The 72089-nt window shown below is 34.0% G+C and overlaps 1 long non-coding RNA gene across 2 annotated transcripts; it reads left to right on the forward strand.

Annotated features, from left to right (window-relative positions):
• The first annotated feature begins 4713 nt into the window (after positions 1-4713).
• Positions 4714-13044, forward strand: LOC124977795 (uncharacterized). 2 transcript variants are annotated; one of them, XR_007107261.1, is made up of 3 exons: positions 4714-4760; positions 10870-11142; positions 11390-13044. It is a non-coding gene; the product is annotated as an uncharacterized LOC124977795 (long non-coding RNA). The 2 variants fall into 2 exon arrangements; XR_007107260.1 differs by lacking the exon at positions 4714-4760 and adding an exon at positions 4834-5023.
• The last annotated feature ends 59045 nt before the right edge of the window (positions 13045-72089 follow it).

A 72089-nucleotide genomic window follows, 5' to 3' on the forward strand; every position in this document is an offset into this window, starting at 1 on the left:
TCCTCCTTAAATTCACTTCCATTCCCCTTTCCCCTTCCCCTGACTTTCTGCTGTTTTTAAATAGTTCTAACTATTTGACAGAGAATTTTGAAAAATACCTCCACGAAACTTCATAATCTTTTAAAGAGAAAGATGCACAGGGAAAAACTCCACCAGAGAAATAAAATATTTTGTTGAGGGTAAGGGCCTTATATAAGGTTTCCTTTTATTTTCCCCTCCCTTTAGCACCCAGTGCAGAGCTGGCCATGATGTAGGCTCTAAGTAAAGCCATGAAAGCTTAAGGGGCAGATAAAGCAAGATTTTAAAATTCTGCAGAGTGCCACTGTTATAGTCACAATAACAGAATTTGACTCCAGAAAGAAGGCCACTGATTGCTATCATTTTCATTATGACATATATTATGTAGGACAGTCCATTTATGTCTGCTATATATTCATATGAATGCACATGTGTTCCATTAGATATTACTGCAGTAATCTGATATGCTGATGATTCTAAAATAGCTAACGTTTATTGAACACTTACACATGACAAGGATTCTAAGTGCTTGACATGCCTATCATTTCAATAAGTCATAGATAGGTTATTGCCAGTCTATCTATCACCTACTATTTCCTTTTCTAATAGGAATTTCATAGAGCTTATAGTTGTATTTGAATGTAGGATTATCCTGACTGAAAATGTGCACTACTTTCTAATAAATATGTAGGCAATATGTGGTGCAATATCTGTATGCAGGCTGTTTCCACAGAAATGTTGGTGCTATTGTCATTATTTTATAGGTTTATAGAATAAAGCTGTTGGATTTGAACTTGATCTTGGACATTTCCTTTGAGAAATGTAGAGATCCCACTTTTCAGGAAGCGAGGTGTACTAGAGTCTCACAGGTCAGTCCATCAGTGCAATTATAAGAAGCTCTAAGATTAAGCATGAGAAGAGGAAAAAAATCTCCAAAGTCATATAGAACTGTAATTGCTATTTTCCTGGACTTTAATCATCGTTTGGCAGAAAGCTTAATGTTTGGCTTAAAAGTACTGCTAGCTAAGGAGAAATTTTGTATTTTACTCAATAATGACCAGGTCAGTTGCTTAAAATAAGACATCATTATACCTGAAAAAAAAATGACTTATACTTATTCTCTACCATATTTTGGGGAAAACAATTACATATTATGGATTTTTCATGTATATGAACAGAAACATTCCCCCACATTGTAATACCCACTGTAGCATTTATAGCATTAAAAAAATTATACTGGTGACTGAGAATTTTTGACTAATTAGGTTTCTTAGATAATAAGAGCTTTTTAATAAGGTACATATCATTTACAATATTGCTAATGAAATGTGAAAGCGATTCAGTACCGGGTAAGATAATGGCTAACTTGTTTTAATTGTTAACATTTTTTCTTGCCTACAATGACACAGTCATTATTTCACAGTCACCACTTATCATGAAATCCAAGAGGATTAATGGTTTCACTTATACTGGCGAAAATGTTTAAGCTGTCCCGATTATCAGTGCAGTTGGAAAGAATAATGGTTATTTGTCATCGCGTTTAGCAGGAGAATGAATTGTCCCCCGATAGTGGCACCATTAACCCTTTGAGGAGGTGCTGATAGAGTTTTATGGCACAGACAGAGAATGCCAAGATTTAGGGTTGGGTGTTTGTGTGTAGGTGGTTTATTCTCATCTATGACTGCTTCAAAGAATTGCATACTCTGTCAGCAAAATTGGAAATAAGTCATTTAACTTGTTATAATATCTTGACTATCTGAGATTAATACTAGATTGTTAATGATTTATTCTTGTAATAAATGAGCAGGCTGCTACAATAAAACAGAAGAGAAATATGAATTCTGAAAGAGGAAAACAAAGTACCTGTAAATTCTTCAGCCCTTACCTCCTCAAAGAAATAGAGAAAAATAAGAATTTCTGAAAGCAGTAGTTCATGGTTTCTTACCATCAACTTTTGACAATTTCAACTCCAACTACATTTTAATAAATGGTGGAAGCCATGTCTACATTAAAAACTTTGACCATAGCTATCTGGTTTGATAAATAGTAATTAAGGAAAGTTTTTTAAAGACTAAAAGTATGCTAATCAAGAATAAAGACTGATAAAGTTCTGTTCCTATGAATCAAGGCTTTGATTTATAAATATCCAAGCATCAAAATATACATTTATGGCTCTATGCTTAAAATTCTTGTTTAGGTAAATGATTTCAGTTATAAATTGCAATGGTAGAACAAAATTGCTATATCAAACAAAAAAAGTTCAGGGCTATGTTTAGAAGAATCAATATTTGCCTTCAGCAAAATTAAGAGAATGCCTCCCTTTCTGAATGAGGGCTTCCACTGTAATGTAATAGAACGCCTTTCTCATCAGGGTCGTCCCTTGGAATAGTCAATGCAGGAGGAAATGGCCTGGGCTGCCTCTGATGGTCTAGTTCTCTTTCTGTGGCTGAAGCACTAGGGCAGTTCCATTGACAAGAAACCAGAGGCAGCCAGGAAGCTCTTGTAACTTCTCCAGAAGGACCTGGAGGGTGGGCCCAGGGGAAGAGACCCTAGTGGAAAGGCAGCAACAACAAAAAATAAAGTGTGTTTTAGGAGATCCAGCTTAGTTGCCTTATCCTGTTAAAGTGTCCTGTCTCCTTTAGTGAGGAAACTTCAGCTCAGCCCTGTCAGGCAGCCCCAGGGCCACTCTGCTCAGCACCTGGACCTAGAAAAATCTGTTTCCTAAAGACACAAGTTCTCACAGTGCTGGAAGATTACACTACTTTCCAGCCCCTCCAATTTTAAAAGGAGACTCATTCTTTCAGAAGAGTCCATAAACACAGTTTCTTTTATGAAAGCTCTCTCTGTGCCCAACACATTTTCAAGTTTCAAAACGGAGCAGGATGCTTGTGCAAGTAAAGTGCAGGTAGTTGAGACATGAATAGAAATTATATTATTCCACATTAGAGGGGAAAATATTTGCTTCCTCAGGTGCCTTCCATCCTTAGAATCAAAGTGGCCAGTGCACAGAGGCTTCTACCAGCCTCACTATCATTATGTGTGATCTATGTACAAACTGATGCTTCTCTGAGATGGTAAACAAGACAATTTCCACCGGACCCCCATGAGGTATTCTGAAACCATACTCCCCAGTCGTTTTAGATGAAGAGGTCAGGAGAAAGAGCTGCCCACAGATAAAAAGACAGAAAAAAGAAAAGAAAGAAGTATAATAAAGAAAAATGGGATGAGAAAAAAGCAAGGAAGAAAGGAATAACAGGACATTCTAGGTTTGAATGGTAAAAATACAGAGATGTGGATGCAGTGAGCTGTAGACGTGACCGGCAAAATTACAGAGGGAGTTCAGTGAGTGACTCCAGTTCTGATTTACTTACTGACATAGCAAGATGAGGGTCCCCTATGCTGATTGGAGTGTTTGCTTCTGTAACACTGTGTTTGGAGTCCCCCTGACTTCATTAGGGGAAGAGCGATTCAGCCAGAGTGCTAAGGATGCTGATTTCTGAGAAAGACGGCACCAGAAAATACCCTATGAGAATTTAATTCCTTCGTAATGGAGTTCAGCACCTTCCAAGTTATAAAACAAAATGGTCCCAGAGCCTTTCTCAGCCATCCAGATGCTCGATTTCAAAATAGCACAGGCTAAGATACAATTTAACTTTTGTTCTTATCTCTAAAATAAATGTAAGTGCATTAAGTAGCTAAGTAGAAAAATAAAGATCTCAGACTGTGCCTTAAAACCAAGCCAACAGATGGGGAGGTTAGAGAGAGGAGCTTCCAGCAGAGGCCCTTGTACCTAAGAAGGTAAACACCAGTCTTAAAATGAAAATGATGTATGTGTTTGAAAGATTTTCCTTTATGCTTACTTACTCAAAATCCTGTCTTCTTTCCTCAGGTGGTTGTAGTATGGAGCAGTGTGCACATCTTAGGAAATGCTGAGTGTGAATACCATGAGCTTGATTTTTGTTTCACTGTTAAGGCTTCTACTTTGCGATCTCAATATATTTAGATTCGAAGGTAAGAGACAAGTAGTCTTCAAAATCCTGGACTAAAAAAACAGAAGGAGAAAAAAAAAATGTGATGTTTACTTACATTAGAAAGACAGCTAGTATCCAGGAAGAAAACACAGGGGTCGGATAGGAGAACTTTTATAGCAGCGTAGGGACCACAATTGTTAAAAAATGACCAGCACTAAATTTGGGGGCATACTGGTCTAGTGATGGCCGAGTAGCAGCTTGACTTTACTGAATGGCTGCCTAATTCCAGTTTTTATTTTTCTCAATTATAACCACCTCTATCCTGCCAGCTGGAAGCCAATATTCTGATTCACCCTCCTCTCCTCCACTATTTATTATCTTGGAATCTGTACCTCTCCCTCTCTTCTGAAGGGCACATTTTTAATTGACATTTTCCTGGAAATATACTGGGTCAAAGTAGCTGAGAAAGTGCCAAATGCACGTGAAATCCTAGTTCCTTCATAAAATGATCTCTAAAATGATGGTGTATTTCAATTTTCATCCCCACTTCTACTTAAATCATGAGTTAACTGTACAAAAAAAAAAAAAAGTCTCTTGTTATCTGGTAATTTAACTTCACAAATTCCTATCATGCCTCACTCCCTTAACAACCAAACAGGACCATCATCCATAATTAGGTCTCCTTAATGTGCCTGTGTTCTGGAGCAGGGTCGTCATTCACTAAAAATAACACATGCTGTGGTTTGTGAAGCAGCGCTAATGAAAGATCAGGTGAGTAAAATTCCCTCAAGTAATTGTCTCACCTGGTTTTAGAAGTGATCATGTTGGGGCACTAGGGTGTCATCAAGTGCCCTGGCTGAGATCATATGTCAGATAATACCTTGGCATCTTCCAAGGGCAACTGGCACTGTCTGCATAACTGGCGGACAATAGGCAAAACTATTCTGAAAACTGTTTCTACTGCTTTGGAAAAATCTCCAGGATGATGCCTCAAGAAAGAAAGAAAAAAATTAAAGGAAATATAATCCCAGCTGGTAAGTGGCGGAGCGTACACTTGATTTCAGGCAATATGTACTCAGTGTCTTACATGCCTAAACATTATTCAATGCCACCTCCTGTATACACTGGAAGGAGCAGTGATGTGCTATGCCCTTACTCATAGCAACCGGGGAAACAGCAGTAAGTTAACTGGTGGCGATGTCTGTATCATACAATTTGCTTATTTGCTTTTGAAAACATTATATTCAATTCATTTTTAGATAGGGTGCATTTCTTTCAGATGGCTTAATGAAAATAAAACAGGGGCTACAGAATAAGTAAGATAAATTCTTCCTCTTGAACTTACTGGTCTAATAACCCTGGAGAGGGTACGTCACCTTTCTACACCCAGTTTCTTTATTTGTGGAATAAGGATTCATGCTTATGGTTCAGCATTGCTGTCACATGCTGTTCAGCTACTAGCAAGTGCTCCATACATGAATGGTGACTGTTTTGACACTGAGATTGCTATTGCTATTGAATTCCTCTGCATCCATGTACTTGGGACAATTCACTCAGTTTTATTCAGATCTCATGTCAATTCTACATATCTTTATTTTACAAAACTAATAGAGCACATAAATTTGAAGTTATTCATTGTCACAATGCCTTTGAAGAAGTATTTTTTAATTGTTTACAATTTTTAAAATTTCTAACATAGTTAACAACCATACATTCTTGATAAATACATTTAAAACATTGCTTTATAATTTACAATATTTATTAGAATTTTTTCCTTCAATGAAGCCTCAAAGAACTGTGCTAAGTCTCCAAGTAGAGAAATAAAACAGTTAAAACAACAAACATAAATTCATTTGGTAGGTTGCTGAAGAAGATTAAAATTCAGATATTTTTTATATATTTTTTCCATCATTCAAGTTGACCAGAATTGGAGAAGGCAGTTATTAAAACACACCAACCCATATCAAATGACATCATTATATCTCTTGGAAGTTGAGTATTGGCAGCTTGTGTGTCTATTTACAATTGCACTTCTCAGGTTCTTGACTAGTGAAAAGGCACTGGAATTTCACCTACACTTCATTAAGTGTGTGGAAATGATTACCAATGCATTACTCATTGTGAGGTCCAATGGAGGTTGAAAATGTTTGCATGACCTTGAAAATGGCCCTCAGAGAAAACTGCACATCTAAAAGATCAACAAAAAGGAAAGAATTGAGTCTGAAGTGAAATCATAGGTCCCCCAACTCTGGGTTATATTTTTAGGGTGATGAAAAGGCCTCAGTCCTAATCATTCTGGGCCTTGTTCATCTGGTTCAAAGTGCTTCCTCTTGTTGGCACTTCTTTAGTATCACTGTCCTACAATACTGGTTCATGGAAGAAGTAAAAAATGCACTAGAGGAAGAATGTTAGTGAGGTCTCAAGAGGACAAAAATGAGAAAGGAATAAGTTCACACCAGTTATTTCCTTATGATTCTAAGTGAGAAATGATAGCTTAGGTTTTTCTTTGCCTGTTATTGTTAAAATAATTGTGATTTTCTTTGGATTAGTTCAAACTAACAAATAAATTATATCCCAAGATTAATTCATGAATACACATAGAGTTATTATTCTCATCACTTTTCCATTTACCCTAATGACATAGTTACTTATTTAATATTTCAGAAATCTGCTAATTAAGTGATTTCAACAGTTCAAAATCAGAGATTTCCCAGATTATCTCCTTCTTTTCAAGATACATGAAGAGTTAAGATAAATTGCTATAGTTGGTTAACTTTTTCTTTCTTTTTTTTTAGTACTGGGTATGGAACCCTGGGGTACTCAACCACTAAGCCACATCCCCATCCCTTTTTTTCTATTTTATTTAGAGTCAGGTTCTCATTGTGTGGCTTAGCATCTCACTTTTGCTTAGGCTGACTTTGAATTTGGGATCCTCCTGTCTCAGCCTCCTGAGGCCCTGGGATTACAGGTGTGGGCCATCACGCCCGGCAAACTGGTTATCTTTTGACACTATGCTTTAGCATTGAGGTGCTCTAATATAAATGTAACAAAAAGTTCTTCAAAAAATACTGTAAGTTTTCTAAGGATTCTAGCCCTAAATACTAACCTAATTTGAAATATACTTATTGAGGAAAATGTTCAACATACTAGCTAAAGAATATGGTTTGAAGGGACTGGGGAGATAGCTCAGTTGGTAGAGTGCTTGCCTTGCAAGCACAAGGCCCTGGGTTCGATCCCCAGCACCCAAAAAAAAAAAAAAAAAAAAAGAATATGGTTTGATTCAGATATATCTGGGTTCAAACAGTAATGCTAGGTGCTCTACAGCAATAAATAGCCTATGTCTCCAGGTCCATATGCATTTTGGTGGATATTACTGCTACCTCAGGGTTTGCTGTTGGAATTAGGTGAGAGTATTTACATACTATATCTGGTTCATAATCAGGAATGCAATAGATGACAACAATATTATGAAATATATCAGAAGGGAAATGAGTGAATAAGCCATAAGCAGTCTTCTAGGGTACCCTTCCCTGCATTATGCATCTTCCCACAATGCGGCATAAATTGGAACCATCAAGATCTCTGCACACTGGGCAACTCATTACCAGAATTGCATGCTTAGTTGTGGGTCAGCAGAGAAGCACTCTGGCATTTAGGAGTGTGCAGGGAGCCGGCTTAGCATCTGTCTGCATGGTACCCTTGTCCAGATGGTCGTATGTTACCGTTGCTAACATGAGCACTCAAGGTCACAAATCTCCCCCATTTTCTCTCTTCATTGACCCCAATTTCTCCTTTATAAAGTCAAGAAACAAAACAATAATAAACTCACAACCCAAACACAAACACCCATTCATAAGTTTGATAAGATTTCTTCCATGGAATACTGCCATAGTCGAGGCATCTAATATAACAAACCAAGCTGTTGGTTGACTATTACTCACTGTGTAGCTACGGCCACATGTGCTTGTGCACAGTCACCACCCTGCATCTAGCATATTATCATTTATTTCATTGTGCTATAAAGTGTGCAGGGATGCAGAAGATGGAAAGCACCAAGGCACTCTGGTGCAATTCAATTTAGTCGAATATCAGACATCCACACAGTGTAAATGGAACATGAGTAAAGAATCTGATCCAACTGCCTACTGGTGTAATTGACTCAACAGAGCCAGCCTGTGTCATTAGTCCTATAAACAGTTGCATTTACAACAATAAAACTGAAAAGCATGGAAATTAAAAGCTGTTAGGATTTTCTCTGGTGTGCATTTATCTTTGAAGAAGTGTGTACACACTCTAAACAAATTTTTTTTTTAAATCTCTTTGGTAAACTGGCATCACAGTAACCTGTGTCAGCAATGCCTTATATATCAAATGGTGATCAAATTTAAGAAAGGTGAAATGAGAGTAGGATACAGTGGGATGATGTGCTAACTTAATTGTCCAGTTCATGTATTCAGTGTTAATTGAATGACATGGCATCCAGTTTCTGAACAGTAATCTAGGGTTATATCTGGCAAATAGAAGTTATTTCGGAGAATACTTTAACACAATATTCATTGCCATACAGAATTATGCCGCTTAAATAACAGCTAACTTGAAAATTTAATCTGTGGTTTCTTGATAATACTTCTCCTCAGTGACTGTACTATTTGATGCACAAGTCTCCCCCTCCCTACAGTGTTTGGTTGATTAGTGGAACCCTGTCAAAGGAGCAGATAGCCATCTATAAAAGTGGTCTTTCTGCTTACCACTGCCACCTCTGTCCCTCTTAAAATGAAGCGTGAGCATGTTCTTTGCATTCCCATGTCAACAGTAAGGAACTAGAGGGTCGCTCTATCTCTGGTGAGATGTCACTATACTACTTAACCAAAAATCGAGAGCATACATTACAAGATTCCAGTGCAGAGTTCACAGGCTGTTATAGTTCTCATTAAGAGATGTTTTTGAACACTGAGCATAGGTGAATTAGTACTCTGTCTGAAAATGATCAGGTAAAGATGACTTTAATTTGAGAGATATGGTTGATGGAGGGAAAACATTTATGGATTTTGATAGCAGCTGTCCTCATAGGTTATGTGATTGGCAATAAGATGTGATGACAATTGAGATGACTTAAGAATTTGACATTTAAGGCCTCTGTGGAATAGGCAGCTTGGAGAGACCTTAGCATGGGTCCAGAAAGCCTTCATTTCTAAACTGCAGCCTGGGGTTCAATACACACAAAGACTGAGAGAAGGCAGGATGGCTCATTTGAGGTTTGTCCCTGTTTTCTTAATTTCATATTATTCCTAATTGAGAGAGAAAACTGAACTTACTGGTTTTCTGATCTATCATAAAAAACTTTCTCCCTTTAATAAGGAGAACCATTTTTGTAAACATATATTTCAACTATTGAATTTCAAGAAGAAAAGAAAAAAAAAGGTTTAAATAACAATCTCTGCTTCAGTAACATAAACACATTTTGTTTTTCCCAGAATTTTTACTACCAAACATTATCTTAAATCAAATTTCTATGTATAGAAATTAAATTCCTAAAGAAGCAATATAATATAATCCCCCCTAACTGTATAAATCTATATATCAAATATTGTTAGAAAATAATCATAATACATCTAAAATCTTAAATGACTTATGAGATCTATGTGCCATGTACACATTAATTTTCAAATCCTAACATTATAAAACATTCAAGAAATTTTGACCTCCTCAATCTACTCAAACTTTCCATAGATATGCATGTGTCTGTCAAGTGAAGGAGCCACCAATTTAGTTTGTGTTTAAAGGTTTAAAATGACAAATAATAAACAGTAGTGCTGCTTAACTCAATTTATCTGTTTATTTTCAAAAAGTCCAACAAATCTGTCCTCATATTAAACATTTGAAGTGGAAATGCTAATAAGAAAGTAATTCCATAGTGTCTTACAGTTCATGAGTTTTTTTCATATGTTTGTAAAATTTGGGAACTCATATCCAAAATGTACATCTAATAAGTAAACAATTTTCTGTTAATCTAAACAGTTTAAATATATCCAGGGACAGTGGAGGAAATCAGAATATTCAGTTCTTACAACTGATGCCTACTTGTTCCCAAACCACAATAAGGGATTTGAAGCAGCTACACTGATGGGAATGGGAACTTACTTTACCAAAAAAACAGGCATCAAACTTTTGCAAGTAAAATGTTTTAAGTGAAATATGGAAACAGTGCCTAGATCTTGGAAAAATGACTCTATCAGAACTCTAGGGAATAGAATTATATTGCCTTTCTTGAGAGTTCAAAACCAGGGTAATCAAAAACAGAAGTTGACTAAGAAGCTTTCAGTTACCCAATTTTTCTTTTTCATTGTAGTCTCCAGCTTATAAAATGATAATAAAAGTGATGCATACAAAGGAATGAAGAATAATTAGAATAACATAACACAGATTCCAGTTAGTTGAAACTTGAAGGAGTATCTGAGCAGAAGTATGGAAGAGATGAAGTATGGAACAGATCTGTAGCTGACGAAAGGTTGGATTACAAGAGAGCATTTCAATTATATGCAAAATGTTACTTAGATATGGGTTCTGGAGACTGAGCATATTCTATAAGTTCTTTTCTTTCTGTTTTGTGAAATCTGTGCCAATAAACTGAGTAATTGTAAAGTCACATTGTCTTACCGGTTCTGTTCACTGACTTGATAGCTTAGAATTGACTTTATTCTGGAAAAGGTCAGAAAGAATTTTTTTTTTTTAATTGACTGTAGACTGAAAACCTTTCGCATCAATGAGGAATGCCCTGTAGTGGGTGTTAGGAGAGAACCAAGAGTAAATACTGGCTGGGGAGAAGGACAGTGGAAAACAATTAGTACTTCATATCAGTTTTTATGCTTGCATATTACAGACTGAATAATGTTCCTCCAAATTCACATGTTGAAGCCCTAACATCCATTTGAAGATAGCGTCTTGAAGAGGCACTCAAGGGGGATGGAACTCTAATCCCAAATGGCTGGTGTCCTTATAAAAAAGCAGAAGGGACACCAGCCAGGCTGATGAACAGAGAAAAGACTACATGAAGATACAGTAAGAAGATTGCCCTCTGTCAGCCAAGGAGAGATACCTCAGGAAAAAATAAACCTGCCTACACCTTGATTCTGGACTTCAGTCCTCCTAAACTGTGAGAAGTAAATTTCTGTTGTTTCAGCCACTCAATCCATGGTGTTATAATGGCAGTCCTAGCCCACTAATATACATTTATAATTATGTTTTTGCATTTTTTATTTATTCTTATACAATTATCAGAGAAACTGTATGAAATGGATACTTTGTTTTCATTTATTAGGGGAAAAAGGGAAGTTCAATTTATAAGTAATTTGGCTTGAGTTTAAAAAGCAAAGAAGGAACTTTTTTTTTTTTTCAAAAAGGTTTGAATCCACGTCTCTGACTCTGATTACCAAGAAACTCTTTCACCTTAGCTCACTGGGTAAAAGCCGGATTCACCAAGAGCAGTGGATATAAATTGGCTCATTACTGGGTGAGTTCAGAAATGAATTCTGTCTCTCAGAACCTCATTTTACTTATACATGGATAAAGGATATGCATCTTTTGCAGGAATCTTGTAGCAGAATGAAGGAATGAAAGAGCTGGATCCACTGATTTCATCCTATATACATCCTCTGTTCATTGTGATTTCTCCCATGTTAGGCAGGAAACAAAACATGGTTTCCCAGCTTTATCGGGGTATGATTGTGATACAGTCAACCACCTGTAATTAAACATTGCAATCTCTTTTGACACACATGAAATCATCACAGCAGACAAGATAGTGAATATAGCCCTCACTTCATAATTCTTTCCTACCTCCTTATATTTCCTAGCTCCCAACACTCCCACAAACTCCAACATCCCATGTTTTTTGTCCAGAAGTGTTGTAGTTATAGGTTTCACACTTAGATCTTTGTTCCATAATGAGTTTATTTTGCATGTGCTAAAAGGAATAAGTTACTATGTTTTGCATATGGATATTCAGTTCTACAAGAAACAGTTGTTGAAAGGTTATGTTTTATCCACAGAATTATCTTTGTATCTTTGTAAAAATTGATTTTCCCTGTTTATATGTGGTCTGCTTCTGAATTCTATTCTGTTCCGGTTTTAGTCAACTTTTCATCGCTGTGACTGAGAGAACTGACAAAAACAATGAAAGAGGAGGAAAAGTTTATTTGGTTTACAGTTTCAGAGGTCTCAGGCCATAGATGACTGACTCCATTGCTCTAGGACCATTATGAGGCAGAACGGTAGTGGAGTAATGGAGTGGCGGAGGAAAGCAGCTTAGGACATGGTAACCAGAAACCAGAGAGAGAGTTCTCCTCACCAGAGATAAAATACAAACTCCAGGGGCATTTTCCCAGAGACCCACCTCTTCAAATCACTCCCTACCTGCCTAGTTATCACTCAGTTAATTCACACCAGTGGATTAATCTACTGATTCAGTTCCAACTCTAATAATCTAAATGCTTCACTGCTGAATTTTCTTGCATTGTCTCACACATGAGTTTTTAAGGGACACCACATATCAAAACCATAAGAGCGCACTAGGTATAATTGTTTAACTTCACCAATATGGTCTTTATTTCTGCTGCACTTACAGTGAGTCTTAAAAACGGGTAGTGTTAACTCTCCAACTTTGTTCTCTATTTCAAAGTTATTTTGTTTGTTCTAGACCTTTTATGTTTTCACATAAAGTTTTGAATCAGTTTGACAATTTCTCCAGAAAAATCCTGCAGGAATGTTGACTGGGATTGTGTTGAATTTAAATATTGATTTGAGGAGAACTGACATCTTATAAATAGTAGACATTTAGATCCAAGAACAAGGGTTTTATATCCCTATTTATTCTTTCATTTTGGTGTACAAAATTTTGTAATTTTTGATATGGAAAACTTACACATCTTTTGTCACATTTTATTCCTTATAACCAGTGCCACTTAAAATTTCAATTTTGAATATTTATTGCTAGAATATATGTAAATTGATTTTTATGTATCAAACTTGTGTCTTATAACTTTGATAAAATTGCAAATTGAGAAGCTTTTGATGTTGATTTTCTTGAATTTTCCACAATTAGAGTCTATTAATAAATTTATTGATTTTGTTGGTTCTTCCTTTCCAATCTGGATGTCTTTTATTTATTTTTGTTACAATGTTGCACTGGATAGAATTTCTAATATAATGTTGCACAGCAGCCATGAGAATGAAAATTATTGCTTTATTCCTGCTCTTAGTTTTTTGATATTAATTTGATATTTATTTAGTTTTCCCCAGATGTGCTTGTCAGGATCAGAAAGTTCCCACCAACTCTTTGATTGCTGATAACTTTCTAAAGTTTTTATTCAGGATTGATATTAGATTCTATCATATTCACCCTCCCCCAATGACAAGATCATATAGATATTATTTTCTTAGTTTCTTAATATGGCAAAATAGCTTTATTTTTCAACTATTGGACTAAACTTGGCATAAACCTCCTTTTGTCAAGATACACTGTCCTTCATATTGATTATTAGATTTGATTTCCTATAATTTACTTTTAGATATGGGGCTACTAAAGTTTTCTTCTTGAGAAAGTTTTAGCCGTTTTGATCTTTCATGGAAATGGTCTCTTTCATTTCTTGCTAAATTTATTGACCTAAAAGCTGTAGACAATACTCCTGCAATATCCTTGTAATACATAGATAGTATATAGTGATTTGACTTTTCTTATTACTGATACTGAAAACTGGAATCATCTCACTTTTTTTCCTGATCACAATGGTGAATGGTTCAACAAGATTTTTTTCTGAAGAATTTTTCTTTTATTGTTTTTCTACCTTCTATTTCATGTTTCTTCTTTCATGCTTGTTATTTCCTTTCTTTTGCTTCTTGATGGTTTTATTCACGTTTTCAGTTCCTTAAGAAAGAAGTTATATACACTGATTTGAGGCCTGTCTATTCTACTATATAAGTGGTTAATATGTAGATGGTTAGTGCTATAAAACTTCAGGTTGGTACTAACACAATAACACCCACAAAATTGATGTTTTCACTTTTATTGAAAATACTTTATATAATTTTACTGATTTATTTATAACCATGGGTTATCTATAAATCTGTTATTTAGTTTACAAACAACTCTGAATTTTCCAGAGATCTTTTTGTTATTTATTTCTGATTTAATTCCATAGTGATCACAGAACACATTTTTAAAGTTTAGAATTATTTTGACTTATGACTGTTTACAACAAAAAGTTTAGTCTACCTTGATAATTATACATATTTGAAAATAATGTGTATTCTGCTATTATTGAAAACATCAAGTCAGCTGATTTTTTTGTTTGTTTTTATCATTATAGGTCTTTGTCTATTTGTTTAATAATTAAGAAAGGAACATTGAAGTCTCTAGAATTTATTTCTATTTTTTCCTTTTAACTCTTTTAAGGTTTTTTCTGTGTGCATTTAATATCATTATTAGATGTAGAGAAATTTCAGATTGTAATATTGTCCAGAAAAAGTGACTTATTTATTATTATGGAATAGTTTTATTTTTTTCCCAGGTAAAATACTCTTTGATCTGAAATCTGTTTTATCTGCTATTACTAAAGTTACTTCAGGTTTCTCTTTTTATATTCTTTTAATTTGATGTCTTTCATTTAAAGTATGTGGTTTTATACTCAACATATTATTGGGTCTTGCTTTTAGATCCAATTCCACATTTGCTCCTTTTAAATGGAAATCTTAGACCATTTATATTTAATCTAACCACTGATATATTTAGAATAAGCCTATTTTCTTACTATTTCTTTGTTATCTGTTTCAATATGTTCCTTTTCTCCTTTTTCTTCTTTCATTGCTTTTGTATGAATTTTGTGTAATTCTCATCTCCCTTTATATTTTTTCATTGGTTTATTTCCAATAATTCTGGAAAGGTCTGAAACTGTGTTATTTTGCTTTTATATTTTGGTGCTTTGTTTCTCTACTATTTGCATTCTTTCTGAAAAGAAATCTACTACAGTTGTTCTCTGTGTTCTTATGAGTTTAAAGTAATTTTTTGTCTAGATGCTTTTAAATTTTTCTTCTTATCACTTATTTTCACTGATATAATCTGGTTTGATTTCCTTCTGTGCTCAGTGTTCATTGAGTTTCTTGAATCCATGGGTTTAGAATTTTTATCTCATTTTAAAAATGTTATGTCATTGTTTATTTAGGAATATCTTTGATCTCCTTCCCCTTCTCTCCTTGGGTGGTATTCAATCATATGTGTATTAAGCTTCTTGAAGTTGACCCACAGATTACCAGTTATTTTAAAACTGTTTATTGTATTTCCTCATGTATGACTTTTTGGATTGTTTCTATTCTATGTCTTCAGTTCCACTTATCTTTCCTTTGGCAATGTCCAATCTGTTGTTACTACCATCCAGTACAATTTTAAGTACAGTGATTGTACAATTTGCCTGTGGAAGTTTGATTTGGATCTTTTTTATATTTTCATGCTTCCATTTAACCTTCTGAGCAGATGGAATCCAGATATAATACTTGCTTCATATCATTGTGTGTGCATGCTAACATCTGTGTCAGTACTTTATCAGTTTCAGTTGATTGATTTTTCTTTTCATTATCATCATATTTTCCTGCTTCTTAATATGACCAGTAAAGCTTGTTTGTCTGCCAAGCATTGTGACCTTTATCTTCATTGGTGTTTGACATTCTCTACATTCTTATAAAATTCTTGAGCATTAGTCTTCAATGCAGTTATTTGGAAACAAATTGATCCTTTCAGAGTTTCATTTTAACATTTCTTAAGCAGGGTCAGAGATTTGTTAATCTACAGCTAATTATTCCCCACATTAGGTAAAAACCTTTAGGAGACTCTACCCAGTTCTCTGGTTGATGGAAGCAGGAAAGTCCCTGGATTCCAAATGCAATTTTTTCTTTCTCTTTGGGAGATTCTTTTTATGGTGTCATGCAGATCAACACTATGCTGAGTACACTTTCCTGTACTGTCTCCAGAAAATTCTAACCATGTCAGTTTTTAAGGTCTCTCTCATTGACCCCAGTAGTCTACCTCCCTGTGTAGCAGCTAAAAACTCTTTAAGGTTACGAATATTGAACAATCACTTATTTTCTTTAGTTAACATTTCTCAGAGATCACTGTCCTTTTCTTTCTTTCTTTTTTTTTTTTTTTTTGCCTGATGTCCAGAGTCTTAACAAACCATGGATGCATGGATGCAAGCAATTTTTCTTTCTTGTTTTTTATTGACATACTTAATTTTGATTGTTCATGATGCAAAGATCAATCATGCCCTAGTCACTCCTGCTTGCCTAGAAACACTAGCCCCCAAATTATTCTTTATCAAGTAAATTATTACTAAAGGAAAAACTATTAATAGATGATTTATCTCATAATTGATGAGAAATAGTTAATAATGACAATGATGAGTGTGATTATACTCATGTATTTTAATAATCTTATATAATTCATTTTACATTTTCACAAAGTAGGTCCACTACTTAGATAATTCAATGACTGAATAGCTTTGGATATAAACCTTGTTTCATTTTAAGCATTTATCATTTCTTAAAATCAGAAAAGAGGACAACCAAATTTATTTTGTTTTTAAAGATATGAATGTACTCATATGTAAAAATTAAAATGACACAACTACAAAGTAAAATGCATTCCGAAGCAACCCTTTGCTTCCAGATCAACAGTAACCTCTCAGTAGCACTGACTCTTCCTTGGTTAATTCTTATCTACGACTTAATTCTCCCTGTGGTCTGCTACAATGCTGGCTGCTTTACTTCCACTGATAATGCATATATTTGCATTCAAAGCAAGTCCTGGGAATTTCTCCTCTTCCCAAGAGTCATATGTTAAGTAAAGAAACTTTGGTCACATTATCTATGCTGTGCTAAAGAGATTTTACATTTCCATCCTCCATGCATTTATTATTAGCAAAAAGGATATAATGTGTGTAAGATCGTAGAAAGCAACATACATTATAAAAAATGTGTGTATTTTAACAAGATTCATGTTGTCTTTTATGGTATCTGGGAATCAGAGAGATATAAGTACTGATTCTGCAATGTCAAGCATTAAGCAAATTTCTCTGTTACTAATGGTCATGTGCCTGTGGTACTTAATATATTCAAACTTACTTTTTTTTTTTACCTATTTTATAGGAAAACTTTTACTACTAATACAAAATAGTTATAGAATGGTATAGTGAAGTTGAGAATAGCAGTTATCTTAGGAACCAGTTTTGATAAGGTCTTTCTTGTTTGATATTGGTTGCTAATGACTTAATGTGAATTCTGAATCAGTCATTACAATTAGAGAAAGACCAAGAATGGAGAATCCTGAATATATAGAAGCACAAATAGCCAATGGTGCTAGAAAATAGGCAAGAATCAGAAGTAGACAGGCATTCTGGATTTTATGGTATAAGAGGTATATCATGGGTTTTTATAGCTGTTTTCATGCCTCCCAAATTAGGAAAAAATTCTTTCCTCCAGTGCCCCTGGCCTCCTTTGCCTAACCGCTCTATGAAGTCTTAATGCTAACTCAAAATTTTTAGAATCAAAAAACAGTTTACCTTCAGGTAAAAACAAACAAAAAAATTTATCTCCAGGCAAAGGGGATTTTAGCCTCAAATTTCTGAGGATATAAAATCCTAAAATATACTCATGTTAATTTTTTAAAAAGTAAGAGGGAAACCCTGAGTAGAAAAATAGACTATACCAGAAATTACATTGTTTTAGCCACCAAGTAATGGTCTGCTTTGAATATAGACAGAATGAATCCAAGATACCTTTGTGCCTTTACCAGTTCTGGTTTATATGAAAACATGCTTTTAAGACCCCTGTAAATATGGCTAATATCAAGGAAAGAAAAATGATTGGGTTGGAGCTAAATGCTGTGGACATGAACTTAGATGATCTTAAATACTCTTTGAAGCTGACCTAGCACTCCAGTGCCCAAACCCTGTTCATGCCCATGCATCCTTCTAAAGTACTGAGAAGTCTCAGGTACCAGACTTAATTCTCAGGAGACATCCTATTTACAAAAAAGAAAAAAAAGAATGAATAAATAAAATTTAAAAAGGAGGCAGGAAGCCAAAACACATGCCCAGGCTGCCTCTATCTGATGCAAATTACTCATAGGGACCTTATCCCAAAACAACACAGACTGCTTCTTTAAAACATCTAGAGAGTAAATATGGAAGAAAGGAGAATCTTCCCATACACTTTGAGTTGCCAGCTGCAAAGTGTTGTTTGAACAGCAATTAAACTCATGCTGTGGGACTATCACAAGGGCCTGAGCCAGGGAACAGGTGCCACCGACATAAGAAGTTTCAATCTCAGGGTCCTTGGGCAGCAACTTGCCAGGGTGCGAGGTGTCACAGGGTTGGAACCCATTCCCAGGAGCTGACCTCCTCTCTGTCACAGTGGATTTGTACTGTCACGTGCAGTGAGGACCTCTTCATGTGTCAGGAGCACCCTGTAACCTTTGTGCTAATTCCCATGACATCCTCTGTGTCTCACTGTAGGATTCTGTGAGCAGGTCTTTGGAAGAATAGGGAGAACAAAAGATTCTTCGGCACATCTGAAGAGGGCTGGTTGAGTGTGCCTGAATGTAGGGTCATGGTTTAAAAAAGGCTGAGAACCCCCTACCTTGCACTAAAAGGTTTTCAATACACTGAGACACATTTTTTAAAATGTGCTCCTATAAGCCATATTAGGCCCAGTTCATTTATTTGTGTATTCAGTTCAGTTGCATCTGAATCAATTGGTTCCCAATTGAGTGAATGCAAAAAAAAAAAAAAAGAGAGAGAGAGAAAATGCTAAGATGTCAGTTTCACTCATTTATTTTCTTCTCTTTTAAAAACTATAAATTAGCCACTTTGGATCAAAACTTTGTGGTAAATGAGAGCGTTTCAGAGAGGAAAGGAGTACCACAATAAGCAAATGACAACCCATGTGTAGTTCTCACATAAAAACTGTTGAGTGTTAAAAATTCTCTGCATATTTCTCTAGCTAATTCTCAAAAATAGAAACTGCAATTATATAAGAGTTGCATGAATATCTGTTGAAAGAATACAGATTTTCTTCACCTTGGTTCATGTATGTGTAACTCACTATAACAACTGTTTAATGAGTATATAAATGAAGATTTTAACAGATGGAAATGAAGTTGTATTTTTGTGTGCATGTGTGTTTTACCTATATTGCACCATAGATAAGGGCTTATTTGATTGATGATTGTTATGCAACATAAAACATCACCTAACTATAAAACTAACATGAAGGGTCTCAGGAAAATCTATAATGATATTAATACTAATAATTGCAAACATTATAAACTTGCCTCCTTTTTCAGTTTCAATGATAAATAAGTACTGTAAAATGTTTATCCATCTGCATTGAGATGAGACTGAAAAATAAAACTGTATTCAAGTGAGAGTCTCAAAAATGTTCTTATTAGAAACTCATTGCTATAATTTTTATATCATTTTAATAATTCAAATAAGCTATATAGCATTATATTTTAATAATCTATACAATGAAAACCATTGTTATTTTATTAATAGTAATAATTAAATAGGCTGTAACTATTGTTCACTTGAATAATTTATTCAATATAATAATGCCAAATTAGTTTATTCATAGGGACTAAATTCATCTAACGATGTGAGTGCCAATTGACTGAGCCCTCTACAAGCCCTGCATCATGATAGGCACATCCTATTTCTCATCACTAAACCTTGTAAACCATGTTCTATGTTGATTATTAATCGTATCAGTTAGTAAGGAAAACTGAAGCTTATAGAGACTGAGCAGCTTTCACAAGGGCACAGTTAAGATGCAGAGGATTCCATTCTTAGCTTTTTTCTAATATTATAAAATAAATCTTCTATGTATTTCACAATGACAATAAAAATTTTAAAACCAATGTTTCACAAGGCTTAATATCACTTTATGTTAGGCTTTATGTGTCTAGCTCCATCTGGGAGTACTCACAATAGTTGTACACTGCTTTCGGCTCCTCTAAATTCCTCAGTGTGAGGGCCCGAGGGTTCTTTTGAGGACTTCAAAGTTGGGAACTGTTAACTGCCTTCCCTCAGTGCTGATTACCATGAATGTTGTGGCTCAACAAACCCACAGGTGGTTCTAAGTGGCCAGGGGATGTATCTACCTGGCATCAGACTCTGAATCTGGGTGTAAGTGTTTGGAAGTGTGTTTTTTATTCAAAATAATCATTGTCATTGTTTTCTAGTAATTAATGTTGATATAAAACTATTTTTCAAACATTTCATGTCTGCCAAACCCAAAGAATGATTTTGCCAAAAACTCGCTTCCTTAATTCTTTAGTTCATGTGTACTTTAGGGGACATTCAGTCCATATTTCTCAAGTGTGATTACATTTAATTTCCTAAACTATTGCTCATAGAAACTACATTAGACTCTAAGGCCTTTACACATGATTTTGCAAGATTTTCTTTCCTTTTAAATGCCATCATTCAAAAAAATGAATCAAAAGGAAATATTGTGTGTGCAAGATCAAAACTCTACAATGGATTCAAGTTTAGCCATTGTTACCCCCAATTACCAATCAGCTTTATTACTATTAGAATTAAAATTGCTGTCATATGTTGAAAGAAATATGTATAATTTTAAGACATATTAAATCCTTCACATATCATTTTTTAAATAAAAATTTCTTGCAAAACAGTAAACATAATACACCCTTATAGTATTAGCATAGCTATAGTCTTTTAAGTCAACTCATTCTCAGCAAAACTAGAATCAGGCAAAGAAAAAACAGAGAAGGTGATTGATGGTGGGTGGGTGTGTCCAATACAGTTGCTGTAGTACCTTTTCCAGATCTTTGCCTGGCTCTTTTCTTGAATCAAAGTGATTCTTATTCATACACAAGGGCAGAGTTTAACTCTTTGCTTTTCAGGAAATGTCTTTGATCTGGTGCCAATTTTAAAAATGAACATGTTAAAATATCTACAGTACTCTTCAAACTGCAAGAAAACAATTAATTTCTAGTCTCATCAGCTCTAGGACAGCATTATGTCCCCGATAGAAGAGAATTTTAGAGAATATATGATATATTAGAGAGTGAATGATTATTCACAGTCATGAGGCCAGCCCATGTTTCAATAAGACAAATTGCCCTGGAGTGTTCTGCTGGCAACCAATGATAACTCATGATCCTGAGACAGAGTAGGTGAAAATTACAGAGAATTGATGAAAATCAAGAGCAAGAGGACAAATAGCTCTGAAGAGAAGAATCTGTGATTATTTCCCAAGCCTTCAGTCTGATGGAGCTTGAATCTATTTCCGTTGAAAAATCTATACAACCATAGACACTGAATGTCCGTTTGAAAATGGCTGCATTTGTTTCTAGCCAATAGTGAATGATTAACTCCTCAGTATGGATGTGGGAATCAGCCCAGAGGGGAAGATGCATTTCCAAAGAGATGGCTCATTTGGTTTGCTGTATTCCCGCCAGTCAAGTGTTCACTCAGATACTGAGGGGATAAGGGCACTTCAGTCCCTTCTGTACTATGGTTGAAATAGCAGTGGAGTTCTATATTTTGGGAAAACCACATTTGTTTCAGAGCTGGGTATAATTTACTAAATAATGAATGGTCACTGATATTTTATATTCATTGTTATAATGAATTTATTTGGAAATGAGGAAGGATTCTGAAAACCAAAGTAGAATTCACAATAATTTTGTGAATACAAATTGTAAAAAAGGGAGCCTCCAAAATTGATTGCAGATAGTGCCAACAGTCTGTGATCATAAGATAGTTTAAGTTGTTTCCTCTTGTCATTTGGGTGTATTTTCTGTAATTGCCTAAGGACTGTATAACAAGGTGCTTCCTAGAATATGGTCCTGGATCACAGAATTTTGTCATCTCAAAGTTAATCATCCATGCCACTGTCACATAAATATGTTTTTATATGCCTTCCTTATTCTTTCTTAAGGGATAGGTGTGCCAAAAACCTCTGCCCGTGTTTTTCATTCAGTTTTGAAAAAATCGAAATATTCTTAAATTGACCTAATTGTATTCTAATTTATATTTGAACTTTTATACACTATTAACATCTGAATAACTCACATTCAACTAACACTATCTGATAGCCCCACACTCTGAAATTTGTTTGTACTCATACCTCAAATAGTGTGGTAAAATATTTTATTTTGTTTCTAAATTGGTTCACTTAGTTTAAATGATATGTGTTCCTAATTCAGTCCTTCCAGATAAATATAAAATAGTCTTAGGTACTTCATCAGAGCTTCACTTCCATATAAGAATTTGAGGGTTCTATTTGAAAATGTTAGCACTTTTTCAATCTCATTCACATTAGAGTTTAAAAAAATAATAATTAATAAGCTGTCTTGGAGATCTTTTGGGTAAAACTTGAAAGTTTTTAAGAAATAAAAATTAAATTATAATGAGGAGGAAATGTCCACTGTACTCCACCCCTTGCAAAGGGTCTTTCCAGCTCACAGTCCCACTGAGAGACAGCAGTATGCCCTTGTAGGGTTGACCAAGTTTTCCTCAGGAGAAGCATAGTCTAGATTGTGCCCTTGAGCAATCAGCTGGTTCTGATCAGAAACCCCAAATAATCCAGTAAGCAATGCTCATTTCAAGACAGACATATCAATGGTTGTAGAAATGAAGCTGCCTTTGCAGACACTTCCCAGCCCTTGTCGGCAGTCCACATCATAGGAAAAGAGCATGCTAGCAATGCTTTATTGTACTTTGAAGGCTCTGCAATACCAGAGAATAGATTCCAACCTTCTTAGTCCACCTCTGACCTCAACTCATCTTTCAACTGATCTGAAATCTTATTACTATTGTCACTTTCTCCTCTGTGCCACCACCATGCAAAGAACACCCTTCTATTTCTGCACTCATTGTTGTATCACTTATTTGTTGGAGAATCTCTCTCTCCAGACTGTAAACTTATTAAATTCTGGTCTGTATTTTCTTTCATCTCCAGAAGTATTATTATAAAGAATTTCAAACATACAGAAAAGTTGATTTTTTTTAGTGAATACCCATATACCCAAATGTGTTTCTGCATTTGTCATTTTAATGTATTTGCTTTGTCATGTATTTATGCATCTGCCCATCTGTCCTTCCATCCATCAATCCATCTGATGATTTTCATGCATATCAAAGTAAGCTTCAGATCAGTCAACTTCACCTCAGACATAAAAATAACGACAATTCAATATTTGTTTAAGGTGATTTTTCTTTGAGGTAAAATAACGTATATTAAAAATCATAAATCTTAAGTATGCCATTTGATGAGTTCTGACTAATGCATTCACCTGTGCAAATCAATCTGTGATACAGAATATTATCACCAAAGAAATTTCCCTTATGCCACTTCCCATCACCATCAGAGACAACCACTGTTCTCTTTCCCCATCAAATAAATTTGTATTCAATTTCAAAATGTCACACCGAGTGAAACTTTATATTTCTTTTTTCATTTCCTATTTTTATGATCTACCCATGTTGTTTCATGTTGCGTGTACCAGTTCATCCCTTTTATGACAGACGAGTAGAATAATATTGTATGTACATATCATAGTGCGCTTATGTATTTTCCTGTTAATGGGAACCTGAACTGTTTTGATGTGGAACTATTTCAATTTATTGTGAATAAAGCCGATATAAACTTTATTGAAAAAGTTTGTCACAATGGTATGTTTTGTTTGCATCTCAGATAACTAACTAGAAGTAAAATTAATGTGTCTATGATAGATGAATGTCAAGTTTTAAAAGAACACTCCAGGGCTGGGGAGATAGCTTAGCTGGTAGAGTGCTTGTCTCGCAAGCACAAGGCCCTGAGTTGGATCCCCAGTACCGCAAAAAAAAAAAAAAAAAAAAAAAAAAAAAAAAAATAACACTCCATAATTTATTCCAAAGAGGTTTTATAATTTGACATTTAACAATAATGCGGATCAGTTCTGTTCTACATATTCTCTATCATTTTGTGTTGTCAGGGTTCTTCTTTAATATTGGCAATATGATAGTGTATACTAAAATTTCCTTATAGTTTTAATTTAAGATTTATAGTGAATAATAATGCTGACCACGTTTCCATTTGACTAATATGCAATAAAAATATATTCCATTATGCAGTATCTGATACCGTTTGTTGTGCTGTTTATTTGAGATAGTTGCCTCATTACTATTGTGTTATAGCAATAAGTTATACATCCTCAAGTGTGAGACTTGATCATATGTATGTTTTGCAACTATTTTCTTCAAGTCTGTGGTTCTGGTTTATCTTAGTAATTACGTTATGATGGTGTCTTTAAAAGAAGAACTTTCGAACTTTGATGAAATTTAAATTATTTTATGTGTTTTTCTACTTATGTCAATGCTGTTTGGTTCTGCTTAAGCAAATCTACTGATCCATTCTAGAGTGTACATACTAATGAAAAAAGAGACTTTAAAGAAAAACTGTTAATAGAAAAATATATTTTATAATGACAGAAGGGTCACTGTAAACAACAATTATAAACAGATATGTTCTTATGAAACATGAAACAAAACTGAACATTCATAGATACATGAAACAAAATTGAAAAAACAGAATTGACTGAAGAAATAGATAATTAAACAATAATATTTAGATACTAAAATATCCATTTGTAGTGATGGATTGAACAATTAGGCAGCTGATGAATCACAAAACAGAAGATGTGAGGAGCACTGAATTTAACAGAACTGGCCACTTAATGAGTTCTGACTCAATAAAGTACTATTTTTAGTACATCTACACACCATGCACAGTCTATTCCCAGGTACACATGGAACATTCTCCATGACAGATCATATGTTGTGCTACAAGATAAGTCTCAGTGAATTGAAATGATCAGCATCATAAAAAGTGTGTTCTCTCATTATAACAACCAAATTAAAAATCAGTAATGATGAAATTTGAAAAATTAATAAAGATGTTGAAATTAAACAACACTTTCTTGGATAATAAGATGGTCAGAGAAAACATTTCAAGATAGTTATAAGACATTTTGAAATGAATGAGAAAAATAAGCCCAACACATGAAATCTATGTATGCAGCTAAAACAATACTTTGATGTAAATCCATAACTCCAATTGACTATATTAAAAAAGAAAAAAGCTCACATTATTAATTTACCTTCTACCTTTCAGAAATTAAAAAAAGAAGGGCAAATTAAATGTCAAGCAAAGACAAATAAAGGAAATAAAATTGGAGTAAAAACTGACTTTAAAAAAAAAAAAAAAGACAAACAATACAGAAAGTCAATGAACCCAAAAGTGGTTCTTTAAAAAGAGAACAACATAATGGATGAGATTTAGCTAGATTTATTAAGGAAAAAAAAGTCTTAAATTGAATCAGAAATAAAAGGGACTATAAATACAAATCTTACATACATAAAAATAATTATAAGGGAATACTGTAAATCATTGTGTGCCAACCATTAAGATAAGCTAAATGAAATGAACAAATTCCTAAACAACATAAACCACCAAAACTGCCTAAGGAAGGAAGAGAAAACATTAATAGACATTAGGAAGTGAAGTGGGATAAGGTACACTTATACATTATTGGTGGGACTGCAAGTCAGTAAAATTGCTCTGGAAAGCAATATGGAGATTCTTGAAAAGACCAGAAATGAAATGAGTATATGACCCAGCTATTGCACTCATGGATATTTATCCAAAATCAGCACACTATAGTGATACAGAAACATCAAAATTTCCAGCAGTGCTATTCCAGTAGCCAAGTTAGGAAACCAGCCAAGATGTTCATCAACAGATGAATGGATAAATAAAATGTGTATATATACTCAATTTAGCAATTCATATTCATGATGTTAATACATTAAATTATATTCATTGATGAATGCTAACTCAAATTTACTTATCTTAAAGAACTGTATTTAGTGAAGTGATAATGAAATATTATTTTTTGTATTGCTAGGTTTGATTTGCTAATATCATTACTAATTTATACATTAATATATACAAGATGTATAAATTATAATTTTTGGTAATATCTTTGGATAGTTCTACTTTCATAAAATAGATTGAAATTATGTCATCTGGGGGTTAATGGGTGAAATTTGAGAACACCATGCTAACTAAAATGATCCAGACTCAGAAAGTCAAGGCTTGAATATTTTCTTTTATATGTTGTAGTGAAACCAGAGTTTCTCAGTTTCTGCTGTTCGGTGGGATTTGTGTAAGCTGCCATCCTCTGCAGCCAAAAAAGCCCATTTCAGTGTTAGCAGCTAACCAAGTCAGCGAATACCTGCAAGTATTAGCTCTGAGGATCACAGACAAAATGCCAGATTCTTCTCCACGACTCTTGAGTGGCATGAAGCAGTTCTTAAAGGCAGACTATGCCCTCCAGTGATGCAGCAGGCTCCAGCAGCTCACCACCAACTTCTTTTTGTGTTCTTGTCCCTTAAATTCAAAGAAATTCAAACACAAGGGAAGGTAGGATTGAGGGGAGTAGGATATATTCAAGTGGGAAGAAATGAACTCTCAGAAGGTAAGAGGGGGATCCGATAGCAGATTGCTACTTGGGCGTGCTGGTCTAGGGGTTTATATAATACTTAGGTCAACACTATTGGTCCAAACATATGCTAATTAGGATTTGGAAAACTACCAGCACAATTGGGTTAGTCCTGTAATGTCCATTTAGGTCATCTACACTTCCTTCTTCCTACTACTCATTGGGAAGTGGCAGATTAAGGTCAGCAGACCATAGATGTTCAGGGTTTTGGAGCTGCAGTGCTGTGAGGAGTGGACATCCCCACCAGGCTTGGGTGGGACTGCCATGGTGCTACAGGTTGGTGTGCTCTTGCTTGCCTCATCCCTGACTCACCAAGCCTGAGGACCACTCCAGCAAGGCAGGCTGGGCACAGCTGTGTTCCATCCTCACCACCCATGCTCTAGCGCCCCCTATCTGCAACTCCACTGCTCCACCACTGTTTCTCAGTGTGGCTGTGTGTCCCGGTGGGCAGGGAGCCATGTCAGTAGCTAGAGAGAGAGAGACATAGAAAGAGGAATATTTTAAAAATGAGGCATCTCACAAAATAGAAGGAAGGCCAATAGAATAGAGTAAGAGAATTGAGATGAAGTAGAGATAGAGGGATAGAGAAGTACTGAGGAATGAAATCTACCAAATTTTGATGTCTATGTATGAATACACCATGATGATTATACATATGTATACCTAATGCATTAATTAAAATAACAATAACAAAATAGAAGGGTGGGTGCTGGAGTTGTACCTCAGTGGTAGATCACTTGCCTAGCATATTTGAGGCACTGACTTTAATTCTCAGCATCACATTAAAAAATAATAAATGAACAAAATAAAGTCATTGTGTCCGTATACAACTAATCATATTTTAAAAAATAGAAGGATGATCAGTAAAGTAGAGCATGTTGATTAAAGGTAGGAGAGGAGGGAAAAGGAAGGTACTGGGGAATGATAGTGATCAGATTATATTATGAATGTACAAATTTGTTATAATGAATCCCACTATTATGTGTAAATATAATGCATCAATAAAACGTAAAAAAGGCACATATATTGCATTTGCTTTATTTAATACTAGTATAAAAAACTTTCCATGAAGAAAACCCAGTCACAACTGTCTTCAGTCATGAATTCCACCAAATGTTTATGGAAAAATTAATACAAATGCTTTGTCACAAACTCTTCCCAAAAATAGAAGATGAAGAAACTCTTTCTACTTAATTAAATCAGGATAGTATTATCCAGTAACAAAACAAAGCAAAAGTATCACAGGACAAGAAAACTACATATTAATACTTTTCATGAATACAGACATAAGTAACCTTAACAAAATACTAGAAGACTGAATCTAGCAGCATATAAAATGGATTATACACTATGACTGAAATGAAATTTATTTCAGGAAATCAAAGTTAGTTTAACATATGTAATTAATGAATGCAACATATTTTTAATTAAATAAAGAACAAAAACACATGATTATTTCAATAGATACAGAGAAAAACTGACAAAACCACAAATTTCATTGCAACGCATTCAACAAAATAAGGAGAAAAGTGAATACTAAATCATTTCTGATAAAACCACTAAAAAAAGTCAATTTTAATGATTAAAAACTGGATTATTTACCCAAAGACAAAAAAGAAGACAAAAATATCTCTTCTCATTTCTTTCATTCAACGTTGTTGTGGTCATTCTAATCAGAACAATTATGCAAGTTAAATAGACAAAAACATATCTAAATAGAATTGCAACAGGTAAACTACAGTCAAACCCATATCCTGTGCTTTGCATATTTCCAGATCTAAGCAACAAATTGTGTTTGTATCAAACATGTACAGAGATTTTTTTCAGTATTTCCAAAAAATACAATTATTTCCATAATATATGCATTATTATAGATAAGTAATCTGAGAATTATTTGAAGTACACAGAAGGTTCTGTGTAGTTTATATGAAACACTATGTGATTTTATACAAGTTACTTGAGCATCCATGGATTTAGGTATCCATAGGAACCTTGGAAACAGTTCCCCACGGATATGAAGGAAAAATTCTATTTCTATTCACAAATGGCCTTGCATTTCATAGAAAAAGTTATAAAAAAAACACACAACCTAATGATTAAAACTAATAAAAATGTTCAGCATTATTACAAGGAAAATGTCAACATAACAAAATCAAGTGAATTTCTATACACTAACAATAAACACTCAGAAAATAAAATTATGAGTACAATTTCATTTCGAATAAAATTTTTAAATGTAAATTTAACAAAGAGTTTTTTTTTATTCTGACAATGACAAATATAATTGAAAGAAATTAGAGACCTAAAGAAATGGAAAATAGTCCATGTTCATGGATTAGAAGACTTAAAAGTAACATAACAGTATTTCCCAATTTGATTTCTAGATTCAGAGTAATTTATATTTTTTCATAAATTGGTGTGCTGTTCCTTATATTCATATGGAAGTAACCTGAACAGACAAAATTTTTGAAAAAAAAATTTTTTTAAATTAACCTCACCAAAAAGTTCTGGAAATAAATAAAGTGTGGTTCTAGTTGAAGGATAGATCGAAAGATGTCCTTCAACAGATGAATGGAAAAAGAAATTGTGGTATATATACACAATGGAATATTATTCACCCTTAAAGAAAAAAGTAAAATTATGGCATTTGCTGGTAAATGGATGGAACTGGAGAATATCATGCTAAGTAAAATAATTTAATCCCCCAAAACCAAAGGCCAAATGTTTTCTCTGATATGCAGATATTAACTCACAATAAGGGGATCCAGTAGGGAAGAATAGAAGTACTTTGAATTAGACAGAGGGGAATAAAGGGAAGGGAGGGGAAATGGGAATGGGAAAGAGAGTAGAAGGAATCAGACATTATTGTCCTATGTGCATGTATAATTACAGATCCAATGTAATTCTACATCATGTGTAGCCAGAAGATTGAGGCATTATACTCCATACATGTATGTCAAAATACATGTTACTATCATATAAAATCATATAAAATAAATAAAATCATATAAAATAAATAAAAATAAATAAAAAATTTTTAAATAACTAAAAATAAAACTAACTGCAAGTGGTAGCCATTCAAAAATGTTATTTTCTTAATTCCTAATTTGATGATAGTTTAGATCATAATGGGTTTTAATTTTGTGAAATGAGTTTCTCTACTGTAGAAAAATCATAACTTGGTATTTTATATTTATGATGTTAATGCATTAAGTATTCATTGCTAAATACTAGCCCAAATTTACTTATCTTATATAACCCTACCATGCATGTGACCATGCAATATTATATTTTATATTGCTAGGTCTCACTTGCTAATATAATTAATAATTTCTATATTAATATATGAGACATTGACTATAATTTTTTGGTAATATCTTTGCATATTTTTATTATTAGGGCTATACAAGTCTCATAACAGGAAATAGTCTTATCTATTTTCTAAGGGACTTATAAGATTGGTGTTTTTTTTTCCTTAAATATTTGGTATTTTTACATGAAAAATAAAGATTTTTGGTCAACAGTTTTATGACTTCTTTTGGAAGACCCATTCTTTATCTTTTTTGTCTTGGCACGTCAATATTAGAACTGTAAATATTTCTCTGTAGGCCTCTACTACTTTATGAAAGTTTTTCTATCTTTTTTTCTCCATTTTATTTCTTCTGAATAATTACTATTATTCTAATGGCAAGTTCAGTTATTTTATTTTTTTGTTTTGCTTGTAATCTCCACTTTTCTGTTAATCCTAGTTTAAATGACTTGTCTCTCTATAGTTGATTATTTCAAAATAGTATTTTTAAATGTTATTTGAAATGTCAACTTTTTAAAATTTTATTTGAAATATATATATATATATATATATATATATATATATATATATATTTTAAGCTAACCTTCATCTGCATTGAGTGCTGAGTCATGATTTCACCTTCTTGAGTGGAAAAAAGTTGATGAAGGAAAGTCATTAGATTTGGTGACTAATAGGATTGAACTCTATTGTTTGTTAGTGACCTTGATAACAGAATTTGCAATATAGAAGAATGAGTCTCCCAAAAACACATATTCTCTAGAAGCAGTGAGTTTAAGAATATTTCTTTGTATCTTACTCATACAGGATAAAGAATAACATAATACTTGATTCTATGGCTTTATATAATTCTCCTTTCCAGAGCCTTGGTCTCCATAAGATTTCAAATATCATATTTAGGAAAAGTAATCTAAAATTATGAATGCAAAAGTAGGCACAAAAGTGAATATTTGTTTCAAATGAAGAAAAAACATACCAAATTATGAATTTTAAAAAGTTGAGAAAAACCACACACATTACAAAATTTTAAAAAACAGAAGATTTTTCTATCACACGTAACATACACTTTCTCTCCAGTTTTGACTACATTTTATTTAATTACTTCTTTATATAGCAACAATTTTGTAATATTATTTTCTGTGAAAATAGAAAATTCATACTTTCCTATAGCATATTTGATGAACCATTGTTTTTCACGGATTAAGGAATTCCTTTCAGATTTATAGATTATTCTTAGTCTTAGAAGGATCATTGGAAACTTTTCCTGTACCAGAACACTTATTACTAGATAAAAAGATAGTTGTGAACACTAAGTATCTTTATATCCCACTGGACACAATATAAATGAACCTGTGATTCAACTTTCCTTCAATAGATTCCCAAATGTCCAGGAACATTTTAGTATTTCAGCAAATAAAGGAAAATATAGTAAAGGGGAAGATGTATGCACTTAAAATGATAACTAATTGCAGTGTCAACCTTTTTTTGTTTAATTAGTTAAAAGAAATGACCACACAGACACTTTCTTAAGGCCTCTCCTGAGGCACAAGGGAGACCCTGAAGCGTGATTTTTTTCAGCCTATGGTAAAAATCCAACTCTGCTTGCTTTATGTCTTTTTGTGACGTGGAATTTGCAACCTCATTAGAGAAACCAAGGTTGCATGCAATATAAGCTCACTAAATTTGGCTTAATAAATAAGTTAGTGAAAGAAAGGAGCAAAAATATGCTTTACAGTTTTCATAGATTGAGTCCCACTTGTGGTTTTATATTTAGTAAGGTTTATATTTTTCTTCTAAAAGTTCTTAAAAGTGAATTAAGAAAAATATATTTCCTATTCACTGTCCAAGATAATTTTTTAAGAGTTATCAGAATCACAAGATGCAACCATAAATATCCCACCATAACACTCTATGTCAATGTGTTTCTGCTTTATTTACTAGGAACAATGAGAAAAGGCAAGAGGGACAGAGCTCAGTTTCATTTTCTCCGTCTTTGTTTATCTCTTGTTTCACTTATCATTCTGAACTCATGTGTGTTTATGAGCTCTCTCCAAATAGGAAAGCAGCAAAGGGAGAGAATACTACTTGTGGCAGCACATGAGGCTTCATCTGAACCCTGACTGCAGTTATGTCTCAATGGGTACCCACATCTTGTGCAAAGCGTTGCCTGTTAGGTTGGAATCAGCTCTGTGTTTTTTACCCATTTCTTCAACTTAACTCCATGTTGAGCACATAAGCCTCCCTACTTGGATCTTTGATCAAAGCTCTTACTTTCGAGGGAATGAAATGACTCCTACTGGGGTAGAGTAGCCACAAAAATTGCTGTTAAATTACCACTGTTTTCACCAAATCACCCTCAGATACCATCTCTCCAGTCTGCCACCTAGAGAAGATATTAAGCGAGGAAGCAGAATGAGTCAATACATCTCATTGGGGGCCAGTCTCCAGGCCTGAGGAGTGAGCTGAGTTCATCTTCTGTCCAGTCTGGGAACATTCTGGAAGACATTGGTTTGAAGTAAGCTGATATCAACCCAGGCTCATTGAGTTTCAAATGTTTTTCCTCATAGTGAACATGAACGAGTCTCAAATATGAGCACTTTGAAATGTCTCAATTTGTGTATATATATTTTTCTTTTTAAAAGCATAGCAAATTACCATTGTAAAAGTTTTAAAATTCATATTTGAGGGCTAAAGCTTTTTTTTGGGGGGGGGCTTAGTTGCAATTTACCAACTGGACTTTGAGGCCAATTTAAAATTTAAATTATTCAGATTTTACATGCTTGTAATATAAAACACTGCCTATCTAAACAAAAATCTGGACACCTTTATGAAAAATTATTTTAAATGAGACATATTTTGGAGACCAGTTTTGTAATGTAGGCAACAAAGTTTGGTCTTACTAGTCGTGAGGGTTCACTTATGTTACAAGTCTTGTTTTATACTAGCAAATTAGTGACTATTCTCTTTAAATGCACAGATACTCTATACTGAGTGTTATACCTCTTTGCACATGTTATTCATCATCAAGTACCTCAAGTTTAAGACAAGAAGAAAAATGGAACTCAGAAATGTGACCCTGGTGCCTATTTTAATATTTATATCCCTTTGAGTTTATAAGTCTTACATGGGGGTATGGGACAAAAATATTAGCATTAAATAAGATCTGGCTTGCAAAAAAGTTCACTATTTTCCTCACCAGTTTGTTCCAATCTCCCTGAATCATACACCTGTCAATTTTAAAATGGTGCAATGCTTCCTTCACTAGATTGTCACGAAAATAAGTAAGAATGCATGAAAAGTGCCATGCCCAGGATTTGGCCATGGGGAGTGCACAACCATAGTGTCTTCCTTCTCTATAGCTTTGTGAAATGTGTTTCTTAAGAGGCCTGCTTCAATGTGTTTTATTCAATCACTATAACAATTGTGTACAAACTTAGTTCTTTCAAAGACTAAAGGAACAGTCCTCAATTTTCTTCTAAATTGGGAATATGCACCCACATATATTTACATTTTCAGAATGCTTCCCTCTTTTATTAATGCCCTTTTCTTGCCTTAATTTACTCTTACTTTAGATAACTACTTCAATCTTGTGTAATGAATTTTCTCTAGTCTCCTAATTTTATTTGTAATGAAAGAACATGCAACTCTGATGAATTTTAAAATCATATGCTATTCAGTAAATAGAAAATCTTTCTGTAGCCTGGCTTAATTTGAGACGTTTGTTATATTACCAGAAGTACATTCATAGTTTTCCAAGTATTAGCACATTTCTTGGAGGTGATAAATAGATTATTAGTTGTATTTGCATCTTTCAGACTTTGAGACCTCTAAGTTGAGGTAAAGGGCAGTGAGTGTCATGAGGAAAGGATAGTGACTGAGAGGGTCAGCTCTGCAGTCCAGATGTGTATCTTTCCCATTTCCCTGGTTGACCTAAAGAAAGTCTGGTTAACTTCTTCATATCTCAGTTTCCTCTTCCCTTAATGAGAATGATAACAGCATCTACTCTTCAGCATTGCTTGAAGATTAAATGATGTAATGTTGATGTAAATAGCTTAAAATAGGACTTGGGTAAGTGAGAAGTACATATTCTTGAAGTTATTTTCTATCACTTTGCAGAAAAATACTATTAATTCAATTTCTTTGTTGCTAGCATTTAAAGCAGCAAACAAAATACACTTAAGCATTTGAAATTTTAAAAATGCTTTTCCTTTCCCTTTGTCTTTCTCTCTCCCTCTCTCCCTTTTATTTTTCTTTTTGTTTGTTTGTTTAACAGGAATTGAACATAGGGGTAATTAACCACTGAGTCACATCCCCAGTCCTTTTTTACATTTTTTACTTACAGAAAGGTTCTTGATAAGTTGTTGAGTCTGGCTTTGAACTTGTGATCCTTCCACCTCAGCCTCCTGAGCATCTGGTATTATAGGCATGTACCACCACACCCAACCTTTTCCTTCATTTTGTCCATTAGAAAAAGGAGATTGGTTTATTCCCAAATTCACAATAAGGAGGTAGAAAGCAGAACAAAAGAGAATATAAACTCTTAAAAGTTTAGGTGATTAAATGAAACTCTAATTTACTAAGAGAGATTAAAGGGCAATACTAACTTAGATTATTAAATAAGCATTTAACTATGATTTAGATTTAATAAAACAATTATGTACATTAACTTGTAATTGATCATTATTAAATGTATAATTAGTGAGATCGAATAACCAAGGAAAAGATAAAAGTCTATCTTTAATCTATTGTTCACTCTCAATATGTAAGATTCTAGTAATCATTGGTCCCTAATATAATTATGAAGAGATAAATATAAATTAGATTACTTTGAAAGATGGATTTAAAATCCTTCTGCATTTTATCTAATTATTATACTTTTAATTATGGATAAATAGCTAAACTATAATATGGTATTTGAGAGTTAAGCTTTTCTGACTAAAACCTGGAATGCTAATCTCAAGCTGTTCAATTTTATAATGTTAGAGAAGCTGATCATAAAAGTTAGAGAGTAAGATAAAAATACAAATAATAGATTATGGCTGAGTTTGAGTTTACATGCATAAAGATAGAAACTTGGAAAGATAAGATTTGTTAGAAGGTTAAAATATTCTTAAGAAATTAAACTGTGCTTTTTTTTTATGAAAGCACTGGATGGATTACACTTTTTGATATGAACAACCTCCTTATTTTAATTAAACTGGAGATATTCCTCTTCTCCTTGTCATGCCTATAAATAAGGCTGCTGGCCCCATGACATAACCTACATCATCACAAAGGCAGAGATAGTTTAAAATTTCCTAGTCGTCAAAGGGCTCCAAAAACATATTCACTTTTGTCTTTGACACTGAAACCCTCATTTCTTAGTGCACAAAGAAAACTTTCTAAAAACTCTAATTAAACTATAATGTGAAAAGCTTCACATTAATTTGAGTTGTTTTTATTTTATTTTTTTTTTCGAAAACAGAAAGGAATTTAAGTTTGTTTTAGGTGAGTAATTTAAATCCAGTTAGGTATAGTTTAATAGGAAAGTTCCTACTTGCCACCCAGAAAACATACCAGCTGCTCAAAGGGAAGTTGATTAATCCATTTCAATCTGTACAGGGTCTTCCATTCTGCTACACCTATCAATGCAAAGACCTTCTACTCCTGGCTGACTTTCAGATAGGAAAAACTGTGAAGTGTCCACATGGCTTTCCATGTTCCCTATTCATTCTTGTGAGTCACAAATCAGTCATGTATTTTGAACTCCCAGCATAGCTATTCGTGCATACAATTATCCATTTAGAAGTAGTGATCATTATCATGATTATTCTTTTCTCCAGTCATTACCTCTTAAGATCTTTAGTAAGAGAAGCAATATGGGAAGAAAGGGGACATCTGCTTTTCCTACTTCTGACCTATCAAGTGTAGTAAGTTTTGTGACTACCTCATCTCTAAATAAACCTTCTTAGGCAACCTCGCCTGGGAGTGGTGGTTGCATATTGACATCTTTATGTCCAGCATTTCATATTGGTGCAGAGTTTCTACTGTTCCTTTAAGTCTGTCTTTTGTAGGAAGAAGCAATCATTTTGTATATCACTATAATAGCTAACACTTAGGGATCATATCAAAAATTAGATATTGTTATTTTACCTTGATACAAGATATTTTGTTTTAATTGAATATTTTTGTGCTTTGCATGCTTTCTGAAAGTTACATAAATGGAATAGAATTCACTATCCCATTCTATTCAACTTATTTTGCTCAGTATTTAATTTAAATAACATGCTGTATGAGTCACTACAATTCCATAGTATCTTGATTCCTTGTTGAGCACCCTAATATTTGTTACAGTGTGGTAACAGGTGACTGGTGGCTGCTGGTACTGTTAGGAGGTAGTGAAATATGGAGTCTAGATTTCAATTTTTTTTCCTGATGCTGGAATTGAACCCAGGGTTTCATGTATGCTAGGCAGGTGCTCTACCACTGAGCCATATCCCCAGCCCTAGAGTCAAAATTTTATCAAGTGTTTTTTGTTTAACATAACCATATGATACGATTTCTTTTTCATCACTTATAGGTCAATTTTATTGGACAATTTTAAACTGTTAAACCAGGCTTGCATTCCTAAAGTCAACTTGATCTTATTTGTCTTCTATTTTGCTGAGTATAATTTATCAGTATTTGTTTTTGCCTTTGTGGATTATGATGACTGACTAGGAATTTTCACATTTTGTAATTTCCCTGTTATGTTTGGAACAAAAATTATCATAGTCTCATGAAATACATTACAGCCTTTTCTCATTTCTACTCTCTGGAAGACTCTGAGAAAGACTGGAATTAATTAAGTCATATAAGTAAAATTATTGACTAAAAAGTATGCATATATAAAATTGTAAATAATTGTAAATTAATAAATATTACAAAATAGACCTCCATACTTTTCATAGCAATTCACTCTCTGAAAGTTATAATTAGAATACACTTATTTTTTTAAAAAAATTACCTTTTGCAGGACTTGGGATTGAATTCAGTGATGATCTACCTCTGAGTCATATTCTGGGTCTCAAAATTTCTTAAATTTTGAGAAAGATTCTTGCTGAATTGTCCAGGCTGGCCTCAAATGTCTGAACCTCCTGCCTCAGCCTTCCAAATAGCTGAAATTATTGGCATGTGCCCCTGCTCCTGATTTAGATTGCACATTTCTGATTGAATGGTAATAGTCTTTCCAGTTCATTACAGAAGCATACGTGATAGTATTTCAATGTGCATTTTAAAATTATTATTTATATAAAATTCTACTTTAAAATAATTAGTCATTTGTAAATTTTATTTCTTTTATTGTGTATATGTCTTTGTGCATATTTTCTTATAGGAGTTTATTATTTATTAACTTATCAATTAAATATACTTATAAGTTAGAATAAGTAGTTCTAATACTAATATGTGTAGTGCAAATTTACTTTCTCAATTTGTTTTTTCTTAAATTTAATACCTTTTACTTAAATATACAAAATGAATAAAAATATATTAAAGGAGAAAAATGTATTTATTAATTAATGCATATTATCTTTCAGAGATGTTATGTGCCATTTTTATTATAAGCATTAGATTCCATGCATGATTGAAGATTAATCAGGGCTGACTCTTCCATTGGATAGAAGTCTACTCTTGAAATGGTATTGAAATGTGATAACTCGATGACTTTTTTTTTTTTCAAAACTGTATTTTTCTTTATGAGAGGCCACATTTCTTAATCAAACATGACTTTACTTTCAGGGGTCAATTTCAAGATGTTTGGCACAGTAGTTCTCAAACTGTAGTCCAACGGCCAGTAGCATCAGCTCTGAAGGAATTTAGAAACGAAATTTTCCAGACCCACGCTCATCTTACTGAGTCAGAAACTCTTGGGTGTTTCCTAGTGATCTGCATTACTGGAGTCCATCAGGTGATGCTGATGCAAATGGAAGTCTGACAACCAACCACCATTCTAGAGAAAACACAAATATAATCCTGTGGAGAAAGATTCAAAGCAGTTCTCAGTTTCATAAGAATCACCATGTACTTATACATTTTTTTGTTTTGTTTTGATTCATTGTACACAAACGGGGTACAACTTTCATTTCTCTGGTTGTACACGAAGTAGAGTCACACCGTTTATGTAATCATGCATGTACGTAGGGTAATGATGTTTGTCTCATTCTATTACCTTCCCTTCCCCCCGCCCCATACCCACACCTCATTTTCCTCTAGACAATCCATCCTTTCTCCATTCTTGCCTCTCCCTCCCCCCGTTATGTATTTTCATTCACTTCTCAGAGAAATCATTTGTCTTTGGTTTTTTGGGATTGGCTTATTTCACTTAGCATGATATTCTCTAACTCCATTCATTTACCTGCGAAAACCATAATTTTATTCTTCTTTATACCTGATAATATTCCATTGTGTGTATATACCACAGTTTCTTTATCCATTCATCTGTTGAAGGGCATCTAGATTGGTTTCACAAGCTATTGTGAATTGAGCTGCTACAAACATTGATGTGGCTGTGTCACTGTACTATGCTGATTTTCAGTCCTTTGGGTATAGGCCAGGAATGGGATAGCTTGGTCAAAGGTGGTTCCATTCCAAGCTTTCCAGAGTGGCTGTACCAATTTGAAACCCTACCAGCAATGTATGAGTGTAACTTTTTTCCCACTTCCTCACCAGCATCTATTGTTGCTTATAATCTTGATAATCGCTATTCTAATTGGGGTGAGATGGAATCTTAGGATATTTTTGATTTGCATTTCTCTTACTACTAGAGATGTTGAATATTTTTTAATATATCTGTTGATTGCTTGTAGATCTTCTAATGTGAAATGTCTCTTCAGTCCCTTAGCCCAATTATTGATTGGGTTATTTGTATTTGTAGTGTAAAGTTTTTTGAGTTCTTTACAAATTCTGGAGATTAGTGCTCTATCTAAAGAGCATGTGGTGAAGATTTTTTTCCCCATTCTGTAGGCTCTCTCTTTAGGTTATTGATTGTTTCCTTTCCTAAGAAGAAGCTTTTTAGTTTGTATCTACCTCATTTATTAATTCTTGCTTTTATTTCTTGACTTTGGGAGTCCTATTAAGGAAGTCTGGTCTTAAGCCAACATGATGAAGATGTGGGCCTAATTTTGTTTCTATTTGGTGCAGGGTCTCTGTTATAATCCTCATGTGTTTGATTCAGTTTGACACGATTTTTGTGCAGAATGATAGATAGGGGTTTAGTTTCATTTTGCTACATATGGATTTCCAGTGTTCAGAGCACCATTTGTTGAAGAGGCTATCTTTTCTCCATTGTATGTTTTTGGCACTTTTGTCTAATATAACTGTATTTATGGGGTTTGTCTCTGTGTCCTCTATTCTGTGCCATTGTTCTGCCTGTCTATTTTGTTGCCAATACCATGCCACTTTTGTTACTATTGCTCTGTAATACAGTTTAAGGTCTGGTATTGTGATACCCCCTGCTTCACTCTTCCTGCTAAGGATCACCTTGGCTATTCTGGGTCTCTTATTCTTCCAAATGAATTTCATGATAGTTTTTTCTATTTCTGTGAAGTATGTTATTGGAATTTTAATTGGAATTGCATTGAAATTGTATAGTACTTTTGGTAGTATGACCATTTTGACAATATTAATCCTTGCAATCCAAGGACATGGGAGATCTTTCCATCTTCTAAGGTTTTCTTTAATTTCTTTCTTTAGTGTTTTGTAATTCTCATTGTAGAGGTCGTTCACCTCTTTCATTAGATTGATTGCCAAGTACTTTTTTTTGAGGCTATTGTCAATTGGGTAGTTTTCCTAATTTCTCTCTCAGAGCATTCATCACTTATGAATAGAAATGTGTTAGATTTATGAGTGTCGATTTTATATTCTGCTACTTTTCAGAATTCATTTATGAGTACTAGAAGTTTTCTGGTAGAATTTTTTGGCTCCTCTAAATATAGAATCATGTTGTTGACAAAAGTGATAATTTGAGTTCTTTTCCTATTCATAGTACTTTAATTTCTTTGGTCTGTCATATTGCTAAGGTTAGAATTTCAAGGACTATGTTGAATAGAAGTGGTGCATCCCTGCCTTGTTCTAGTTTTTACAGAAAATTCTTTCAATTTTTCTCCATTTAGAATGATGTTGGCCATGGGCTTATCATAGATAACCTTCACAATGTTGAGGTGTGTTCCTACTCTCCCTATTTTTTCTAGTGTTTTGAGCATGAAGAGATGCTGTATTTTATCAAATGCTTTTTCTGCATCTATTGGATTAATCATATGATTCTTAACTTTAAGTCTGCTGATGTGGTGAATTACATTTATTGATTGCTGGATGTTGAACCAACCTTGCATCCTTGAGATGAATCCCACTTGATCGTGGTGCACTATTTTTTTAATTTTTTTTTATGTAATTTGCTAAAATGTTAAAAATTTTTGCATCTATGTTCTTTAGGGATATTGTTCTGAAGTTGTCTTTCCTTGATATGTCTTTGTCTGGTTTTGGTATCAGAGTGACACTAGCTTCATAAAATGAATTTGGAAGTGTTCCCTCCTCTTTTATTTCATGGCATACTTTGAGGAGTATTAGAATGAGTTCTTTGAAGGTCTTTTAGAACTTGGCTGAGAATCCATCTGTTCCAAGACTTTTCTTGCTTGGTAGGCTTTTGATGGCTTCTTCTATTTCATTGCTTGGAACTGACCTGTTTAAATTGGGTGTGTCCTCCAGATTCAGTTTGGATGGATCATATGTCTCTAGAAACTTGTCAATGTCTTTGAGATTTTCTATTTTGTTGGAATACAGATTTTCAAAATAGCTCCTAATTATGTTTTGTATTTCAATAGTGTCTGTGGTGATATTTCCTTTTTCATCACAAATTTTACTAATTTGAGTTTTCTCTCTCTTCTTTGTTAGTGTGGCTAAGGGTTTATCAATTTTGCTTATTTTTTCAAAGAGCCAACTTTTTGTTTTGACATTTTTTAAAGTTATTTCTTTGTTTCAATTTCATTGATTTCATCTCTGATTTTAATTATTTCCTGTCTTCTACTACTTTAGGTAGTAGAAGTAGGGCTTTGAGTTGTAATGTTAGTTCATTTTCTTGTTGACTTTTTCTTCTTTGATTGAATGTGCTCCATGCAACGAATTTTCCTCTTACTGCTGTTTTCATAGTGTCCCAGAGATTTTGATATGTTGTACTGTTGTTCTCATTTACCTCTAAGAATATTTTTATCTCCTCCCTGATGTCTTCTGCTATCCATGCATCATTCAATAGTGTATTATTTACTCTCTAGGTATCAGAGTAGTTTCTGTTTTTTATTTTATCATTGATTTCTAATTTCTTTCCATTATGATCTAATAGAATAAAAGGTAATATCTCCATTTTATTGTATTTGCTAAGAGTAGCTTTGTGGCATAACATATGGACTATTTTAGAGAAGGATTCATGTGCTGCTGAGAATAAAGTGTATTCACTCATTGATGGATGGAATATTCTATATATGTCTGTTAAGTATAAATTATTGATTGTGTTATTGAGTTCTTTGGTTTCTTTGTTCAATTTTTGTTTGGAAGATCTATCCAATGGTGAGAGATGTGTATTAATGTCACCCAGTATTATTGTGTTGTGGTTTATTTGGTTCCTAGAATTGAGAGGGATTTGTGTGATATACATGAATGTGCTTTAAAATATTTTAATGCTTTGTCATTCTTATTATTCATTGTCAATATATGACCGAATATTTTCATTATTTATTCATCCAGAAAAACTTCAAATTTACTTTTATATTAGATTTTAAATTTCAGTTTTATCAAAATGATAATAAGCACTACCTTTTCACAAATGAATATATTTCCTATATTCACTATTCAAATTTAGAGAGAAATACTAAGCATTTTTCCACTTTACTTGCTTAATTGAAATTTATCTGTTATTTTTATACTTCCCTTGAAGATATTTTCTAAGTTTTTTAGCTAAGTAATTCATTCATATAAATATTTCAAAATTAATACAATCAGTAGTATAAATTCATATTCTGTGTATGACTTGGGTTCCAAATGAATATATATAGATATATATATACACACACACATATACATATGTACATATATATATATACATATATATACACAAATACATATGTACAATTATATATATACATGTTTAATTATATTATTTTTAACCCTGCTTTTTCTTACTTTAAATTTGTACATGTGAGTAAAATATCCTATTAGTTTGAAAAATATTTAGCAAATTTCTGTAATTTAAACATTTTAAAGGTTATAGTTTTTAGTATAGAAAAAATTACTTCCTAGGGATTTTAAAAAATATGTCATCTAAATTTTTCTGTAAAATTTGTATCGTGTTACTATTTGAATCAAAGGCCAAATGTTTTCTCTGATATGCAGATGCTAATTCACAATAAGACTGGCAGAGAACAGTGCTAGGGAAGAATAGAGGTACTTTGGATTAGGCAGAGGGGAGTGAAGGGACATGAGAGGGTATTTGGGTAAGTAGGATAATAGAATGAATCATTATTACCCTATGTGCACATATGACTACACCACCAGTGTGATTTTACATCACGTACAACCAGAAGAATGAGAAGTTATACTCCATTTATGTATGATGTGTCAAAATGCATTCTATTATCATGTATAACTAGAACAAATAAAAAATAATTAAAAAAAGAATGTGGCTTTTGAAATAGATAGACCTAAGTTTGGAGTATTTCTATAGCATTGATTAGTGATCAGATCCAGGAAAAATAATCTCTTTCTCTATCCATTTTTTTGTTTTGTTTTGTTTTATATCAAACAACTATGAAAGTAGCAGTCTTGAGTGGTTATAAACACTGTCTTGGTACAGCCATGCACCTTTAATGCCTTGAATAAGCATTTTAACACCATGATTTTAACATTTTTAGACTATTAAGAGGAATAAATGTATATTTTGTTAACCATATATTTCTTACATTTGCTATAACTTTGTGTTTTTACTTTATTTTTGAAATACCAAAAAAAGAGTACTTGTACTTTGTTCTATGTTATATTTATTGCTTTTCTATTGCCATTGTGGACTGTAACATATGGAAATAGGAAATGAATTTTGTCCTATTTCATGGCTTTTATTGAAATCACATTTGTAAAAATTGTACAACCTTTTAATTTTTTCCTATAATTGTCTTAAAAAATCTTTGTTCTTTTGATGCTTAATTTTAGTCTTCTCTTCTGTGCATGTCCTATAAATTTAATTGTGATTTCTTTTTTTATTTTACTTTAAATGATTTATCCAAACTGTTCTTTGTAGCACTAATATTTAATTTTTGTGTAATATTGTAATTTTTTTAATTTTAATTTTTTTAAATATACTAGTTTTCTATTCTTTCAGGTGAGAAAAGTTCATTTTTTGGTTTATTTTGTTTGGACAATTTTATTTGACTCTTTGATATCCACTATCACTTTGGAACCCCAAAATTTTGAAAATAACTATCTTATTCTTAATTTGCCTGATTACTCTCAAGGTTTACAAACCTGTTCTTTAATTTATATTTATCTAAATATAAATATTCTCCTGAAGAAAGTAAGAAGTTATTCTTCCCCACTAACACTGTTTTTTAAAATTTTTTCTTCAAAATTGTCTTTAGTTACATTTGTTGTTGTTCCCAAATTGTTTTATGCTTCACAAAATTTTAAGAGCATAATCACTGATGTTAAAATTCGATATTATAATCAAATTTAACAATTCTGTCAAGAATTAATTATATTCCTATGAATTCGATCTTTTTCATTGTGAATCATAAATTAAAATCATAATTTTTATTTATCTCTTGGTTGATTGGAATATTTTCTTCATAAATTATTTCAAAGAATGTCTAAATTGTATACTTTTACATCTCTTACATAATGTATATTCATGAAAAATTTGGCTACTTAGAAACTTACTGTGTCAAAACATTTCCTCCACATAAATCTATAAGCATATTTCTGGTATGTTTCATTATTCAACACTGTAAAAATGTTTGAGTCCAACCTAATATACATTTTTAGTATATCTATAAATCAGAGTATAATTTTTCTTAACTATGTGAATATAATTTTTCCTTTGTAATTTAAACATCATTGTCTTTCCACTGTATTATAAAAGATCATGATATGTCATTTGTATCTTAATTTTCTTTGAGATGGAAAGAGGGAATCTGAAATAACTTTCATCATACTATGATTTTTACTTTTTATTGTTAGTATTTCTATTATTATTATTTTGCTTCTGTTCCACTTTACTGAGGAATGCCAGAACTCTTAGGTAATTTTCCATTGTCTATTTCTTCAGCCATGTCTGTCTCTTCACTTCAAGTTATTATTTTGAATTTGATTTTCTGACATATTTTAAGTACATTAGGAATAGCAGAAGAAAGTCACACTCTGACTCTCAACAAACACCTGGTTTTCCTTCTTTGGTTTGGTTGAGAGTATAGTTCAGGACCAAATATCAATCACTACTGGGGCGTGAATTAGAGTGACTTCTAGTTCACTCTCAGGCTGCTGGGTTTATTCTTCACTCACAAAGTATGGTAATGTCATACTTCATTCTTTATTCTCTTTAGAGAAAATCGACTTAATTCTTTAATTTCTTTAGACATGCCCAAAGTTATTTCCAAATTATTTCAGGTGCAATAATAACTGGAGAATCAATTCCTGCAATTTAAGAAAAAGATTAAAAATTCCCCTAAATCTTCAGTTGCCAAAATGGCCTTCAACAAAAGTCCTGATGTCATTCTTCAAATAAATTCTTAAGAGAAAATTAGTGGAATCATAGTTATAGTCATGCACAGAATAAGCTTGTAACACACTCTAAGAGAATACTCACAACTTTTCAGTACACTGATCCCTGTTCTTGATAAAACCATGAGTGCATATTTTAGAGTGCACAGCAGTGTGAATACACAATGTCTCCCATTCCTTGTATTATTCTTTGAGTATGGAGAGTATTTTTGGCATGGTTTACACTCATATGTGTTTTATCTTTACATATCTCAATTTCTATCATCTCACTTATATGATGTGTTTTATAAGTTACTTATCTCTCTTTTCCATCTTTTTACTTTTAAATTATGTCTATATTTTATTTGTGTTTCCAATAGGTGGCATAGAGATTAGCTTTCCTCTATATAGTCCAATATTATTTAAATTAAAATATTGAGGTAATTTACACTTAATGTAATTCTTTATGTAGGTTAATCCCATAATCTGTAATTTGTTTCTATCATTTGTTCTTTGTTGATTTTTGCCACTCCTCCTTCCTTTTTTGGATTAATTGAATATTCTGTATTATTCATATTTTCTATTAGCTTATTATCTACATAGCTTTGCTTTAATTCTTAGTGATTGCTTGGGAAAACATCTGTGATTTTAAGATGTATTTGTTTCTATTGATCTATTTTTAAATTCACTGAAATTTTAAATTCATTTATATTAAGCTTTTAAGTACTTCCTGGTGTATATTTGCTTCAGTTAAATTTACTTTTAGGTACATAATTTCCATTTGTTTTCTTTCCCTATTTAATAATTCTTTCCTGACAGATTATATTTTAAAAATTTATTACATGAACTGTTGTCAGGACCTCATTAAACATAGTTATAACAACTACTCTAAATTTTTATTTGCTGGATAAACTACTGTCTACAGACAAATAAGGAGATTATCCAATTTTCTTCCAAATGCCAAATACAAAGGTAAATGAAGTTGACCAAACAATTATTTCAGCACCAAGGAAATCAATAATACCATACAATAATCTAAGAAGAATGTATATTTTTTAAGTGGCTGAACTTCTGGTAAAAGTTTGTGAGTTTCTCACCATGAGTAGTGCCCATTCAGTTCACTGGGTGTGGAAGTACTGGTAGAATGGAACCACACCTGCCATACTTATGGGCTTACTCCATTTCAAATGCTTGCTGAAGTATAAAGCACTAATGTCAATGGCAGAAGCAATCATGTTGGTAGGTGAGCAAAGGAGGTCAATGATTCTAACAGTTTAGGGTTGTGGTTATAGTGGTTTTGGAAATCAAATACCTGACTGACATTATCTGCATATAACATGAATATGAGAGTGGACTTAAACCATGCACAGAATCTTGACCAGCCCTGAAGTTGTGTACATGCATACAGAAGATGCAACAAAAGTAAATCCCTTGTCATGGTTCCAATCTCAGGAGGAAAGACCTTGGTCTTTAAATATTAAGCTTATTTTTTAAAATAGACACGTTTATAACATTGTGGTATTCCATTATATTGAATGATTTAATCACAAATGTGGGTTGAATTTTGCAGAGTGTTTTTTTTTTATTAAGTCAATAAATCAGTAGCCTTAATTACATATGCAAAGTCCCTTTTGCCTAGTAATGTAACATAATAAAGCCATCCTCTCTCATCATATTCACAGTCCCAGGGATTAGGGTGGGAAATCTGGGAAACCATTTTGGGATGCTTTCTTCCATAATACCTTATGAAAAGATTACTACAAATCCAGATTAATCAAGAAAGGGCTGTGATTATGCAAGCATAAGCATTTAGATTAATGGAACAGATTTGAAATACTATAAATAAAACTTCACATCTACAGTCAATTGACTCTTTTTTCAACAACCATGACAAGTTATTTCAATAAGGAAAGGACAGTGTTCTTCACAGGTGGTGCTAAGACAAGAAGATACTGTACACAGACCTATCACTTACCTCACAAGGGACATGGGAATCAATTCAAAATGGGTCATAGGCCTAAACACAAGGATTAACAATAGATGGTCTAGAAAACACTCTTCTATAAAATTGACAAAGGGTTTTAGATATGATACGAAGGTCTTGACTCATAGAATAGTTTGATTAATTGTACTACACTGAAATTCAAAAGTTCTATTTCAAAAGATATGATAAAGAGGATGAAAAGAGAAGCCATGGTCCTGGCAATAAGTACTCTCAAATTATATTTGATATAGTCCACTTGGATCTAAAATACATAAAGATCTCTTATAACTCAATAAGAATACGGAACAATTAAAAATGATCAGATGTCAACAACACCTTTGCCAAAGGCCTAATAAAGCCATGAAAATATGCTCAACCTCATAAGTCCCTAGGGAAGTATGGATCTAAGGCACAATAAACACTGCTATATACCCAGTAGGATAATAATGATCAAAAAGTCAGACAAAAACATGTTGGTGAGAATGTAGATAAACTAGAACCCTCCTCTATTGCCCAGGCACCATCACTTTTGAAAACTGTTTGAAAATTTCCTAAAAAGTTAAATATAAAATAACTATAATCCAGAAATTCACTGCTAAGAGAAATGAAAGACTATTTCAGTCCCATGCATTCAATAGTAATATCAGCACTAATCATAATAGCCAACACAATTAAAATAATTTAGAAGAATGATATCCTACAATAATTTTTAAAAAGATATAAAGAGATGAGAAGGTGGGGCTGGGGTTGTAGTTCAGTGGTAGAGTGCTTGCCTCGAATATGTGAGGCACTGGGTTTGATCCTCAGCACCACAGAAAAATAAAATAATTAAATATAATAAAGATCTTATTTAAAAAAAAAGAGAGAGAGATGAGAAGGTAAAGATAACTCTTTGGAGAATGCATATTGATTTTAATCCTTACCCTGGATAGTAAGACTAGCATTTTAAAACAGAATCAAGAAAAGTATTTAGCTCACTCCAAATTATTTGTCAAGAATTTTCTAGGTATTGAGCTCTGTAGTTGGCACTTGAGCACTACTTAGTAAATTTAAGCTCATAAATAAGTTGGTCTACAATATCTGCACACTGTTTTCAGTTGAAATGGTGTATCTGTTTATGCATAGTAATAATAATTAGCTAACCTTTATTAAATGTTAATTATTTTCTATGTTCTAGGCTCAGCAATTTATATGCATTTGCTTCTTTAATTCTTGTGTGCCAAGGCAAACCAGTTATTATTACTGTCAGAATGCTGCAAAAGAGGAAAATAAGTCTAGAGAAGTAAATTACTTGCTCAGGGTCACTGTGGGTAAATGATGAAAGAAAAACTCAGATAAAGCTGTATATTTCCAGGACCCTCTCTTCACCCTTATCATGGTAAAATGACAACAATAAAGATATTATAGAGGTTTAGGAATCTGAGGTTGGAGAATTGCAAGTTCAAAGCCAGCCTCAGTAACTTAGCGAAGTCCTGAGCAACTTAGCAAGACCTTGTCTCAAAATAAAACTAAAAAGGGCTGGGGATGTGGCTCAGTGTCTAAGCGCCTCTTGGTTCAATCCCTGGTACCAAAACAAAGAAACAAAAACAAAACCTCACATTAATAATAATTATAAAGAAAAAAGCTACTTATTATTACAAGATCACCAAGATTTCCAGTTTTGATTAATGGGTTAATTTCAAATTTTAATAATTATTTTCAAAGACTTTACCCCATCATCTGATGCAGTTGCGCATGTGTTCTGTGTGTTTATTGCACACATGTGGGTGTCTGCACACAAATGCCCCAACGAGTGTGATGATATCTTTGTGACAGGCCACTTGTGTGACTGTTTTCTGAATATTTTGTTCCAAACAAAGTCAGCCCTGCCTGTTTGCTGTGGGTGGCCCACAGTCACATTTTAGGGAGTTTTCTTGTCCAGCTGACTTTTTAAGGTTCAGTCTCTCGAGGGGTCAGTGCTGTGGCACTCTTCATTTCCTCAGATGGGATGCTTTGCTTGGCTCCTCGTTCCACATACATCCCTGTGGCTAGCTAAGGATTCGTGAACTAAGCCTGTCAGATAAAACCTTAATTCTACATGGGCAATCCAGACGTGAAATTTCACATAGGTACTGTGATTTCTTCATCCAAGAAATAATTATTTCCTATTTTATATGGTTCTTCTGAGTTTTCACTTCTGATCATTAAAAAATTGATCTTATGAATGTAATCTTTGAAGAACTACCTTGTTCCATACAGGGTGCTAATTTTGAATCTTAGTGCCTGCATCATTCACAGTTACACTGGTACTCTTTTTGTATACTTCTCAATTTTAAGAAATGTTGAATCTAAATTCTGTAAAGACTTTTCCTGAATGTGTTCCTTTAGGAATTGAATGCAATCATGAGTATCCCTCATGACACGGATATGAAATCTATCATCTCATGCCATAGGAAATCTGGTCCCTTGGTTCTTTTAGAGATGATTATTCCAAAATGGACACAAACAGTAATGAAAAAATAAGTGAGCAATATCCAAATATATTTTATGAGTCTATTTGTTCCTAAAGAATAAAAAGAAGGAAGGAAGGAAGGAAGGAAGGAAGGAAGGAAGGAAGGAAGGAAGGAAGGAAGGAAGGAAGGAAGGGAAGGAAGGAAGAAAGGAAGGAAGGAAGAAAGGAAGGAAGAAAGGAAGGAAAGAAGAAGAAGGAAGGTGAGAGGGATATTTAATATTCATACAATAATTATAATTTAAGAAAAGAAGCTGTGTTAAAAAGTGAAACTGAAACAGATTAAACCTCTCCCTACCTTTAAGTAGTTCCTTTCTGGACTTGACTTAAACCAAGCAATGGCCAGTTGTAGGGAAATCAACTGAAAGAGCTTTGGTTTGGGAAATTTCAGCTCTTGATTGATTTCTAGCCAGAAGTCTGAGTTAGGGTATGATCACCCAAGACATTTCACTTTAAATGGTATGAAATGCCTCCCATCAACTGTTTCCTCTGCAGGAAACCCTCAGCAGGTGTGGATTTAAAAAGGTGATGCCTGGCCTTCACTGTTCTTTCAACTTTACCTGTGAAATGAAATAGTGCAACCTGCACACTGACAAAAACTTCTTTCCTACCTTCTTGGCATGATTCAAGTGGAGTGTTTCAGAGAGGGATATGAATGAGTTTCCTATCTTATTGCAGTAAAGATATTTTCCTGATCTGGATGTATCTAAAATGGTTCTTGAAATGTGTTTATGTATCATTTTGATACAAAATGCATCTCTATGAACATATGCCTTGCATTATAGGCCTCTGGAGGATAGGAATCAAGACTGATTTGCTTTCAGGGGCACATTATACATTTTGTGTTAGCTTTTTGTGAAAAAACTTTTTTTTCACATTTTAGCAAAGAAACAGTTGCATGGCCATATTTTTCTCTTATGCCATTTAAGGTCAAACATAACAACAACAACAAAAAAATGTCTCTTTTGCTACGTCACCATATGATTGCCCTTTTATCATCTGGGGGCTTCCTGCAACTGAATATCACCAATTCTGGCCAGAAGTCTAAACACACTGCTACCATTCTCTTTATGAAAATAACTTCCCATAGATCAATTCAAAGAAAAAAAAAAAAAAAACTGAGTTCTTCATTCATGAGTCATTTTCCCCCAGCACAAATTTCCCTGCCTAGGAAAACAGTACTAATATAGTAATCTGAAAGTCCATTTGATGAAAGCGTGTGTCACCATGTGCAAACTGTGAAATGTAATTGAAAGTAAAATGTTTAATTAAAATGGACATTTCTGAGCCTGCTTCTGGCAGCAGCCATCTTGCTGAAAAATTATATTTGTTACACCAGCAACCTGGGAGAATAGTTCAAGAGATGGAGAATGCCAGGTCCCATCCAAAAGTAAATGGGGTGAAAATCAGAAAAAGAGCTTGAGGGTTGATCCTTTAGTTACTGTGAATGTTCCCAGCACATGGACCCTGGTGCACACCAGTCAGAACCAGAAGACCTGCCCCACACAGCCATCCCAGAGTCAATATTCATTATAACCAAACCTCCTCCTTCCAATAATTGTTCTTTTCACTCGTGTCAGCAAGTTTTCTTAACAACTGGGCTTTCGGATGCTGCGCGGCTTTTGTACAGCTTGGAATGTGAGGATCTCCACAGTTACTTCTCCTTCGAGACCACAGGGTTCTTTTTTCTCCTCTCATAAAAGCCTCAGATCCAAGATAATCTGCAGACTCGCGTGGACCTGAGCTCCACTGATGTTTTCCGTTCAAATGTGAGAAAAGAATTTGAAAACAAAATTCTGTGTCCCATGGAGAGGGCAGTTTCTCTTGCAGGAAATTTAGGTGTCAAAGAACACTTAGCCCAAACCAGACAGTTCTGGTAATCCAATAAGTGCCCCAGTTTCAGAAAGTCTCCTTGGAGAAAAAATTTCTTTGACATTTAATAAAGGAGCAAGAGAGAAAAAGTTATTTTCCTTTGCATCTGCCACTTTATCCTTTAAAATTTCAGAGATCAATAGTAGTAGATACAATGTTATGATAGAATATGTGCATTCCTTTATAAAAAAGGCAAAAGTTCCAACTTCTACCCCTATTTTTCATTAGTATTAGGCTCACTTGAATTATTTGTATTTCTATCATCTCTGGAATCTCATTACCATCCCTTAAAGTGAAAGAATAAAACAACCAACAAATAAATATATAAATAAAAGGTCTGCAAACCTGAAATCCATTAAAACAAAGGATCGAGGGGGGAAAAAATCAAAGGATCTGATCACTGTTCTATAATTCATGATTTGGATATTAAAACAACTTTCATTGTCTAGATCCGGCAACCACGGAATTTGATCATTTTTTCCTATCTGACCTTGTTTAGTGAGCTCTTTCTTATAATATGGTCTTTATTGCCCAAGGAATGCTCTTTGAATTTACTTTCTTTATGGAGTGATTATAAATCTTCATGACATCCCTAATGATTCATCTCTTTTGGTGCTGGGCAGAGGGATAACCATTTCTATACTGCACACATTTCATTTAAGGTGAAACCAGGAGATTTATCAATCAGTACAGGATTTCCAGGCATAAGCTAAACTATAACCATTTATCCCCCTCCATAAACACATTTAACTTCCCTACAGTTGCTGCCTGAAATGTCCCATAAACTTTAAAGAAGAGATTGCTTTTAATTTGTACATGACCTAAACCACTGTACTTTCTTCTGGGGAATTTAAACCTTAGCCATTCTATGGAAATATTTAGAATTATTGAAATATGCACTAGATTATTTGTCTTCAACAAAAGAGACTATTTAATTGGAACTCTGACTCATGGTTGTTTTCTGAGATTTGCCATTTATTATTAGAAATAAAAAACGACAATAATTTTAACAACATTCAGAAGAGATGAATTCTTTTCTTATTTGGGGCTTCACCTTGGAAAGCCAACTCCCTATAGTTATGAACATTATTGATCATATTTTTAAGGTTGAAGTCACAGATTTCAGAGGCTCTGGTAAGGTGTTCATCATGAATGCAAAATCCCTGAATCTCACAGAATAAATCTCTCTCCTAAAATGTTTGTTGGATTGAAATATTTTCCCAGTGATACATAGTTTTGTAAATTAATGGTGTTTGCTTCAATCAAATGTTCCATCTCCACAGTCTTGTGAAAACAGAAAACTACATGAACAGATTACAAACCTACACAGGACAAGCCAACAACGGGGGAAAAGCCTTCTGCAAAAATACTTTTGAACTTCAGAGGATGAAAAACATGCTCAGTTCATGGAGCTGGAAGAAATGGAAGATTTTTTTTTTCAGACATATGTAGAACATTTGTTTCTGTTTTATTTCTGCTGTCATAATATGATGGTTTTATTCAGTTTTTAAACATGCTTCAGCTGGAAACACTACATCTTTAAATCAGGCAACCCTGGCTTCAGTGTGAATTCCCCTGCCGCTCTCCCTCACCTTACCCAGGTGCATGTTAAATCAGTATTAATGACAATATCATTCTTGTGCAGTCATCTCCTGCCTGCAATTTGGTTTTAATTACCCGCCACGTTGTCTTTCCCCCTCACTGACAGCCATTAAATAGGGAATGACACCGGAGCCATAGTTGTGTGGAATATTCACTTCGCCAGATCGCAGCCCCATCATAAAGCAGGCTGCAGTGCCTCCTAGTGGCGGAGATCGGAAAGGGACGAAACTGAAATTGTTTATTTTGCAAGCACTTTAGAGGTTAACTTGGAGATCCCGACAGAGTTTGAATTAGACTGAGTATATTTAAGGAAGAAAAAGAAATTTTAAAAACCACTTATAGTTTAAGGAGTTATCATAATTTGGTAAAATGTTATTAAATTGAAATACGACAATAAACCAATGCACTATTTAGGTCTTGTCTGACCTGCTGGAATGGTGAAAATGGAGGATCAAAACCAACAAATTTGTCGTATAAAATGTAACTGAGAAAAGTTCTTGAGGCAAATCGTGCAACAAGGGTGAGCTGCAAAGTGCCCAAGGCCACAGAATCTCCATTCTTCCTTCTGTTTTTCCTTACGACACAACGAGTTTGGGAGTTTATTTTTACTTTTTCTTGTTTCCTCTTTTACTTTTTCTCTCCACCTTACTAAATCCTTTTTTTTTTTTTTTTTTTTTTGAATGTGAGCTAAAAACATTCTTTTAAGCTGAGTGCATCCCTTTCTGTAACCTGTATCAGTTTTTGGTGCAATTATGCAGTTCCTAAGTGTTTTTTTAAACAAAGATTTCCTTTAAACAGGAGTTTAAAATTGAAATTGTTTGTCCAAATGTTTAAGTTAGACACTATACAGATGCTCTGAATTGAAGACGTTCATCATAGGTAATGGCAATCACATATTGCATCTTTTAAATTTTTGGTTAAAATAAATCTGAAGGCATGTGCATTTCACAGGAAGCACATCAGACCTTTTGCGCTATAAATTAGAAACATTGCTCATAAACAATACATCACAGTGTACTTGGGCAGGGGGAGCACTAGTGAAGAGTCACATTCAGTCTTTACTCTGATTTTTCTCCCTGCCAACTTCTCTTTGGTTTGAAGTTTGTGGGTCCATGGGATGCTCTTTCACAATTGCTAACGCTATGTTTTCTAGCTTCTTTCAACAAGCGTAATTACTCATTTTACGTGCTAAATGAGAGTCATAGCTAACTGCTTTAATTAGAATTTTAACCATACATAGCATATACAATAACTTGCACACACATTTATTGCGCACATTTGTGCTTGCACGTGCATGTTTATAAGAACCTAGACATAAAATGGAGATACCGATAATTACCGTTCCTCTCAGTCATTCCTCATTCTCCAAACTAGCAGGGCAATGTTAAACATCAACTCATTTGTGGTTATTGCTGCTTCTTTTAATATTTCTCTGTATTTATATTCTTAAAATTAATATAAAACTGTTTAGTTGCTTGAAAAAAATGGAAGTACAGAATAATAAATTGAAGTAATGTTAATTATACTGGTTCGAACCTGATCTTAAACTAAAAAAAAAAAAAAAAAAAAAAAGACTTTGGAGAAAGAACTTTTTTGCTCATTGAGAAATATTGTCTCACAAACTGTTTCCAGTACCTCCGAGAGCCAAAAATGTTTCTGATCACTGAAAAGAGTAAAAACATTATTGTCTAAGTTTTGAATTTTGCATATATTTTAAAGGGAAGGTGTGCTCATTTGATTCATGGTTTTCTTTCATGGAGAACAATATTTGGTCTTTCATACATTGCCTTATTAATTTATTATTTAAGGAATATTTTACATCTTTAAATAACAACTAGGAAAATTGTTATTCTTTCCAGACAGAAATGGGAAGCTTATAAATGCAATGATAAAGGCTTAATCTCTGATATAGCTTACATATATTGGTTTACAGCTATATTGAGTTCAGTTAGACTGATTTTTTTTTTTTTCTTTCCTAATATGAAACTTGATGCAGGAAAATCTGATAAGTGAGTTTCATTTCCCTGGAAATTTATTGCTTCTATATCCAAGTGCAAAGAAATATCATGAGTAAAAACAATGAGGACTCTGTAAGCACAGCATTAATGAGGGCCACTCTGCTGTCACAGAGATTCTGCACCAGGAGAAAAAAAAAGTATTTCAACTATTAAAATTGCAAGACATGCTATTCCTTTTAGAATCGATCATCATGCCCTTTTGCCTGACTGGTATAATAGCAAATCAGCATGTTCTCCAGCGTGTTAGATCAAGAAGAGGACCACTGTAAGTGAGGAGGGGAGCCTGTGCGCCATTTCCATGCTATTTGGGTGGACAACAGACGAGTACCTTGTGGTGAGGCAGCACCAGCCCTGGAAGCCCTGATGGCCAGCACGCCTCCTCTCTGCCCTCTCTGCCCACAGCTCTGCCCCAGAACCTCGGTCCTTTCTCATTCCTGCAGTACACTTCGCATGTTCTGATCACCACTCCATTGCCTATGCCCAGTGCCTGCCATATTACAGATGGGATGACAGAAGTTTCAGAACTTTTTAGAGAGCAAACAGTTTTATTACATTAATTAAACCAATGCTAAATTGTCAAGCAACTGTAAAAGGCTAGACGTCATGGAGCCACACCAGAACAATGTTAGTGGTATTTATTGAGTGTCCTCTGTATGCTAGATTCTGCACATGGAGTGTATACAGACAGGGGATCCAGGAGGGATGTGTGGATGATGACTAGGAAGTGCAGAGACTTGCTCAAGGCATGGCCAATGACTGAGAATGGCATTGGGGTCTTATGAGACTTCATTCATCTGCCTGACTATAAAGTTCTTACTGGTATTTTTTGTTTTGTTGTGTTGTTTTTAACTAATTTGTGGTTGTTGATTTCAAGATGCTTAGACTCTCAATTTGCATTTGTAAAAAATGATAAATAATGTGCTACCTGGTATAAATGGCAGGTGACATATATTAATAAGGTTGAAGCCATCTTGATCAGGAAGAAAGTTGTGGTCTGTTAGATATGTCAGGGGAGGCACAGTAAAGAAGTGGAGAGGCACAGTCTGGTTGTGTCAAGATGTAGGATAAAAGTATTCTGGGATGGGTGGCAGGGACAAAAATGTGATCACCTTGAGAAAATGTGCATACTCGCATATGCACAAAGAAAATGCAGGGGCATGTTATTTGGAAAATAACTCAGTCTCATTGAATACATTTTTCCTTTAAGAGTATCTCTTTGAGTTGAATGAAATTAGACAAATTTCCTTAATGCAGGACTTCTCAGAACCTTTAAAATACAAAATGAATAACTTGGAGTAACATAGTATATCCCAAACTAATTTGATCTCAGAATTTTAAGTTTTTCACAGAACCACTGTCAGGATAAATTTATAAACACACTAGCAAATGTTTAGGAGAATCAAATTAGAATATATGGACAGGACTCTTTATGTAGTAGATTAAGACAGACTTTCCTCTGTAGGCAATGAAAAGACACCAAAACTCTTTGCAAGGGGAGATGATTTCTCCTATTATGTTAATGATAGTTCCAATCTCCAGGGTTGAGACAGCAAGAGTAGCATATTCTCAAACACTGTGGGGCCAAACTTGTCAAAACAAATACTATACACTTCCTTGTTGTTTTAGATCGTCAGCAAGCATGTGCTTTGTGGTACTGAGTTGCTGGAATTCATCCAGACGCTGTGGTTGGAAGTAACCCACGCTTTACAGGTTTTAGGGAGTACTGGGCTGATATTTTAATCTTGCTGCATATTCAGGAGAGCAAATAAAAGGAGCTGGTGTAGATGGCTATACAAAGACTCTCCAAGGTTTTCAAACACATATGGCATCTCACAAGAAGGAAGCAGAAAGTGCGAACCCAGAGGAGAACCAGGACTGACTCGGGGGATGTTCGGATACTTGTTGCCCCTAAATAACACAGTTCTAGATTCAGAAGTTTCCAGACTGCTCCCCAGAAGATAATTTTCTGAACGTTGCACTTTCCAGGCAGATTTTTAGGGGCTTTCAAGAGTACAGAAGGGCAGCACAGGATTTTATCCTGATGATGTGACCAGATATTGCACTGTGTTGATGTTGAGGCACCCACTGAACAGTAAAGGCTCTGTGCCAGGCACTCTTCCAAGCACTTCCAACGTATCTGGAAATGTAGTTCTGAACACGACCTCAGAGTAAATGCAATATTGTCACCCTCGTATTAGTAATTAGACAAGAAAGTCCAAAGGGTTGAATTACTTGCCAAGACATTACTAGGTGGTATTTTAGAATCAGCTGGACTTGACTGGAATCAGGAGTAGCTGGGGCTGGACAGAACAAGTTAGCATTGAACTCGAGTGGTTTGATGTGAGTGCCTTCCTCTCAATTACACTGCTGTCCAGCCATGTGCTGGTGAAGGAGGTGGTTTACAAATATATCTCTCTCATTTCTATTTCAGTAACATGACATTAATAAGAATTAATAGACTTATCTACCAACACATTATATCACACATTTGTTTATCTCATTGAATTCTTGCAACCATTCTACAAGATAGGCAGACAATTTAACCCATTAAATACATTAAAAAACTGAAGCATGGAAGTGTTCGTTCCTGTGGTGAAGCTCACAGGACTAGTAAAAGGTAATTCTTGACTACAAATCTGGGTCTAGCTCCAGACATAATTGTCATTATCACTTACTCTATTCAGTCGTACCCTCTGGAAAATTGTTATATTAAGTACATTTTAGATGAAAATCTCAGATCATGTCTTGTATTGGCAGCTGTATATTTTCTTCCTCCAATTAAAGGAATGTATGGAAAAATAGTTAATGGCTTACAGATCCCAGAGCATTTGTGAGCTGGGGAGGTATATCTATTGTTCATGCATAAAACTCATTATGGCCTTTAAAAATTGCTCTTTTTTTATTCTCTTCTTTCAAAAATAAAGTTCCAAATAAACAAGAATTATACATGAATGTTTTTCCTGAAAGTCAAATACTAATGAGTCTCAATTGCCCTATTTGTAGCATGTTTTTTTACCTGTATTGATCAAGGCAATTGAAAGAAAATGAATGTGCAAGAATGGCAGGTTATATATAATAATATACTAGTTGGCTACTTTAAAAATTGAAAGTTGGAAACACCACAATCAAAATGAAAGATTCTTACACTCAAATGATTTCTTATGTTGTCATTTTTCTTTGAAGAAATAAATTGAATATTTCTTTACATACTCTGTTACACGAAGGAGTTGCTAAGTTGATACTGGGTGTAATTTATCTCTTGAATTAAACATTTAAACAATTTGTAATGAGGTCTCTCATTTTTCTTCACAGCGTTTTCTCCAAATCACTTAAAATATGGGTATGAGGTTTTCAGATTCTGATTTTCCAATCTATAATAAAGATAACATCCTAAGTCAATATTTCCCAATTTAAAAAATGTTATCATTAAGTAAAATGTAATTATTTTTGGTCCTCCACAGATATTTTATTCCCAAGTATTTGGAAAACTGTTGGGTGCCAGAAAAGGCTTTTCTGTACTGCAAAACTTCCAAAAATCCTTTGTTAGAGAGTTCTGTGAGTCTTTAAAGCAGAGTAATAGTTGCTAAATTTTGAAACTCGTCTCTAGAATATATGTTTTTTGGTACCAGGGATTGAACCCAGGTTGCTTAACCACTGAGCCATATCCCTGACCCTATTTATTTATTTATTTACTTATTTATTATTTTTATTTTGAGAAATAGGGCCTGACTAAGTTGCTTAGGTCTAAGTTACTGAGTTTGGCTCTGAACCTGGGATCCTTCTGCCTCAGCCTCTCTATCTGCTTTGATTTCAGGTGTGCACCACCACTTCTTGCTAGAATAATTTTAATATGTACTACCTATTAACAGCTTATAATTACCTATGTTTTAGAATTATCTCTACAAATTTGGTTAGCAACTGTTACTGGTTATATCATTTTAAGGGTAATGGAGGTAAATATAATTTATGTTCAGGTTTGGCAAGTACTACAAATTAAGTCATCTCAAGAAAGACAATTAGGTTCAATATATACAATTGACCACAGCCATACTCTGTTCCCTGCACAAAGGTTTACATATAAACTCCAGGGGAATATGCACTATCCAAGCTTTCAAATGACAGTGTCTATTTGGACTTAGAAAGTGTATGAGATTAGATCTATGAGATTTTTATACAAGGAATAGAAACTGAGAAATTTAAGAAGGGGATTAGCTGCTTTTAAATTTTTTTTTTTTTTTTTTGTGGTGCTGGGGATTGAACCCAGGGCCTTGTATTTGTAAGGCAAGCACTCTACCAACTGAGTGATCTCCCCAGCCCTTAAAATTGTTGAAAGGACTGGAGGAACAAGTCCTCTCAGCAGGGACTTCAGGAATGATTCCAAGCACTCTAAAAACACGTTATGCCAGGCAAGTTACAAATCTCTGCAGAAATCAGGAAGGTGGCAATTTTGGAAGTTGCCTCTGGTAATATGGTGTGGCTAATCACACCCAATGATAACTATGATAGAGGAATCTAGAAACTGCCACGGTCACTTCTGCTATACCCACCACTGGACACCACAGAAGCTGAACACTGAGAGCTTCAAGATAATGGCAAGTAAAACAACCACATCACCCTCACTGTTCAGTAACTTTGCTTTGACAGAAAGAGCCAAAGTTTCAAGATTTTTCCTTTGTCTGAGAAGATGCTTCCAAGTTTTTAAAAATTGTTTTTCATTTGTTGGACCTAATTTGTATCCAGAAAGGTAAGAAATAGAGTTTTTAGCTTTTTTGACCTCTAATTCAGGGAGACACATTAGCAAGATTAATAAGGAAGGTGGAGGGTCACTCTTAACTTACTCAATGCATTCAATACATGACAAATTCAGTTCTGGATGGTGCTTGCCAGTGGAGCTGGGAAGCCCACACACATTGCTTCCTATGGTGGCAAAGGAACCTTAGAATCAGCCCCTATTTAAGCAGAGAGGTTACCACTAAACAGATGGTGGTAATGAGATTCTTGAGAAATAATGGGACATTAAAACCCATGCCAGCAGGACAGCTCTACATTATTGGAAGATAGATATGGAGATATGTGATGAAACCATTGTAGTTTCCCAGAAATTCTATGATTTTTATGGTCTGTGTTAAAAAGTAACACTGAAAATGAAACATGGAATGAAACATAGAACATTTAAAAAAATAATATTTATGAAAAGGAAAATCTTTGAGACCTTTTTGGTGGCAGAAATACCAGTTGAGACAGTAGAAAGGGAAGCATGTTCTATGTTCCAGACTGTAGCCAATTGGATAATATTGGAAGATTTACATACTTAAATGTGCTTAGAACACATTTTCTCTTAAAGTACATAATGTTGACTTTTCCCACAGATATTTGGAGATCAGTCTTCTCTGTCTCTTTCTTTCTTTATGATTTTCACTTTTTCATTTCCCACTTGAACGGTTTGCTTACCAAGTCAGTTATGTTTGTTTCCAAACCTGTTTACACCAGTTGAATATGTATATCCTTCAACTAATTTATCAATTTAATCAAAACTCTCCACTCTTTTACAAAACATATTGATGAATGAAAAATGAACATTCAGAAACTTTTTAAAATTCTGCCCTGTCATGTTTGCATGAAATACATCCCTGTTCTTTCCTTAGGATTTTTAGTTTTGATGTTTATAAATGCAGAAATAACTTTTCACTGGTAAATAAAAGAGAAAGATTCCTTTTCTAGTCTTTCAAAATTACATTTAAAAACACACAACATGATGTCTTAGCCATTTTAAATGTATAGTATTACTTAAATAATTAAATAAATATTTACATGTATAGTGTTAATATGTACTTGCTGTGCAATAGATTTCTGGAACATTTTCATTTACAAACTTGGAACACTGTCCTTTTCCCCTCCCTCAAAGCCTCTGACAACCTTCATTCTACTTTTTTTTTTTTCCCGAGTTTGACTCTCAAATACCTCTTACAAGTGAAATAATGCAGTATTTGTATTTTTGCCACTGGCTTATGTCACTTAACTTAATGTCCTAAAAGTTCAATCATAACTTAGAATATGATAGACTTCCCGTCATTTGATTTTGTATATATATATATATATCACTTTTTCTTTTATCTATTTGTCTGTGATGCACTGCTGTTTCTTCCACCTCTTGGCTATTGCAAATAATGCTGCAGTGAACAAGGATATGAAAATATTCTTTTAAATCCTATTTTCAGTTCTTTTGAATATACATCAGGAGTGGAATTGCCAGATTATGTAATTATTCTGGGTTAATTTTTGAGAAACCTCAGACGGTTTGCTGTAGCAGCAGCACCATTTATATTCCCATCAAAAGGGCACAAGGTATCTAATTTCTCCAAAGCTTTACCAACATTTTTGTTATTATTTTTTCTTGTTTTGTTTTGTTTGCATAATGGCATGCTAATGGGTAATATCATGTTTAAGTTTTGATTTACATTTCCCTAATGATTACTGATGTTGAATTTCCCTTCATATCCTCGGCTATTTGCGTGATATGGCAATTTGTAAGTCTCCTTTAGAGAAATGTCTGCTAAGCTCTTTGCCCATTTTTAAATGAATTACTTCTGTTGTGAAGTTGTAGGGATTCTTTATTATATAGTTCTGATACTAACCTTTTCTCACATATACAGTTTGCAAGTATTTTCTCATATTCTACAGGTTGCCCTTTTGTCCTATGGCTTTTTCCTTTGCTGAACAGAATATTTTAAATTTGAAGGTCTCCTGTGTCTATTTTTGCCTCTGATGACAGTGCTTTTGGTGCCACATCCAATAAATCATTGCCAAGGCCAATGTCAAGGAGCCTTTCTCTTATGTTTTCTACTAGGAATTTTCGAGGCTTCAGGTCTCACATTTAGATCCTTAGTCCTTTGGGGGATAATTTTTGTATATGATGTAAGGTAAATGTGTGGTTTTATTCTTTTGCATATGGATATCCAACTTTTCTTTTGCATGTAGACATACAACACTACTTGATGTATCTTTTCTCCATTACAGAACCTTAGCACATTTAACAAAGATCATTTGACCATATATGTAAGAGTTTGTTTCTGTTTTATTTATTCTGTCCCATCAGACAGTGTATCTAGCTTTTTTATAGTACCATATCATTTTAGTGACTGCAGCTTTGCAATATGTTTTGAAATCAGGAAGTAAGAGGTCTCCAACGTTTTGTCTTCAAAAAGTTACCTTTGTTTTTTTTCTTTCCCCCTATTTCTGCAAAACAATGCTATTGGAATTTGGATAGAGATTGCCTTGAATATATAGATGGTATTGGATATTAGAGCATTTTAACATTTTTAAATCTTAAATCCATGAACATAGACCATCTGCCTATTTGTATCTCCTTTAACTTCCTTCAGCATTTTTTTTGTAGTTTCAGTGTAAAATTTTTTTGCCTCCTTGGTTAATTTTATTGCTAAGTACCTGTTTTGGTCACTTTTTTCACTGCTGTGACTAAAAGACCTGACCAGAAAAACTGTAGAGGAGGAAATGTTTATTTGAGGGCTCAGTGTTTCAGAGGTCTAGTCCGTAGGCAGCTGGCTCCATTCCTCTGGGCTTGAGGTGAGGCAGAACACCATGACTGAAGAGAGTGGTAGAGGGATGCCCCTCACATGATGATCAGAAAGAAGAGGGAGAGATCGTCACTTGCCAGATACAAGGGATATATACCCCAAAGCCCACCTCCTCCAGCCACACCCCACCTGCCTTCAGCTACCACTCTATTAATCCCTTCAGGTGATTAACTCACTAATTGGGTTAAGGTTTTCATAACCCAATCATTTCTCCTCCAAACCTTCTTGCATTGTCTCACACATAAGCTTTTGGGGGACACCTCACATTCAAACCATAACAGTACCTTTTTCTTTTTTGAGCTATTTTGTGTGAATTTTTAAAATTTCCCTCCTGGATTATTAATTGTTCATGTGTGGAAGTGCTATTGGTTTTTGGATAGTGATTCATATCCTCTGGTGAATATCATGAAAACATCTGGTCCCCAGGTACTCATTGTTAAAACGTTTTGAAATTCCTGATCAATTGCTGATAAAATCTTATGACTAGTTAGAAATCTACCCAGGTCTCATTTCTTCATGATTCAGTTTTGGTAGATTTCATATTTCTAGAAATTTATCTATTTTTTCAAAACAACTATTTAGTTTTTTGACATATAAATATTCATAGTGGTCTCTTATGATCTTTTTTCCTTCTTTGGAATCTGTTGTAAATATTTTTATTTCTGATATTTGATAATTAAGCCATCTCATTTATTTCCCCTCAGTCTACCTAAGAATTCATAGATTTTTAAAATTTATTCAAATAACCAACTCTTAGTTTCATGACTTATTTCTATGTTTATTCCATTCTACACTACTTTTATTTCTTCTTTAATCCTTGGTATTTCTTCCCTCTGATGTATTTATGTTTAGTGTTTGGGGATGGAGTATGCTGGATATGTCTGTATGTTCGGTGGGTCTATAATGTTGCTCAATCCTCTCTTTTCTTGTGGATCTTCTTTCTGTTTGAGCTTTCTCTTTTGAAAGTAGGATATTGAAATCTTCTACCATGACTTTGTTAAGGCCTTTTTCTGCCTTCAGTTCTGTCATTGTGCACTTCATGTATTTAGGTGCTCTGCTATTAGGGGTGTGTGTGTGTGTGTGTGTGTGTGTGTGTGTGTGTGGTGTGTGTATACATATATATACATAATTATTACATCTTCGTGTTGAACTGATGCCTTTATTATTATATATTATCTTTGTCTCATCTAACAACTTCTTAAAGTCTATTTTGTCTAATAACAGTATGGCCACCCTGCTTTCTTTTGTTTAAGCTCTGCATAGAAAATCTTTTTCTGTCCTTTCATTCTAAATCGGTCTATGTCTTTATATCTAAAGTGAGTCTCTTATAATCAACATATATTTGGATTTTTTTGTTTGTTTCTTTTTAAAATTCATTCAGCCACTCTGTGTTTTGATTTGGGAGTTTAATCATTTACATTTAAAGTGATTACTGATATGGTAGGCCTTAGTACTGCCATTTTCTTGTTATCTATATCTTGTGGGGTTTTTCTTTGTTGCTATTGTTCTTTTTCTCTTCTCTTTCTGACTTTCCTTTTTCAGGGGCTTGTGGGCTCTCTCTCTCTCTCTCTCTAGTGACTATCTATGGTACTATAAGTTCTACAGCACTGCATAATGCTGCTGACCTTAGTTCTTTTTCTTTTCTTTTTTCTTTTTTTTTTATTTTTACAGACTGCATTTTGGTTCATTGCACACAGATGGGGTACAAATTTTTGTTTCTATGGTGCTAAGTGAAATAAGCCAATCCCAACAAACCAAAGGCTGAATGTTTTCCCTGATAAGTGAATGATGATACATAATGGGGGCGGAGGGGTGGGGAGTGAGAGAAAAATGGAGAAACTTTATAGATTACCTAGTGGGAAATGAGAAGGGGGAGGGGGCAGGGGTATGAGAAATGGTGAAAGGAGACAGACATCATTACCCTATGTACATGTATGATTGCACGAATGGTATGAATCTACATTGCACACTACCATAGAAATGAAAAGTTTCCTTTGTTCTTATTATTCCAGAAGCAAACGAAGTACGTCAGCTCCATCAGGGAGTACTCTGAGTCCGGAGACACAGAAACCAGTGAAAAAGACCCTCCAAAACTGGGAACATTGTATATGCATTCCACTCTCCCCTTTTCATCCCAGGGGAGGAAATATAAAAAGCTGTGCATTGGGTTGAATCTCACTGCAGAACCCTGCAGACTAGGGGAGGACCTAATGCAGATGAAATGAAATGATGTTTCTTATCTATTTCCATGTAACCCTTCTTGGCTTTGAGCTCATCTGTCATAAAACAACTTCTGATTATTTTCTATACTTCTTATATGGGCTTTTTGGAGAGTATATTGTGGTTAATCAGTGTTTCTGTGTGAGAACAAAGCCTGAGGCTTTTTAATTTTTTTTCTTTTTAGTTGTAGAGGGACACAGTACCTTTATTTTATTAATTTGTTTCATATGTTGTGCTGAGACTCGAACCTAGTGCCTCACAAATGCTAAGTGAGAGCTCACTGAGCCACAACCCCAGCCCAGTCTGAGGTTTCTTACTTCACCATATTGCTAATTAATCTACTCTGGTTATCTTTTTCTAGATTTTTATACTTTTTTCTTATTTTTTTTTTCGTTTAGCTCTCTCACATTTTGTTCAACAGCATTTTTGAGATAATTTAATTTCTCAGTCTTTCCAAACCACTAAATGTAGTTTAATTTTTTAAGAAATATTTCTATTACACATATATCAACTGTGAAAGAACTCATTCTCAGTGTGTGAGAATTTCCATGAGATTTCATAGGGTTAATAAGGATAAAGATATGGAGTTAGTATTTATATAAGTGACCCTTAGTTTCCCTTCCTCCCTCTTTTCCTCCCCTGCTCCCTCTCTTCTATATATTCTTCTTTCCTTTATCTCTCCCTCTTTCTTGTTTCAATCATCCTTTTAAAATCAGAACTTCATATCTAACGAGATATGGAAATGCAATTTATTTTGCCCAAACTTAATCTCTTGTTTATATAAAAATTTTTGACTTGATAAATAGATTCAGAAATAGATTTCCCTAATAGAAACTTTAAATAATATTACACATCTATTTAAAAATTAATTTAATATTATACTTTGGGAATTTAGTTTTAGTACACAACAGTTTAATCCTTTAAATACAGAGAATATTTTCATTTGAGTATATCAGATGTAGTAAGGAAAACCAAATGCCAATACTTGAAGAACATTAAACATTCCTTTAGGGAAAATCTAGTTTAGCAATACCAGAGTTATATTTTAAACAACATCTCAAATAATAAACACATTAATGGAATAAAGGGAATAGAATTGAAACAAAATATTCAGATTTCACTTGTCCTTTACAGTCTCATTTTATTTTAAAGGCACAGTATAATAAGTGCACATTTAATAATGAATTCAAGCATTACATAAACCCGTTAATAGTAGAACAGAAGCAGCCTAAAAGAAGTCAAGAAAATGCCCAGAAAAATTCTATCAGAGAGAGTATTTGTAGAAATGATGCCATCAGTATGAAGACAAATACAGGCCATAGTGTGTAGTTGAGAGACAGTTTCATAAAGGTGTTAAGATTGTAAGCACACATCTTTATAATAGGATGCAAATTTCAGTACCAATATAATTAAACCACTTCAGGGGACACACTATTCCTGTGGAATAAAACGTGAATAGCATCCTTTACTTTTGTACAACATGGTATTCTGGAGTTCTGTAAATAAATTAGATGGGATTCAGAGGAAGATTACAATCAGCATGATTACCTACCTACCTATCTTGGTGGCTGAGATTAATGCTGATGAAAACACTTAGGTAGAGGAGGCAAGTTGGGTGGTGATATACTGGTCAAAGCAGGTTTAGTTATAGAGTATAGAAAGGCAAAAGAAACTAAACCATGATTGGCACTTAGAAAATTTTGCTTTATTTGACTGCATAAGAACTCTGGATTCTGGTGTAGGTCTTAATAAGATAACTGTAGAAATTGGGATTGTTATAAAATATATTGTTCAAAATATGGTATATATATACAATGGAATATTATTCAGGCATAAAGAAGAATAAAATTATGACATTTGCTGGTAAATGGATGAAAGTTGAGACTGTTACACTAAGTGAAACAGTCACTTAGTGACTGTTATTAATAATACAATCCCAAAAAATCCAACCGCTAAATGTTCTCTCTGATGTGTGGATGCTGACTCACAATAAGGGGTGAGGCAGAGAGTAGAAGTTCATTGCATTATATAAAGGGGAATGAAGAGAAGGGAAAGGGAATGAGAATAGGAAAGACAGTAGAATGAATTGGAATAACATTCCTATTCTCATATATGAATATATGACTCGTGAAACTCCACATCACGTTCGACCACAAGAATGGGATCCTAATTAGAATAAGTTATACTCCATGTATATATATGTCAGAATATACTCTACTGTCATGTATATCTAAAAAGAACAAATTAAAAATTTGTATGTTTGATAAATGAGAAGATAAGAAATAATAAGAGAACTACTGAAATTGTGACAAGTACTACTCCAACAGTTCCTCTGAGATCATTTATCAAAACAGGCTAATGCTGATGTTTTGTCATTAGTGAAAAAGGCTTTAAATGCAGTGAATGTGCTTCATCCAAATCACCAATAACCAATATAAAATCCAAACAAAAAAAGAATACAGGAAAATAGCCTTGTATTAATAATAAAGTATACATAGTCTAATAAAATTGAGGACCAGACAAAATAGAGATCTGAAGTGCTGAAATAACCGTTATATTTGCTCACTGATGGGAAGAGGCAAAATAAGAAAAAAACCCACCCACATATTAATTGGACAGTGTTAACTATACAAAGCAATAACGTATTTATTGCAAATTGTATGTTACAAAGAGTTTATATTTGCAAGCTCCACATAAGCATCACCATTATAAATAAACTCGGCATGTAAAATTGGCTTATACAAGAAAACATGTCTTATCTTTCAGAAAATGGAGAATTGGCATTCATTTCTGCATAGAGAATGACCATAGTGGTACTCATATTTTAGCAAAAAACCACTCTTCTATGATGTAGGATAGATTTAAATGCAACAGAAGTTGATCACATTTTGGAGGTTATTTACTAAGGATAGAAATGAGAGATTTAGAATCTAAAAAGGCAAAGAAGTAAATAAATCAGACACTGAAATGAGATTCAATAGAATTTGACTGTGAAATTCTTAAGAATGGCTCCTTTTCAAACTTAGGTGATTAAGAGACTGATAATGATATTATTAGAAATGGGAATTTGAAGGACTGGCCATTGTAAATGAATTTGTTTAATTTTAAGATCACATGTTGTAAACACTTCTGCATTGCAAACTGTCATTGTTTTAAAATTTCTATAATTTACAAAGTCATATTTAATATCATTTTGAACAAAATGATTCTGTGGGCACTAGTATTTTCTATTGCCACACTCATTCTATATAACACACCAAAAACGTAGTGGCTTACAAACAACAATCCATGAGTCTGCAAATCAGCTGGGTAGCAGGTCTCCTGATCTGATTTGGACTCATTTATCTCACTTTATCCTGCTGGTATGTCCATGATCAGGTGCAGGTCAGAGCTGCCCTGTGTACATTAGGCAACTGCGTGACTCACATCATTGTCTACTGTGTCCTTTCATCAAGATATACAATGTTTGCCCTCATGAGAGCTGTGGAAGAGCAAAGAGAAGAATAAAAATGCAAAAATTCTTTTGAAGATTCTGTTTACCTAAAGCTACAGATTATCCCTTTCGCAGAAGCCAGATAGTCAAGCCCAGAATCATTTTGGAAGGGTACTACAAGAGAATGTGATACAAAAAGGCATATTGGAGACAATGCACTTAATATAAAGACCTTAAGAGACCCTTCCATGGTGTCCATAAAGAAGACAAAGAATCAGATGGTCATTCTTTTAACAGAGCAAAGGGCCCTAGACTCTGCTGATTGAATTCTCTGGTCTATGACCACAACCTCATCCTTGAAATTCAGAAAAAATTTCCTACTTATCTCAAATGCCTTTCATTGGTACACACAAGTCAATCTCTTAGTCAAACTGAAACAGGAAGAATGACAATAATTTTGGAAGATTACACATTTTTGCTGCCTTAAGTCATTTACATAGTCTTCTATATATAGGGGAACTTATTTTTCTGCTGAAGATGACTTTTATAAGGGTTGATGTGATTTCCAGATTTATTTTATTTGTTTTGCATGGTCAAACTTCTTTTTCCTCTGGACATCTTTATTTCAGCATTAAATAATTTATTGATATATGCCCAGTGTATAAACAATGTTTATTTAAAACATATTGGCATTATTCTCATTTTCATTTTAATCCTGAAAGTTTTGTCATTTTTAACATTGACCAGTGCTTCTGAAACCATTCTCAGTTGTGGGATACCATATTAAACCTCCATCTGTGCTTTTAGGTTTTCACTCAAATATTAGTTTCAAAGGGGCTTATACCTACTTTTCCTCCAGAGTCCTCCACATTCTCTAAGTCTATCAGGTGTGGTAGTGAAGTTGATTTTGTAAGGGTAGAAGAAGCTTCCAGAATATGGCAACATCGCCTATATTTCTTACATCAGTTTTAGGTGTTAAGAGCAAGTATAATTTTTTAAATTTACATTTTAAATACTCACTCAAATGACTTTGTTTCCTGAGAACCATTTATAAGTGTTCATTATTGTTCTTTGATTTTGCAGAGTCATTCTTTCTCTTCCCTTTTATTTCCTATCAGGGAATAACTTTGCTACCTAGTCATTTTCCTTTAATTTTATTGCTTCGTCTCACCAATATGTGTGCACCAGCGTTGATGACAACATACATGAAATTAGTAATATTATTATTAATAATAATGATAGTGGAAGAATACTTGTGAAAATTCTAACACAGATGTATATATGAGCTAATGGGGTATAAAGGGTCATCAGCATCCCCACACCCAATTTTATTGTTCTTTCTCTTCCCATGTGGTTTCCATCTGTTGCTTGTGAATAATTTCACCGAGGTCCAGTTCACAGTAGGGCTAACTGAGCTCTTTAGAAGAGGCTGACCCTCGACTGAGAGTTCGGGTCTAAGGTATAAGTCTTGGATCTGATTACATCTCCGATCCTGGTCCAGTTCAGGAAATTAGAACCTGACCAGCTGTGCTTCTCAGGTTGTAGGTTGGAGGCTGTTACCTGGCTTTTTCTCAGCCCAGTCTGTTGTCTTTACTTGAGAGTAGACACAGATGTATGCATGACACCAGTTTTCCCTAATGTTTTATCAAGATTTGGTCATATCAGTACCAACTGTATTCTCATTTATTTTGCTGTTTGTATTCATGTGAAATATTGAATCTTTTAAAATATTTAGGTATTTTTTTTAAAAAATGTTTGATGACTAATGAAATTTAGAACAACTACACTAAAGTGGAAAGTAGATAGTTATAAAAATACTGTGAAATTAAAGTTTCTAAATTTGATCCTTAAATTTTGCATGCCCAAGGCTCTGTGTCTGGGGTCTCCATTTGTTAAGAACAAACAAACAAAAAAAACAACAAAAAAAAAGAATTGAGGTTTTAATCAACCAATCTGAGCCTTTTTTCTTGGGATAGAAGGAAGCAATCACCTTTGATGGGAGAATTGCTTTTTAGTTAGGGTTTCTTATTTTGGGTCTTAGCAGCATACCAGTTTTAACCACTGTAGTGTTCACCGCCAATATTTGGGGGAACAAACTGTTAATTAAATTTCAGTCAACAAGATAACACTGACTTCGGCTGGAATGACATGAGCTCCTGTAATGAGGGAAGCGTTCTGCAGTCAAGTTTCTATGCTGCCATGAGCCCCTTCCCCGCCTACGCTCTCTAATCAGGATTCCAACATTTTTCAGTGTGTGTGTTGTTTTTTTTTTTTTTTTAAACTTTCCATCGTCTTCTTCCAAGACAAATGATATTCCTTTTTCTAATGCACTAGTTTGGAACATTGATTCCCCATACATTCATTATGGTCACCCTACAACCAAGTATTTCAATTCCTTGGTGACTAATTTGGCTCTGGGCAGTTAGGGACTGGTGGGATTTGAATCAATTGTGTGGAGTATCTGGTGATGAGTGAAGTGCAGATTAATTTGTGAGATAGGACATTTCCACCCTTTTCCCTTTGGCTTTAAGGTTTATTTAGAATTCATGAAGTTGTATCTGTATATAAAAGCTTTGAACCATTAAAGAGAATTATTTAACAAAATTTCTAAAAATGCCAGTGCAAATTGGTTTGTCTTGAAATTCTGGTGCTTTGTTATTTTGCCACCAAGAAAAAGGATTTACAAAAAAAAAAAAAAAAAAAAAAAAAAAAAAAAAAAGCTTGAGGGAGAATATGAATGTAATAAATATTTCATTTTTGTAGCACGTCGTGCCTTGTTCTTCAGTTTCAGACCTTGCCAGCAGTCAACACAGTAGTAAATTTCAGCACCTGTGGACCTGTTTCGGTAATTTATGATTTCCATTAGATTTCCATTAGAGATGGGCTGAAACAGTTCAGGCAAGTTCATGCACTGGAGCCATGGTCATGGTTGGCCTGAGGGATTGTTTGCACTGGGTATTTGGCAACATGCACACTCTTTGTTGCCTCTTTTGCTATTATTGATATCATTGGGGGCTGCTCAAAATACTGAGCCAAAATGACAGAACATAGAAAGGTGTTAAAGACATTTACCATTTGGGATTCTTCTTTTGCCACAATCTGTACTTCTTTTATTCATTCATTTATCAAATAGTTAGTCCCTGGTTAAATGCTGTTAGAAATGAAAAACAGAATGAAAGGCAGTCCCCAATTTTTAGGGATTTCTAGGGGAAGAAAGATACATTAAAGTGAATGCAATTAAGTATTACATTGCAGAATGTACACAGTTTAATGTTTCAACTTACAATGTTTCTGCTTTACAATGGTGTGAAAATATATCAATACAACTATGTTGGTTTTATACTCTGAGTACAGTACTCAATAAATTACATGAATTATTAAATACTATATTACAAAACAAGCCTGTGTTAGATGATTTTGCCCAGTTGTATTTCAGAGTATCCTTATGGTAGGCTGGGGTAAGCTATGATAGTTGGTAGGTTAGATGTATTAAATGCATTAAATGCATTTTAAATTTATAATATTTGTAATTTATGATGAGCTTATGGAGATGTAATTGCATTTGAAGTCAAAGAGCATCTGTCCAATTAAACAAAAAGAATAAACAGCTAGTTCCATCAGAGCCCTCAGGACCAAGTGGACAGGGAGAGGCAGTGCTGAAGGCAAGAGGAGCAAAGTACATTCCTTCCTCTGGTGTGGGCAGAGACTCAGGCAGAAACTTGGCTTTCTGCACACAAGGCACTTAACATTAAGAATATGAAGAGTCCAACAAGCCAGGAGTGTAGGGAGCCATGAGCAATGCTGGAGAGCACTTGAGGTGTTGATTGTAACGATGGTGATGCTTTTCAACTTTATAATGAGACTTTCTCTCATGTAGTTTTGTATACTTTACCCTTTCCCTCATCAGTTCAAGCTATCTGACATCCCAATAGTGAAAGATAATTAGCATTTTTACAGCAGGAATTAAAGGAGAAAGAAGGAGTTCATAGTCATTCTTTGCCATCCAAAGTAAGATTTTTTGTTTCCATAAAAGATGATGTCATTGAAACTTGACTAAGTCAAAAGTGGGGGAGGAAAAGTGTTCCATTCATTTCACCATGAACAAAAGGCAACCTGACAGACTGAGTCATAGTTTACTGCATGCTCAGAGTGGAAGAATGAAAGACATCGGGGAGGAAATGAAAGTTTTTTCCCCACACCATTTCTGAA

The sequence above is a fragment of the Sciurus carolinensis genome, chromosome 2 (genome assembly GCF_902686445.1).
Source record: "Sciurus carolinensis chromosome 2, mSciCar1.2, whole genome shotgun sequence".
In the NCBI taxonomy this organism is placed as follows: Eukaryota; Metazoa; Chordata; class Mammalia; order Rodentia; family Sciuridae; genus Sciurus; species Sciurus carolinensis.